We start from the raw sequence: 72,089 nt of genomic DNA on the forward strand, positions 1-72,089 counted from the left end.
CAAAAAAAAAAAAAAAAAAAGAGAGAAGTAGTAATATTCCCATTTAACAGATGGAAACAGCAAGGCTTAAGAGGCTGTATTCTTGCTTAAGCATGCACAACTTGAATCTTAAGCTCTTGCTCTTATAAAATACTGCAAAAGTTGGAGATAAATAAAGAGAGTAAGAGTCCAAAGGTCTTAAGATCCTCTAGAGGAATAATTTATTGTTTGCACAAACGTTTGTTGAATACCTAATTTAAGCTGGGTACCAGGATAGATGCCAGGAATAAAATAGGGACCACAGGAGATATGGGGCCTTCTTTAGTGGGAGGACAGATGTGACCAAAGAAAACGACATCCTTGAGGCCTGAGAAACAGTCATCATCATGATTGGGGGAGAGTAGACAGGGACAGGAGATCAGAGAAGAAATGCATAGTCGCTCATCTCCATGCATGATATGGTTTGGCTGTGTCCCCACGCAAATCTCATCTTGAATTGTAGTTTTCCTAATACCCACATGTTATGGGAGGGGCCCAGTAGGAGGTAATTGAATCATGGGGGCAGTTACCTCCATGCTATTCTTGTGATGGTGAGTGACTTCTCACAAGAGCTGATGGTTTTATAAAGGGCTTTCCTCAACTTTGTTCATTCTTCTCCGTGTTGCCACCCTGTGAAGAAGTACGTATTTGCTTCCCCTTCTGTCAGGACTGCAAGTTTCCTGAGGCCTCCCCAGCCTTGCAGAATCAATTAAACCTCTTTCTTTATAAATTACCCAGTCTCAGGTATGTCTTTATTAGCAGTGTGATAACGGACTAATGCAATGCACAATCAAAATGAGAAGTATTTCCTTTTTCATATTGAAACCATTTCTGCAATTTGGCCCATATTAAGATGTTTTCTTTTCTTCTTAGTGCAGTTCCCTAGGATAATTCTGCACATGCTCTTCTGTAAGCCAGGATGCTCTACCTGTCTCAGTTCAGTACTTATGGAATAACTACTATAGGCCAAGCATTGTTCTGGATCAATATAGCTTGAACCATAAATGTAATTTAAAATTTCCTAATAGCCACATAAGACATACTAAAAAGAAACAGCTGAAATTAAAGTGAATACTATATTTTACTTACCCCAGTATATCCAAATTGTTATTACTATGACAATATTATCATTATAATATGAATACAACAATTATTAATGAAATATTTTATATTCTTTTCTCGTATGGAGTTTTTGAAATCCTCTGTGTATCGTTCACTTACAGAACTCCTCAGTTTAGACTGGATACGTTTTGAGTGCTTAATGGCTACATGTGGCCAGTGGCTACCATATTGGACAGTTAGCTGTGCATTTTATAGCATTGTTTTGGTCAATGACAAATGTTGTTTTGGTTATATGACAGTGGTCCCATAAGATTATACTACCATTTTTTTTCACTACAGCTTTTCTGTTCGAATATATTTAGATATACAAATACTTACCACTGGGTTACAATTGCCTACAGTATTCAGTACAGTCACAAGCTGTACAGGTTTGTAGCCTAGGAATAATGGACTATACCACACAGCCTAGATGTGTAGTGGGCTGTTACATCTAGGTTTACATAAGTGTACCCTTTGGTATTTCAACAACAGCAAAATCACCTAATGACACATTTTTTAGAATGTATCCACATTATTAAGCAATGCAGGTCTGCATGTCACTTTCACTAGCAACTCATTGGCTAGCACTGGTCCCACTCACTCACACAAGGGCCAAGAAGTGTTAAGGATCTTACACGGAGCCCAGGAAGAGAGAAAACCAGAAATATTTGGTGAGTGGCCCAAATCGACTAACTATACAAAGCTCCCAAAAGACCCTCTCAGGGAGGCTGTGCACAGTGGTTCACGCTTGCAATTCTGACACTTTGGGAGGCCAAGGTGAGAAGACTGCTTGAGGTCAGGAGCTCAGGACCACCCTGAGCAACAGAGTGAAACTCCATCTCTACAAAAAATAAAATAGCCAGGTGTGGTGGTGTGTGCCCATAGTCTCAGCTCCTTGGGAGGTTGGATCTCTTGGGCCCAGGAGTTAGAGTCCACAGTGAGCTATGATCATGCCACTGCACTCCAGCCTGGGTGACAGTGAGACCTGTCTTCAGAAAAAAAAAAAAAAAAAGACCTTCTCAAGGAGTCCCTTCTCCCTCCCCCATTTCAGAGGCCTGACCCAGGCTTCTCAGGCTATCTGAGGCCTTCTATCACAGAGAACTTCCTGTTCAGCCTGGCTTCCTCCTTATTCCAGTGTCCACACGTGCAGCAAAAGAGGAGATGTGACCAACCTTGATGGTGTTGTGTTTCCAGGAAGTTCTATGTGGGTTTCCGTGTGTGTGGTGAGGGGACCTGCTGGGCTTTATTTTTCCCAGGGTTTCCTCTCCCTTGAATGCTGGATTAGTCTTTGCCTATCAGAAACTGATAAGGCCATGGAAAATGTGAGGCTATGGCTGGAGACCGGAAGAGAGGCCTGGAGGGAGCTGGGAATTTTCCCATCGTCCCAGGAAAAACCTGTCTTGTATCTCCGAGCCCCACCTTTACCCCCAGATTTCAGGGACTCATGCAAGTTTTCCACAAACTGATTTTGTTGCAAAGAAATTGACGAATGAGCTCAGACAGAAAAAGTTGTCATGGAAAACAGCCACTGAGATACTGGTCACTAACCAATCCCTGGCCCTGGGTCAGAGCAGACAGTGGGGGCCCTGAATGGTGGAGAGAGAGGCTTTCCTTTTTCTCTGTATAAACTTCATCAGTGTTCACTTCCTGTCCAGGCTATGGCTCAGCCCTAGGAGGACCTATCTTTGGCCTGGACCCCTCAGGGGCAGGACCTGGATCTCAACAATAGAAACCCATTAGTGAATAGTTATCATTAATTTTTGGAGGAATCCTAAGAAATGGAAAAAGCAAGAACAATTTAAAAATAGAGTTTGTGGTGAATTTGAAACACATCTGAAGATGACTTTATGAAAAGGACCTTAAAGATGGGATAAAGAAGTGGCCCCGGGCCAACTCTTCCAATAGAAGAGTTAGGAGGCTGTCCCCATCCTGCTCTGGTTTGAGGATGGAAGGCTGCCATGTGTCCCTAAGTCAGTCACCTGACCATAAATTGTCCCTACCTTGGAGCCACACCACCCAGGCTCAGAAAATATTTGCTTTGGCCCCCTGCAGAGCCCAGCTACTTCTGGAGAGTAGAAACACGCCAGGGGCATGTTTATAAAGCTATCTGATGCGAGCCACTGCTGGCTCACAGGAGATAGGGTATGAGCTCAAAAAAGGCATCTGCTCTGGGTGGACTTAGAGCCTCAATATCAGCTTGGAGCAGGTTCCTTTTCTGTTGTTTATTTGAGACAGAGACACCCAGGCTGGAGTACAATGGTGCAATCATTACTCACTGCAGCCTTGAACTTCTGGGCTTAAGCAATCCTCCAACCTCAGCCTCCCGAGTAGCTGGCATGTGCAGCATGCCCAGTTAATTTTTAAAATTTTTATTATGAAGAGTGGGTCTTGCTATGTTGCCCAAGTTAGTCTTGAATTTCTGGCCTCAAGCGATCTTCCCACCTTGGCCTCCCAAAGCTGTGGGATAACAGGTGTGAGCCACTGTCCAGCCTGAAGCAGCTTCTTCGGCAGGGTTTCAGCCACCCTCCCTGTCTTGACTGGGCATATTTAGGCAAGTGATCTCCTTCTTAAGTCTGAGCTTAAGCTTTATGCCTGTCTTCAAAATACAGACCTCGCTCCTCCCACCTGCACTGCCATTGTGAGGCTGCTGCTCTTTGTGCCCCTCCCCCAGGCCCCTTTGCCTGGCCCACTCCTGCTCTCCCTTCACTTCCAGAGGGTGCCTCTCAAGGAGCCTCAGCCCAGGTGCTCTTTGCTCTGCCTGCTCCTGGACTGTCTCCAACTCCATGCTTGCCCTTTTGTATTGTTATTATCTTTCCCATGAGACAGTAAGTTCTAGGCGGGTGGGAATCCTATCTGCTTAATAGGATCCCTGCTAAAACCCTGGCCCCTAAAACAGTGCCTGGCACATAGTAGGAACTCAATCAAATGCTGAATTAATGAATGATCAAACTAAGGAATGAAGTCTAAACCCATTTGTATTTTTTTCTTAAGGAGCTTGCTGTTCCATAGTTATTAATACAAATGTAAGGATGGCTGGATGAGGAGGCTCACTCCTGCAAACCCCACAGTTTGGGAGGCTGAGGCAGGAGGATTGTTTGAGTCCAGGAGTTGGAGACCAGCCTGAGCAACATAGTGAGTTTTATGGTCTCTACAAAAATTTAAAAATACAAAAATTAACTGGGCATGGTGGTGCACACCTGTTGTCCCAGCTACTTGGGAGGCTGATGCTGGAAGATCACTTGAGCCCAGGAGTTTGAGGCTGCAGTGAGCTATGGTTGCACCCATGTACTCCAGCCTAGAAGACAGAGCAAGATCTCATCTCTAAAAAAACAAAAACCAAAAGCAAATCAAATGGAGGAATGGCTTCTCTTCCCCAGCTGAAATCTCCCAAAGGGCTGGAGGACACAGGGCAGGCCTCCCCTGTCAGACACCCCAAGGTGAGCATTTCTTCTTCTCCCTCTTCTGTGCAGATAGCTATGTATGGAGGCCTTCCCACTGTGCACACTGACTAAATATGACCTGCCATTAGCCAGGATTTGAGCACTTGCCCCTGCACTCCCTGCCCACAGGACAGCCCAGAGTTGGCTCTGAAAGTGAGTGTCCCGGCTTCCAATCTTGACTGTGCTATGCCCTTGCTGTATCCTCTTCGGCTGGCTATTTAATGTCACTGGGTCTTGCTTTGCTCATATGTAAAATGGGGATAATAATAGTAGCAATTAATGAGGGTTTCTGAGGATTAAATGAGATCATGAATGTGAAATGATTAGACTGTGTCTGGCACATAATAAGCAATCAATAAATGGCAGCTCTGGTCATGATAATGCTATTATTCCTCATGGTTCCACAATTCCCTCCGGCTGGGGTCTGCTTCTGGTCCTGACCTCAGAGGAGATTTAATGTGGTCATTCATTCAAGTCGTTCAGTCATCATCATTCAAACAAACCTCTATTGGACTCGTGCCCTATGCCTGACTCTTTCTTGGTCTTAACGATGCAGAGGGACCAGGAAGAGAGGAAGCCTCTGGTCTGAGGTTGGTGTGCTGAGTTCACCACCAGGGCAGCTGAGGGCCTTTGTCTGTCCTCATGTGACTGATCCTTCTCAGCATCTTGGAGACGCCCCTCTAAGAATCCTTCATGGAAGCAATGACTTCAATATTGATCTATACAATTCATATATTTATTAAATACCAACTGTATACAAGCACTGGAGATGCAGAGTGAGTGAGACAGAGATCCTGTCCTTGGGATGTTCATATCAATCTGTTGGGAAACAGATTACAAAATTGGAATACCTAGTGTTAGGTAGGAAAAATAATCATAGGTAAAGAGAGTAAAGCAACTTTGGACAGGATGGGCAGGAAAGATCTCCTGGAGAAGGTCGCATCTGAGCAGAGACCTGAATGAACCATGTGATGCTTTAGGGAAAGGCTGTTCCTGGCAGAGGAAAGGCACACACAAAGCCCTGAGGGAGAGGATGCTTGACACATGCTTCAGAGGTCTCTGACCAGGCCTGTGGTTCGTAACAACTTGAGGAACCCTGGCTCAGTCATCCACATTCCAGGGGAAAGAGGATATTTTTGTTCTTGTTCATCTAAAATGTCACATTACTGTGTTGCAGAATACAGATTTCTTAGTTCCTTTGAGATTCACAGGTTTTGGTCCCCAGGGGACCATTCTGTTTTAAAGGTGACAAATTCCTCACCCGCCCCCCCAGCCCACCATCCTTGGGCTTCATATACTGAACATTAAGTTTGGGGCTGCTCTCATGACCCAAACAGAAAATAGGTTTTCCACTGTGTAAAACAGCAAAGCTGGGTCCACACTGGAACTTTCATTTCTACTGACTGGGTGAAACTGATCACTCAATGATTGCTATTGATTGGAAAACCCCTTTGTCTCCTTGGATCTCAGTCTTTGCATCTGCAAAATGGAGCAAATTCTATCTACTGTATGCCCCAGCCTACCTCATGGAAGACACAGGGTCCTCCTATCCCTCTCCATCATTTTTGCCCCCGTCCAAACCACCAACCACAGGAGACTGAGATCTTCCTAAGGTGTAAAGCTGATCTCATCTGCTTTCAAGAGACCTTGGGATAAAATCCTAGAAATCAAAGCTCCTGGACATGATTTTTGAATATAGTGACCCTATACACTGGTTTGTCTGAGACAGTCCTGTTTGGAGTCTATTATCCTAGATTCTGAGACCTAGAATCATTATTCATGGAGGGCACAACTGCTGTCAGCATTGGAACATTACATCAGGAAGTGATGAAACACTTCATGACTTGGTCCTGCTCACCTCTTTGACCTTTTCTTTACCTCTTTGCAGTCAAACTGTTCTTCCAGCCTACTGTTTTCCCTCTTCCCTCCGAGACATCTCATGTGCTGCTGCTTCTAGTAGACTTTCCTCTTCCCCACCATCCCACCCACTTTCTACCTCTTCTCATGGAGCACAGCTTTTTATCCTTCAGAGCAACCACACAAACAAGTATGCATAATAATCAGCTAACAGCACAATGACAAGATCGTATCCACAGATATCAACACTAACCTTTAATGTAAATGGGCTAAATGCCCCAATTAAAAGGCACAGAGTGGCAAGTTGGATTAAGAAGCAAGATCCAACAGTATGCTGTCTTCAAGAGACCCATCCCACATGCAATGGCACAGCCTTCAGAGTTACAACCCAACCCCCATCTTTTTCTTCACCTAAATCACAGCTTTTCATCCTTTAGAATGACCATCAGGTCAGCCCCTCTGATCCCCAAATCCACCACCTCCTCTGTGCCCTACACCTCCATGGATGTCCCCTAACTCACTGCTCATCCCAATGCTATCTTAAATATTATGTCTCCCCACTATACTGAAAGTTCCACCGGGACAAAACTACCTGATAATGCTATTCCTCCATACTCTACCCTCAAAGTCAAACCCAGTGCCTGACATGTGTTAGAATGTATATGTTGAATAAAATAAATGGACCTGCTTGTTGAATAAGTCTCATGAGGTGAGAGTGCTTGGGGGAAATTCTCAGGAACTCTGAAAATGGAAAAGGACTAAAGCATTACAAAGGTGATACAGCAGCCACCATGTTACAGAGGCTTTTATTCTCTTAAGGAAACACAAACGCTCCTAAGAATAGCATGTGTTCTGCTAGTCTTGGGAAATTTCAGGGGAGTTACCAAGCTGATTTCAGATAGAGCTCTGGCAAGGGCAAACAGTCGTAACCTTCTATCCATGCTGCCTCTGGGGCAGGTCCAGGGTCCCACCACCAGTGTCCTGTTCCAGGGAAGGAAGCCACCATTGTCCCCCGGACCAGGTCAACAGAGTCTGGCACTTCTGCAGGCAGCACCTGCCAAAGCCACTGAATGGGCTTCACCCCTCCCAGTAAGCACAAACATAATTCTGCACATCGCCAGAAATCTCTCTAGAGGCAACCAGCCAATTAAATGAACATTGTTAATGTTTCCCAAAGCTCTAGTCTCTCAGTGTCCACACCAGGGGGACATTGCATGGGGCAGGGGGAGGGGAAAGACTATTGCATCATTTATTCCCAATGAAGGAATTGATCTGTGAGGGTGATCTGCACTAATTACAATAAAAAGGTGTAAGATAACAATAGTCAATGCTGTCATAAATTCCCAGGGCATCACAGTTGGAAGCAAATAAATGTGCACAAACATGTGAACACACCAACACTAAGCTTATGGCTGGGGAAAGAAAAGGAAGCTGCTTCCCAGCCTTCCTCTTTCTAGACAAAGGCTTTCTCAGTCTGATTTTCTCTGCCTGGAGGTCCCTGGATACTTGCACCCTCAGTAACACTTCACAGAGGCTTCATTCCTAACAAATAATTAGCTAAAATTGAACCAGGGATTTCTTACATGTATGTCATAGGTCTGATATGAATAATGAGGCAGAAGGTTAACAGTGGGTCAGAGACAGTTCCCCATCTTCCAGCTTATTTATTCAGCGAAATGAGAAATTGATCACATTATTGCGTATAGGGGGAGCCTGATTCATTGCAATCAGCTTGGAATTGGCAGTTTTGACTGTAGGCAATTTGGGGACATTACTTATGCCTGAATAGGCCAGGGAAGGTCATTTATAGCTTGTTAACACCTTTCCAACCTCCAGCATGGCCAGATCCTACTCCCCTACCCTATTTGCCCTGGACCCAGACCAAATAAAAAAAATAGAGAAAAAAATCATAGAGAGATGAGAATGACACTATAAAATTAAAGGCACTATGAGAGATACTCCAGAGGAGGCTTAAAATGTATGTGCACCATAATATACTTTATTTTTACATCCATCCATCTGTCCATCTATCCAGCCACCCACCCATCACTTGTTTATTCATATGTAATTTACTCATAAACCCACTTCCTAAACACTGTTCACTAATGCAGGATCAACCATTGCAACAGGCACTGTGGTTGCAGAGATTAAAGGATGCCCAGACAAGGCCTGTGACAGCCTCTTCAGAAGGAGGCTAGTGGGTTTCATGCCAGACTTTGGAGACACCCCTAGAATCCAGCACAGTTCCTGGATACCAGGCAATACTTAGTAAAGGTGGGATGAAAGGAGAGTCCAGAGGACTTGCTGGTGTAATTCGTGCCAGCCAACATTGCTGAGCACTTCCCATGTGCAGGATCTTGTACTGACAGCAGTGTCACAGGGTTTTAGGCCTGGCTGCAACAGTTGGACTGTAGAGTTAGCCAGGACTGTGGACTCAGACTCTGAGCTTCAGTTTTCTTAACTGTAAAGTGGAGACAATAGTAGAATGTGACTCAGGTGACATATAAAATCAAACACTTGGAAATAGTGTCTGGTGCATTCTAGGTGCTAAATAAATGACAGCTATCATTATTATTATTATCATCACTATAATCAGAATGACTGGAAGACACCTTTGTCTACCCTCTGAGAACTGCTTTTTTTTCCAAATCCTCCAAGTAAAAGAAGGGAGTGAACTGTGGTGTTTTGACTACTTATTGTTACATAATCAATCAACCCAGCCCTTAGTGACTTAAAACAACATCAACTATTTATTATCTCTCCTATTTCTATGGGTTGACTGTGCTCAGCTGGGTGGCTCTTCTGCTGGTCTCATTTGGGGTCTCTCATGCAATTGCTGCCAGACAGACACTAGTCTGGGGCTAGAATCTAACTGCAGGCTTAACTTGGATATGGGGACAGGAGGATACCTCTTCACTATCCCACATAGTCTCAAGACCTTACCTCTGTAATCAGGAGAACATGGGGACTAGCATGCCAATGAGATAAAGTAGGCTAGGAGCAACATGCTACAAGAAGTTCCATATCTCTGCTCCAGCAAGTAATGAAGGTTGCCTGAATACATAGGAATGCCTTTATTACATGGTCTTATCCTTAAAATCATTAAACACTGCCCTCATTCCAGGAATATACTGAATGGAAAGATGTAGCCTGGCCTGTTTGCACCATCAATATCCTTTTTAAAAGTTTTGTGCCTGTTTCATGTTTGTCCAATAGATTCCATGTTTTAAATCCTTGGTGTGCTCACTCTCAGGGGATCCCTTGAGCTTCTTTTTTTCCCTCTAGAGGATCACCCTTATTTGCTAAATTCCAGTTGTCTTGAAGCCAGACCCAGCTCTACCATAAGTAACAGACTCACAAACAAATGTTCGGCCTCAGTCAGGCAGCTGGTACAAGAAGTGGGGTGGAAGGGGCAGTGAGGGCCAGGGCTGAGACTGTTGGTGGTCTCTACCTTTTTGCCACCTCTTCTCCTGCCATACACACTCACGTGCACACACACACAGACACACACACACACAGAGTCATCCTTACTCTCTTCCTCACCCTTTTTTTCTGCCCTTAGAATAAACAAAACTCTTTCATTCTGGGGCTTGAAAGATTCCATAATGAATTGAGCCTCTTAACAGTCTATTTTAATAAAACTCAGCTCCCTGGTTGTATGGAGACCATAAAACATGCAGGTTCCAGCAATAATATGTTTAGTAGCCCTGCTTGATAAAGTGGAAATGTTTGCATGTTTCAAATTATGAGCAATTTAAAGTAGGAAGCTAGCAAGCCAGTTCTTGGGTTATGAAGCTTGACATTGTTAAGCCTTAAGAGAACACATACTTCAAAGTCTCCTGGTCTGAAATATGTCCTGTGCACTGCTCAGCGAGAACCAGCTGGATAAGCCTACAGCTGGCTGGGAGGGGGAAGCCACAGCTTGATGTTATTTGGCCGACGGAGTGTCAACCCTTCAGCAAATATGCAGAAATTTTGTTTGGGAAGATGTTACTTCAAGAAAAGCCCTGCCTGCCATAAGCCCTGCTCCCTTGAGACTTATGCACTCCTGAGCTGCCCATAAACTTTGATTTTGGAGGTAATGGTTTGGCATCACCAAAGAGTTCAAACAAATGCTGAATATTATAGGGGAGATCTTAGTTTCTGGCAGAGGTGAATCTTATCAGTGGTTTTAACCAGACTTTATCTGAATCCCTCTGCTCTGATTTATTTTATATTAGATTTTGTGTTATTTTCATTTGAACAAAAGATTCTTGCAAAGTTCCCCCTGCTCCAGCCATGCTGGGCTTCTTTCTGCCCCTCAAACCTGCTAAGCTTGTGACCACTTGAGAGAATTCTCTTAACTAACACTTGCTGTTCTCTCTGCCTGGAATGCTCTTCTCTCATTTTTTGTTCATTTGTTTGTTTTGTTTTGTTTTCATTTTTATTGTGTATGGTTGGCTTATTCTTGTCCTTTAGCTTTCAGCTTAAATGTTGCCTCTCTAGAGAGGCCTTTCCTCATCACACTAGGCCTCTCCACTAATTTTCTCATGTCTCATTGGTTTTCTCTCTTTGGGTATCTACCATGATCTGATAATTGTTTTGCTTATTTGTTTGGTTACTTATTTACTGTCCATTTCCCCCAGTAGCATGTCAGCTCTATGACAGCAGCATCATTGTTTCTCTTGTTCACCACTGGGTGGCACATAGTATGTTCTCAATAAATGGTTGTTGGATGAATGGATGGGTGGATGGATGGATGGATGGATGGATGGATGGATGGATGGTTAGATGGATGAATGGGTGGGTGGATGGATTGATGGGTAGATAGGTGGTTGTATGGATGAGTGGATGTATAGATAGGTGGACAGATGGATGGGTAGATGGGTGGGTAAAAGGGATGGTGGATGGATGGGTGAATGAGTGGGTGGGTAGATGCATGGATGGATGGATGGATGGATGAATACATGGATGGATTGATGGCTGGATGTATGGACGGATGAACGGATGACCTATAAGAATTCTTTAAACTTCAAGACTTTGGGATTATGAGTCCTTAGGGGATATGACTTCAGGAGAAGGTGAACCAGATTTGAAAGTTAAGTGCACTGTTTTGACCCCAGTGGTGGCTCTTGCAACAATAGGAAGGCAGGTGAACTCATGGTTCACTTTTGGGAAGAGGAATTTCCAGCAATGAAAATGACCCCACTTTCTCCTCTTTCAACATCATACTCCTTCAGTTTATTTTCCCATGGTCCAAGATGGGAGATACAATTTCTATACCTTAGAAAAAATCTCATAATTGCACCCACCCTAGATTCTCCATCCCTGAGTAGCACCCCCAGTCACACAGGAACAAAGACCAGCCTGTTCTTGGCTAGACAGCCGAGCCAAGCCCAGTCACTCTGTGGTATGCGACCCTGACCGGCTGGCTGAATTCTTCAGCTGATAAGAAGGCTGCATCTCATTGCTGGAAGGGAGCATGCAGATTAGGTGAGGAGACCTCCCTGTGGCTCACTCTGTCACTGCCCTCACAGGAAACGGACCCCCAAGTTCCACAGGGTTTCCCCTTACTCTCCCCAAACCCCAGTTGTATTCTAATCATCCCTTAGTATCCAGGCTGCCTCTCTTTCTCTGGGTATCATTTGACAGCTGGACTTGACCAGTAAAACTAATGATACCTCCATCAAAGGGAAGGAGGCAGGCAGTTCAGAATTTAAAAAGCACAACGTAGAACAGCTTTCTGAATATGGGTCCTCTCTCCCTGGGCCCTGCTCCAATTGCCTTTAGTAAACAACTTCACTAGTTTCCCTGCATTTTGCCCAGCCACATCCCCAGATTCAGAATGGAGTTTTCCAGGGCCACTGTGTAGCATGCACAAGTTGTACCCCACTCACTTCCAGGGACGTTGGGCACAGGAGCACAGTGTGAATGGCATCTTCCTGAAGTTATGCATTATGGCAGCCCCAGGAAGCCCTGCACAGACATCAGTTTCAGAGACTGGAGGCTTGGAGGCCTAAACAATGACACTTGTACCTGAATGTACCCCCATCATGAAAGATCAGGGTCCTCGTGTATTGGGCTACATTTGGGTTGTTGGCTGTGGAATATTTCTACTGTCAGTTCAACAAAAAGTGTGATGATCACAGTGAAGCTTAACAAAGAAAATGCTATCTGGCAATTAGTAAACCCAAGTCAGCAGGACTGATGTGAAATTTATCATGTTGGGAACAGCACGTTCATTTGCGTGTGACAAATGTTGGCATGTGAATGCCGTGCCCGGGGAAGCTAAGGATGATAGCTGATTTTGTTTTTTCTGCCCCTACAGTTTTAGTTCAGATCCTCTTCTCTGCTCTGGGATACCAGAAGCAAAGGGTGCAGGAAATATACAATTGCATTTTGTGCAGAATAAGTAAGGAAGAGGTCGATGCTGTGAGCTGGGATGTGGGACATGGCTCTTAGGCAGGAAAAAGTCAGGGTGAACAGAGGAGCAGTTTTGTTTAGTATCTAGGGGAGGGCCATTGTGGAGCTGCTTTGAAACCTGTCCCCAGAAGACCACAGCCTGGGCTCTGCCTGTATGACCTGGAATGTTGGGGGTGGGAGAGGCCCCTGCTCAGCCAGGTGCTACTTATTATGAATAAAAACTCACCTCCACAGCCCCAGAGTTATAGGCCAGCCGAGGCAACATTAAAGCAGAGGGATCACTGAAGCCTCCCCAGGCCCCTCAGCTTAGAGGCCAGCTATCATCTGGGTGGGTGGCTCAATCTGACTGGGGGGTCAGGCCCCAGATGCCTGTGGGAAAGTATAAGGGATTGGGGCATTATTAGATCCACAACTTCCCCTCTGATTTCTCTTTTATGAACCTGCCTTTATAAACTCACATGTGTTTGCTTTGGAAGAACATTTTCAGGGGGAGCCCAAAGACGTGACCTTCTCAGCGTGCCCCCTTCTCCACTGTAGGCAGGGTCTTTGAGCCACACCAAGGTGTAATGTGTTCTTGGATGTGAATAAAGCATTTATTGGGCTTTAAGTCTTTACCATAGCTCAGGAAACCATTGGGACACAAGTGCCTGACTTTGAGTGAATGATACCAGAATTCTTGGCCCAGCAAAATGGTCCCCTACCTGCACCGTGTTCTTAGCGGCTCTCAGTTCCCTTCCCCCGGGCTCTCAGGCCTTCCCTACTAACTTCTCCTTGGCTTCCCCTGTTCCAATTGTCAATCTTTAGCCTGCGATTCTGGGAGTAGGAGAGGAGGAAATAGTGGGGAGATTTCATTTATTAAGCACCAACTGGATCCCAGGCACCACGTGAGGCTCTGAGAACACAATGGAGAATTAAGCATGATCCCACCCTTTGTGAAACCTTTTGTCTAATGGAGATGAGCAAGAAGTGAGCAGCCTGTGACAACTTGAAGGAGAAATAAAATGACTGGATGGGCAGAGCCAGGTAAGGGAGGGTTAAATCATGATACATTGAGAACACTGAGATAGGGGAGTGCTTCCTGGAGGAAGTGGGTCCTAAATGGAGATAGGAAGGGCAAGTGAGAGTTGTTTAGGTGTAGAGGATGAAGATCTGAGGAGGCAGAGGTGGGGGCAGGGTTGAAACTGCTTTAGGAAGCTCAATGAAAGGGCAACAAGGGAGCGTGATAATACCTTCCTTCAGGCCTTATGAACAGACTACAGTGGTCACACACTGAGATGCCCACTGGAAGTTAAGACCTGGGTAACCTCACAAACAGAATAAGTGACTTGTCTGTGAGGAAGATACTGGCTGCAGCTGACCAGCTCCAGGGCAAGGTCAGACACGAGTCTAGGAGTTTGATTATGGTGGCTTAAAGATGACCACTAATTCTTTGTCATCCAAAGGCAGTCCATTTCCTCTCTCCTTGAATTTGGGCACAAAAATTGTCTTGGGACTTCCAAGTGCAGACTTTAAGAAAGACAGTTAAACTTTCTTCCCTTGCAACCCAGTGGTTACACTGTGAGATGTCCACGTCAAAGGAGAGGCCACATGGGGGTAAATCAAGGTGCTCTGCTCAATAGCCCTGAATGGACTCCAAGCCCACAGCCAGTATCAACTGCAACCATGTCAAACAGCCCTCTTGATTTCTCCAGCAGAACTGAGTCCCCAGATGATTCCAGCTCTAATCAGCAACACCTGGATCAGAAGACCCCTCCCCCCCACAGTGTTCAATCAACTCACAGAAACTTGGAGAGATGATAAATGATTGTTGTTTTAAGACACTAAGTTTGGGATGGTGGATCACTGAAATATTAGACAAAGGCACAGTCCTCTGAAGCTGAAGCAAAAATCAGTCACTAGTGCTAACCAAGCTCCCCACATTAGCTCATTCTGCCAACAGTTTTAGGAGCTCAAGATTCCACTTTCCTATGTGACATATATATAATATAAGATATATGTGTAGGATATATATATAGGATATATATATATATATATATATATATATATATAGGAATACTATTCAGTATTCCTGAATTGTGTGTGTGTGTGTGTGTGTATGTATATAGGAATACTATTCAGCCATAAAAAGGAATGGAATCATGTCTTTTGCAACAGCATAGATGGAACTGGAGACCATTAGCTGAAGTGCAATAACTCAGAAACAGAAAGTCAAATGCCACATGTTCTCACTTTTAAGTGGGAGCTAAGCAATGGGTACACACAGACACACAGAGTGGAATAACAGACGCTGGAGACTCCAAAAGGTGGGACACTGTGTGAAGGGGGTGAAAGTTGAAAAATTACCCATTGGGTACAACATTCACTATTCAGGTGATGGGCACACTGAAAGTCCGGACTTCACCACTATGCAATATATGCGTGTAAGAAAACTGCACTTTTACCCCCTAAATTTATAAAAATTAAAAATTAAAAGAAAATTTAACTTTCCTGATAGTCCCCTTTCCCCAATTCCACCTTCAACTAACTAGTAAGCATCAGTGGAATATGTTGTCCAAGGCACTTGAGGGGACAGGGGGTGTACAGAAGACACAAGAAAATACTCCCTGCTCTCAAGAGGTTCACTTAAATATTTGATAAGGTGAATATACCATCCCAACTCAGAATTTGTTCAAGCCAGAAGTTTAGATGTCATCCTCCATCCTTTGATGGCTCTCCCCATTTAACATTAACAACGAATACGTGCTCAGTGTTAATATACCAGCTATCACGAGTTAACTCATGTAGTTCTCAAAACCCTAGTAAAATAGTATTTCTCCTTCCCATTTCACAGGTGAGGAAATTGAGGCACACAGTTATGTCACTTGCACAAGTCACAAAGCTGGTTCGTGACAAAGCTAGAATTGGAATCTTGGACAGGTAATTCCAGATCTTTCACTCTTAACCATTCTATAGAATCAGCACCCATCTTTGAGTCAGAGTTTGAGATGCAAATTCTTTACTGTATAGCCTTGATCAAATGACTTCATCTCATTGAATTAATATTCTTCTGCATAAAATGAGGTCACCATCTGCTTATCTAAATTGATACAAATGGGACAGTATATGCACCATTCCAGATACCTAATCACAGCTCAATCGATGCTGGAGTCTCTCCCCTTTTTCTTTCTGCAGAAAACATGCTTTACATAGGATCTCTGAACTTAAAGAATGGGTAAACCATGGCAATAGCTTGCCTCAAATTGAATTTCTGGTGTATTAGGCAGTGGCTTCTACTGAAGAAGTTTTGCTTTGTAGCCAGGCTCTATAATCATTATAAATACGTTGCTCTAAGGCAAGAATTGACAAACTTTTTCTGAAAAAGGCCACATAGTAAGTATTCTAGGCTCTGTGGTCTGTACAGTCTCCGTTACAGTACTCAACTCTGCCCTTATAGTGGGAAAGCAGCTTAGACGGTATGTAAAGGAATGTGTATGGATGTTTTCCAATAAAACTTTATTTACAAAGCAGGCAGCAGGCCAGATTTAGTCTACGGACTGTTTAGCCCCTGCTCTCAGGTAAGTTGTAGAGGTTCTGCTGAAAGAATCTCTTCCAGTCCTGGCAAAAATCTTGTAAGTTAGGAAATCGCCTAGAGGGTAAAATGAAGGAGCTTGGTGAGAGTTTTTATAAGCAGTGAAAATTCTGCCAAAGTATTCCCATGACTTTTGATATCCAGCATGGTATAACCCTTGCTCTATATCAAGTTTTCAATTCTGATATTGCAATTTTGAAAGTAGTTTGTAGAAACATAAGAATTCATTAAAAAACTCATTCAATGATCCACTTTGCAGCCTTGTGACTAATCCAGAAAGTAGAGTCTGTCTCTCTTTAGGAACATAACCCTCCCTAGCAAGGTTCCTGCAGAAAACTCACCCTTGGAAATAACACTAGGGGAAAAAAGTGTTCCATGGTAAAGTTTGTTTGGAAAAGTTTACATATTTTATTCTCCCTCTTGGAGATTTCTAATGGATATAAACATATTAAAAAGCTGAGAATTCCTATAGTAACAAAATCCATTAATCTTGGTTAACTCTGACTTTTACAAACTCACTTGACCACAAAAACTTAGGTTAAAATATGGGATCTGGATTCAATAAAATGAGCATAAAAATACTTATCTCCTGGGGCTGGTGTGAAGAGTGCGTCTGATGAAGCGTGTGCTTAGCACAGGGCCTGTGAGAGGACACACAGGAACTAGGTGTTGGCTGTTACTTTAGCAGCACACTTAGGAAATGCTGGCCAAGACGATAATATACAAAGATATTCGTAAACTCAATTCTCATCATAAATTTCAAAAGAGTTAGTTAATGGTATTCCATATCATATGATATAATAAGTGCCATAGTCAAATTCTTTTAGAAATATTTTGTTCTTGAGAGTGGAACCCCCTGAGAATGGCCTGTGTTAAAACAAGAAGTGCATGGTGATCACCTCTTTATGAGACACCAGGATCCTCGGGGAGTTCTCACTGCAGCGTGGGCAGGTGGTGGTCTGGAGGCTGAAGGCTGGCCGCATGGAAACAGTCAGCCTGGAAAGGGGGATGTGGATGCTGGTGGTCTCACTCTCCTCCACAGCAGGACCCTTTCAAACCCCCTCCTACAAAGGCCAGAGGCCCCAGATATTGACACATGCCTTTAAGCCCTTGGATACTTCAAAGAAAGAAGATTAAGAGCCAGTCTCAGAACCTGTTCCCCAGCGAGATGCGTTTGTCCAAAAGTTGATATTATCGATGTGAGTGGAAGCCGAGAGGAGCGTATAATTTCTTTAATAAAAGCTGGACTGTGTTTGCTGGGGCTCCTGAGTTTTTCTGCTTCCTCCAGAGCATTCTCAGGGGCTGGGACGGCCTCCTATGATCGGCACGAATGTTTGATCAGCTATGCGTCTTCTCCAGGGCAGCTCAGATGATCCGAAAGGCTTTGGATCTCTGGTCGTCTCCAGAGTTTTCCTTCTTAAATTCTTTGTTTCCTTCAGAATTCATTATAAATGACATAATTACATCTCTTTTTCTTCTCTGATTGAGAATATTTCTCACACATGGTGATTTGCCACTTGGATGCAGGAGGAGACTGAGCGATGTCACATGCACCCAAAACACTGCATCTCCCTTCCAGAGCTGCACTGCCTCTCACCCAAGCACTCCTCTCCCTTCCAGAGCTGCACTGCCTCTCACCCAAGCACAGTGTCTCCCTTCCAGAGCTGCACTGCCTCTCACCCAAGCACTCCTCTCCCTTCCAGAGCTGCACTGCCTCTCACCTGAGCACTGCATCTCCCTTCCAGAACTGCACTGCCTCTCACCTGAGCACTGCATCTCCCTTCCAGAACTGCACTGACTCTCATCCAAGCACTGTGTCTCCCTTCCAGAGCTGCACTGCCTCTCATCCAAGCACTCCTCTCCCTTCCAGAACTGCACTGCGTCTCACCCAAGCACTGTGTCTCCCTTCCAGAACTGCACTGCCTCTCACCCGAGCACTCCTCTCCCTTCCAGAGCTGCACTGCCTCTCACCCAAGGACTCCACTTGCAACTGTCCCTCACCAACTTTCCCCTAGTTTGGGATATTGACAGATTCCCCACAAACCCATGAGAAAAAGAAGACTGTCTGGCTCAGCATGAAATTGAATTTCAGAAAATAATGAAGTCCTTTGCAGAGAATGATATTTCCTAAGAGAAAACATACCACCAATTGGGATGTTACCAAGAAAAAAATGGGGTAAATATTGTTCCCTATATATTTTATTTATATATGATTGCTATAATTACTTGCTTAGAAACAAACATTCCATTAGACCATGGCATTCCAGTTCCAGTGAAAATAGAAAAGGGGATTTGATAGCAAATTATCATCTGTGACAAAAGAAATTTAAAATTAGAGGCTGGGCATGGTGGCTCACACCTGTAATCCTAGAAATTTAGGAGGCTGAGGCAGGTGGATCACCCGAGTTCAGGAGTTTGAGACCAGCCTGGCCAACATGATGAAACCCTGTCTCTACTAACAATACACACACACACAAAAAAGCCAGGCATGGTGGCGGGTGCCTGTAATCCCAGCTACTGGGGAGGCTGGGGCAGGAGAATCGCTTGAACCTGGGAGGCAGGGGTTGTGGTGAGCCAAGATCCGGCCACTGCACTCCAGTCTGGGTGACAAGAGCGAGACTCTGTCTTTAAAAAATAAAATAAAACTAGAGACAGACACAAGAGAATTTGTTCATTCATTCATTCATTTACTTCACTAACATTGACTGTGTTTCTTTCCATGCCAGGCACCACTGTGTTAGGTATAATCATGGTGGCTGAGCAGTAAGAGCTTATACTTGTGGAGCGCGTATTACGTGTTAAGTATGATCTCATTTAATTCCATCACATAGGAGCCAATCTTGTTATTAATATTATTATTTTACAGAGAAGGAAAATATAGCTTAGTGAAGCTAAATGGCTGCCCAAAACCAGGGTAACTAATAAGCAGCAGATGTTGGGTCTGATACCAAAGCCTCCAAGTTTGGATAAAGGGCTACATTGCCACTTGAAGCAAGCAAAGTCCTTATTCTCATGTAGTTTGCATTCTAGTAGGGGAGACAGTCAATGAAAATAGAGGCAAATGTATACACATAAATAAGCAAGGTCATTTCAAATAGCAGTAAGAGCTCCGGGAAATATAAAATGGAGTGATGTGCAAGGCAGAGACAAGGTGGAGGTGCTGGAAAGATCCCCCACCCCAGTTGGACACTTGTGATGGCTGAACCCACTCTCTTTGAGCCTAGTTGTTTCATTTGAAGGCAGGAACCTGGGCAAGAGGATCCTTCTGTAGCTCATTTCATTCCATAGTTGCATGGGCAGCACAGGCCGCCATTTACAGCCTGTGTTCTTCCTCTGTGTTCTAACATATGGAGTTTTTCCAACCCAGACACAGCTAGACCACTAGATACGAGCAGACTTAGATGTTACCTAAATAAAAAGTCATGCTTGTCCTTAAGCAAATAGTTCTACAGAGGACACCCAGATGTGGCAGTAAACAAATGTCCAAGTATTTCATGAAAAATACTAAAACACTCAACTGGTGGGCAGTGTTACCCTCCAGGTGACATTTGGCAATAACTGGAGACTTTTGGGGTTGTCACAAACTGGGGGAAGGATGCTACTGGCATCTAGTGGGTAGAGGCCAGGGAAACTGCTGAACATCATACCATTCACAGGGCAGCCCCCTACAGCAAAGAATTATCCAGCCAAAATGTCACTACTGGGAAATCTCATGCTACAGTGAGATAGAGAGATAATAGATAGATAGATAGATAGATAGATAGATAGATAGATAGATAGATAGATAGATAGACAGACAGATAGATAATAGACAGATAGATAGACCGCCATCCTTGTTTTCTGGTAACTTTCTCTACCTCCGACATCTGCCCCAAATTGATGGAGACAAGAGGTTTCAACAATTTTTTACTAAAACTTTCCATCAAAAGTCCAACCCAAAAAGTAGGGTCAGGAAAGCTCCCACATTTAAAATGATCTCACACAGCCATCAGAGAAAGAGAGGGACTCCCTTAAAGATGTGGAGAGAGAATGTCTAAATGTCTACTTGCATAAAATCGATAATACAAAACATATCTCCATTAGGTTCTTTCTTAATTGAAACGATGCTTTCTTTCATCCCTGCCAGGAAGAAGAAAAATCATGTTTCCAGCTTGGGCTGCTGTTTCATCTGCTGGACTTGCTTGTGAGCTAAGCCAAGTTTCATTAAAAATTATTGGTCTCATAACTTTTTTTGTTTTTTGCTTTAAAGAGTCCCATATGGAACCAATATCATGATAGGATTGTAGCTGCACAAAGCCATTGGGCATTTTGACCCACTCCCTGCTTCTTGGTAGATTCTAAGTACAGATCTAATTGTTTTTTCCTTCAAGTATTAAGTGAATATCTCTGCAAACAAATCCAAATTTAGAAGGTTAGATTGAAGAAATAGAGAAGCAAATCTAGTCAGCTCACAGAAATCTTTCTTCTCCTCTCTTGCTCTGTCTCCAAGGGAACCTCTACACCTTCTTTTAAGGTGCCAGCCCTCTTGAGCTCTTGTCTGATTAAGAAATTCTCTGGTAGAACCAGAGCATCTGCAAAAGCGTAAAATATGATCACAGCCTTTGCACAAGTATTTTAACAACCAAACCTTATGATAGGTTATATTTCATTGACTCGGAAGAAACATTGCATTATCTGGGAAAACAGCACAGATGTTGCCTAATAAACGTTTTGGTTTATGCATTGTATTAACTTCATGAAACATTTATGCAGATCTCACATTAACAAAAGGTAAAAGAACCATTCTGTGTTATGAAGCATACAACAGGATGATCTTTGTCATGTTTTTGTTGTTGTTGTTGCTGTTGTTTTTACCTTGGTATTTTATGGGTGTGTTTGTAACTCTTGGGGTTTCTATTTAGGAGGACAGAAGGGCATTGCAGATTTTCATCTCTTCTGTTTTCAGTTCTGTTATCATCCCTTCCAGCTGACTTCACATTTTATGATGCTAATGGGGGGTGTGTGGTTTTGAGTTTCTCTCCTGTCAGCTGGTCAGTGGGTCTGAGGGATATATTTAATAGAATCTGACAGCTGATGGAGCTGGCCTCATTGAAAGAGGATTTGATATGTGGAGTGAATGTGGCGACCCTGAATTCCCCATAATAACGGCCATTATTATTCTGCCTCTCGCAGCCAATATAACTCTCCCTGTTGTACACACCAGTACATGTGTATAAAAGACATGACTTATGGATGGCTTCTTCCGTATACTGATCTGAGGGCCATTTAGATAGCATGTCAAAACAGATTAACTGTCTTATCCTGCCACAAAATTAAGGGGGGGGAAAAAACTTTCTACATCTCTGCCCAACAAATGCACTCTGTGCCCCTAAACAAAGCCAGCACAGAAGGGGCACAGATCGTCTCTGGGTGGGGGTTAAGAGAATCAGGCACCCAGAAAAGCTGCAGGCTCACCCAGTTAAGGTGCCCCCTCCAGTGAGGACCTGAGGGCACTGCCTGAGATATTGTGAGGGCAGCTGGAGCCACAGGTAGGAACCTACCTCCTGAAAGGCTGGTGCCATGCTTTAGCTGTGTGCATGTGCCTGGGATGTTGGGGTGGGTGTTGGCCCACCTCGGCCCCTGCTGAACTGGACTCACTGTTGAAATCAACATCTCAACCTGCATCCTGGCAACCTGAAACAGCCCACATTCTCTGCCAAACCTGCCTGCCTACTGGTTAGCAAAGTTCGCTAACATTTATCATGTGCTTGTTCTGTGCTGAACTTTACCTGTAGTGACCCTTTTAATCTTCCCAAGAACTCTAATCTGTAGATATTATTATGATTAATATGATTATCACTCCCATCTTACATATGAAGAAACTGAGAGAAAGGCAAGCTAAGTAACTGGTCTCAGGTCACAGCTGATGATCGATGGAGCCAGGATGGAATTTCAGGCCATCAGAGCCCATTGCCACAACAGTGACAGTTCTCTTCTGCTTCTGTTTGTCCTCCAGCCAACAAGAAGTATGTGTGACTGTGTGTCTGCATACACATGCATATGCACGTATAAAAATTCTTAGACCCAATTGTCCCCCTAGAAATCATCTGCGCCCCCCGACCCCGTTAACTGCAGCCAAATCCCCACTCAATCAAGAAAGTTACTGTGCTTTTTTCCTCTGTAAACTGGGCACCTCCCATCCTGTGGGCTGTTACAAAGACAAGGGGAGAACCTGTGCGCACCTAGCACAGCACCAGGCCTGGGAGGTTGGCCAGGAAGCACTCATCTCACCTGTCCTTCATTTCCAACCTCAGAAACCCACCCCTGTTCCCTGCCTCCTGTCTACAAGCTGACCTCCCCGTCTTCAGCCATGCAACACTGCTGTCTGAGGTTACCATTTCAGGCAATGATACCATAAGCAGTTGATTCCACATTTCTGAAAAGAATCCTTTTATTTATCTACTGTCATCTTCCAGTAAAAAAAAAAGAAAAGAAAAGTAAAATGGCTGCAGAGAAGCCAGCAGATGTGTCCAGGGTACCTGAGGAAAGCAGGCCAGATGCTAGGAGATATCCTCATGGCTGTCAGTGTTTAAATTACATAGAGCTGGTACTTTTTAGGTCAGAAGCATAAAACCTACTATTGATCTTGAGCAATGCGTCCAATTTTGAATGTCTGCTAAAGCCCCAGGCACTTCAATGCCACATAATCAATATTTCTTTTCGTTCGTTCTTTCTTTTTTTGTTGTAGAAAATGTATGGGTTTGTTTACCCTTCCTGCAGGCATCCAACCTGGCCTTTTATTCCTGCTCAAGTAGGACATGCAGCCTGCTGGGGACCTGCGGCTCAAATCCTCAGTCAGCAGGACTGCCATCCCTGGGACTCATGAATAATGGAAGTGCAGTACCCACTCCTTACAGCCCAGACGACTTTCCAGGAGCAGGCTGTACCCCCAAAGTAACCAAGGAACAAGGGGCAAGGAGACAGAGAGAGACGGGGAAATGTGAGACCATGTTTAGCTGAGTGTAGACCCTGAGATAAGATAGTACTTGCAATCTTGAAATTTAGAGTAGAAAAGGGCCTTGGAGATTATCTGGGGGAAACATTCCCTTTCAATTTGCAGATGGAAAAACTGGCCAAGGCTCCTTATGCCTGAGTTGTTGAAATGGTCGAGGGAACATGAGCTGGGCCATATGGAATATGGATTAAGCTTTGAACTCTGTTAAGAAAAGGATTTCAGGTCGACCAGATGACCACAGCAGTCTTCCTATTCTGACACTGAGGACAACCTAGTAAGCAGGCCAACCAGGTAGGCTGGTGTGATTTGAAGCTACGAGGCCTTTGCGTCCCTGCCTAAAGGCCTGGTGGCTATGTCTGTGGTGGTGGTCTTGAAGAAGTGTCTTCTTCTACGGGCTGCTGCATAGATTTGGCCTTGAAGGATGAAGAGCACAGAGAAGAGAAACTGGTGAGGGGTAAGGGGTGGGGACAGAGGTAAGAAGACAAAATGACAAGTGTTGCAAAGACAGAAGTGAGAAGCAGCATGGTGCGTTGATGGACTTGCAAATGGTTCACATGAGCAGCAGAGCACAGGGGGTGGAGGCAGCAAGAGAGATGGTATCACAGGAGCCTGGCCATGCCCTGCACTGAGGAGTTTCCAACTCTTGGCTTTGAAGCCTTTTGAATCAGGCAGTGATACAATCAGTGCTGCACTGGAGAAAGTTCATGTTGGCTGGAGGGCAAAGAATGGATCGGAGGAAGCAAGACTGGGGTCAGGCAGCCAGAGAGCAGATTATTCCAGAGGCCAGGCAGACCCTGATGATGGCCAAACCAGGAGTGGAGGATGGGTTTCTCATATTCACAAGGAGGCTCTGCAGGATCGGAGGAGGGTCTGGATAGATAAACTGATGGGAAGATAACAGTTGTAGGCAGGGTCACTTAAAAATTCTAGCACTACATGTGAATTGTCAGGGTTTACTGTGTGACTTTTGACAAGTCACTTAACCTCTCTGAGCTTCAGTTTCCTTACCTATAATGTGAGAATAACATGGGGATTTCATGATTAAATGAGGTAATACATGAAAGTGTTTTCCGCAGTGCCCACCATGTAGTAAACCTTCATAGGTGACAGCTGACTTCTATTATATTATTGACCTTGTGGAGAGTGTCCAATGAGACATGATGTGTTTTGAAGTAGCATCATCTTTTTTTTTTTTTTTTTTTTTTGACAGAGAGTCCCTCTGTCACCCAGGTGATTTTTCTGCCTCAGCCTCCCGAGTAGCTGGGACTACAAGAGCACACCACCATGCCTGGCTAATTTTTGTGTTTTTAGTGGAAGTAGGATCATTTTTAACCCAGTCTTGAAATAGATAGCTTGAGTCATAAGCTGTTTCCAGGAAGCACGCTGGAGTTACTTCTCTAGTGCAGGAAGACAACAACATAAACACATACCTATTTATCTCCCAGATTCCCCAGAAAATGACCAACTGTATATAAAACTAAAAATAAAAATAAGAAAAAACTTATTCATACTGGGTATTAGCAAAGGGTGGTATTTATAGGCCGGGAGGTCTGAGGAACATCTGTTAGATACACGGCAGATGGGCCAGATTGAAGAATTCATGATTTCTAGAATGGGAAGGAGCGGTCTGTTTGATAGAAATTTCAAAACTGTCTTTGCAGATCCTCACCACCAGCCCTGCTGCAGTGAGAACTGGAGGTGAGAGTAGGCTAAAGCCTCTAGAACTGGTCAGTGCCACAGATAACTGGCCATGGTGTCAGGGGCACAGTGAAGGGGAAACCCAGACCAGCAATTCCTTGAAACTAAATCCTGAAGCCAACTTACAGCCAGGCCTGGGTCAGGGTACAGCCCTAGCAGACTACTGGCAGCCGAGCTTTAGTAGACACGAATTCTCATCTTACCAGCATTCCAGCTCCTCTTACTCTAGTAATGATTCTGATTTTGAACTTGGAGTCAACTCTTCTCTTCATTCTGAGTCCACATGGTCTGGAAGGATCTCCAGGATGAGGTTCCTGACCCAGGTCTGGTCAATCCAGCACAAAATGGACCTTGACACAGTGATTGATTCAGGAATGGTCTCAGCACTCAGGGTGGTCCAATCTCAAAAGTTTAGTGGGAGTCCACAATAAGATATGACTTCACAACATAAGCACATGGCTGTCACCAGATAGAGAGATCTGAACAAGACTGGCAAGGAAGTGGAGAAATTGAACGCTTAGACACTGCTGGTGTGAGTGTAAAATAGTGTAGCTGCTTTGGAAAACAGCCAGTTCCTCAAAAGGTGAACTATATCACCCAGCAATTCCACTCCTCAGTACATATCCTAGAGAAATGAAACCAATTGTTCACATAATTCACACAAATGTTTCCAGCAGCACTGTAATAGACAAAAGGTGGAAACAAACCAAGTATCTTTCAACCAATGAATGCATAAACAAAATGTGATGCATCCATACAATGGAGTATTATTCAGCCATGAAAAGAAATAAGATTCAGGCACATGCTGCAACACAGGTGAACCTCTCAAACATCACACAAAGTAAAAGAAGCCCAATGCAAAAGACCACCGATTGTATGAAATGTCTGGAACAGGCATATCCATAGAGACAGAGAGTGGATTCGTGGTTACCTAGGGCTGGGGGAAAGAGGGATGGGGAGTGACTACTAATGGGAATGGGGTTTCTTTTTGAGGTGATGAAAATTTTTTAAAAGTGATTGTGTTGATGGTTGTATAATTCTGTGAATATACTAAAACCACTGAATTTTACTTTAAATGGGTGAATTGTATGGTATGTAAATTACATCTCGATAAAGCTGTTATTAATTTAAAAAAAAGTTTAGTGGAAACCAAGGGAAAGATCCAAGCTCTATGCTGTTGGAATTGAGCTGGTGGGAAGGAGGAGGGGTAAGGCTGGGGCTGTTGTAGCCGCTTTATCACCCAGAAGTTTTAGGGGCCACTACAGCGAACCCCAGAATCAATCTAACATAGCAGGAAGCACAAGGAGGTGACAGAAACTGGATTCTCAAGGATGTTGTTTTTACTTTAAATTAAGCTCTACTTGAAACCAGAACTACGCCTCGGTTTCTCTTCCTCAATTAACTCCCTCTAAGTTGGACTTTGCGCTCACGATAGAAAAACTCCCAATGCAAATACCAAACACAGAAAAGGAACCTTGAGCAGGGAGTCCAAACTTCCTGCCACCACTCCCTTCCAGGCTGATCTTACCCTGGCCTCTTCTAGCTCCCTCTTCTTCCTTCAGCTTCTAGATCTTCAAATCAGCCAAACTCAACTCCATCCAGTTTAATCCATTCCATTCTCCCATCATCCTGGCCTGAATTGTTCACACAGGGACCCACACAATCTCTGACAGAACTCCTAGCAATGGGTTAACGGATAGAAGCAAACAAAGAAAAATCACAGGCATATGAGAAGACAGAACTGTTCCAAACAAGGAGGACCACAAGTGCCTCCTGACTGAAATGAGTTACTGCTAGACGCAAGAGAAAAGTTTCCAAGTCTGTTAATTCAAGTTGTCAGAAGGAATCAAGAAGAAACTGTGGCTTCCATTTTCAGAGAGCGATTCAAGTTTATCTGTTTACTTCCCTTGCCTCTCCAAACCTTATTATGGCCAAACTAAAAAACAAAAAAATGAAAAGAAAGAAAGAAAATCTCTATCAGCACGGGAAACTAAGCCATGAATAACCTAGAAACTTGAGTACTTTTCTTTAAAGGATGTGATGGAGAAGGAAAGTGATTGAAGGAAGGCTGCTGTCTAATGCAGGCACGGGAAGGGCCCCTGCAGAAGTGGAGGGGATTCCCTAGGAGTTGCAAAAGCCCTTCAATCTTCGGTTCATGTTATTTACTATGGTGGACCACAGGGTCATTGGTATGGAGCAGATTAAAGGACTTGAGGAATTGTTCCACTATCCCTTATAGGAAACAGCCAAGAGCACCACTCACACCAGGCTTTACGTGATGTAAATTGTGTGGGAAGGAAAAAACAGGTATTGCTAAGGAGACTTAATGAAAGCAAGGATTTGCTGCCCCAATTTAGGGCTGGTAGTACAGTCACGGCAAAGAAGTACATGCCCGGGACAATAATAAACCTTTCTGCCATATTGATGCAGGACAGGCAAGCCCCTGGTGTGAGGCTTAGCCCAGGAGGTTCTTGGCCTCCCCCAGGAAAGAATTCAAGGGCAAGACAGTGGTGTTAAACAGCCACTTCTATTGAAGCAGCAATGTACAGCAGAAGACAGACCAGGCCTGCCCTATAAGCTGTGTGCCCGGAGTAGCAGCCTAGAAGTGCCGCTGTACTCGTAGTTATACCCAATTTTAATTACATGCAAAATAAGGGGTGGTCCATGCAGAAATGTCTAGAATGAGGGAGGTAACTTCTGGGTTGTTGAATGTTGCCATGGAAAGGGCGGGGGGTAACTTCTGGGCGTTGCCATGGCACTGGTAAACTGACATGGCACACTGATGGGTGCGTCTTATGGGGAAGGGCTTCTGCCCCTCACCTGTTTTAGCTGGTCCTCAATTAGGTCTGGTGTCCAAGCCCCACCTCCAGAGTCGAGTTCTGCCTCCTGCCTCAGTAGGAGAGTAAATGGAGCCCTCACTGGGAAGGCTAGGTGAGGACGAGCAGGAGAGGGTCCCTAGCAGTGGAGTGAGCAAATCTCAGCCCTGCAGATGACTGCGGATGCTGCTGCCCCAGTGCCTGCACAGGATGAAAAGAAACCGCCAGGAAATGGTGCATCTTCCTGCTGCCCCTTCCCGCTCACCCACTTTCTGTTCATCACAGTCAACTGAACCTCCAAACCAGAAAAATACCTGCAGTATAGACCAGCAAATCCTTTCCCTTCTGTGAGTAACATATTTAAATAAGTTTCCAACAGAATCATTCTCAAGTTGTAACAGTGGATCAACGGTTTTCTCTCTGCAAATATGTACAATAAAAGAAAATGTAACAGAGGTAGGAAAAGTTTCTGTGATTTAAAAAACAGAGCTTATTTTGAGAAATCAAAACAAATACTCTCTCTTGATGTAAAACTATACCAATAAACAAGGGTGACAGTGATCTCTAATTTTGGTATTTCCCATAAGATTAGAGATATTGTTTCTTTTAATGGAAATCCCTGAAATCCAGAAAGACAGTTTCCCAGTGAAAAGCATAATCATGGAAATTTTCTAGTGTCGTTAGGGCAATACAGAGCAGATTGAATAGAACAGAAAACAGACTCTGTGAATTTAGAAGTGAGCTCAAAGAATCCTCCCAGAATCAGTGAAAAGAAGACAAGAAATGGAGAAAATAAGAAAAGAGAGAAAGAAAAAGGAGAGAGGAAGCTACAAAGGAAGCTACAGATCAACTCTCTATGTAAGGTTTTTAAATGGTGGCAACGGAGCAAATGAAAGAGAAAAAATAACTCAAGATGTGACAGAAAATTCCCCTGAGTTGAAGCAAGACTTGTGTCTGTAGAATCTAGAGGCAAACTGCCCCGGCAGGCTGTTCACCTGCTTTTGCAAATAAAGTTTTATTGGAACATAGCCATGCCTGCTCATTTATACATTGTTTCTGGCAGCTTTCCTGCTACAATAGCAGAATTGCATGCTGGCCACTACGACCCTATGACTTACTTAGAAAGCTGTATGGCCTTCTAAGAAAAGATCTGCTATCCCCTCTAAGAGTTCTTTGATGCATACATGGCTAAAATGTTTGCATTTCAAGGATAACAAAATTTAAAATCCTATAATCATTTAGTCCTCTGGGGTGGGGGGGTAGAAGTACCCAAATTGCCTCCAAAAGAAGAAAGAAAGAAATTGCACTAGGCCATACTTCTTAGCAAATTCTAAGATAAAATGTTATCAAAATCCACAAACTTTCAGAGGATTGAGATTGAGAACTAAGACTATATGCAGCCAAGGTGCCGTTCTTACATATCTGTAATCTTTTTTGTGCTTCCACTCCTGGCGTGGTGTCTGCAATCCCAGGCACAGCCCTCTGAAAGTGTGCAGATAATCTTATGCGGACAGATTCATAAACAACATAAGTGGTGACTGTTACTTCTTGAAAACAAAAATCATCAAAGAAACGCTCCAGGTGGCTGAAAAATGAAGCAAAATAAATAATTCAGATATGAGGAAAAGCAACATAAAAGAAACATTGCTTAACAGAGAACCAAAAATTTCAAGTTAATTTCTTAATAATTGCAGTTAACGTGATTATAAAACAATGTAAGTGTCAAAAAATAATTCTGGAAAGAGATGAAACCCAATGTAAAAATGTATTAATTATAATATTCTTATTCTAAAAGCCAGATGGGGCTGGAAAAGGAAGTGGTGATGCTAGTACTGGTAATTATAGCTTCCATTTTTAGAAGTTACTATGTATTAAGCACAAAAATAATGCTGATATAAATATTGTTTTTCATAAATCTTTGTACACATCTATAACATTAATTCCTTAACATAAATTCTTAGAAGGTGAATGCTGGGTCTGAGCATTTAAAAATCTTTCAACACAGTGAAATTTGAACTCTTGGTAGAAATGTATAAGTGTTCACTTCTCTGTACTCTTGCCAATGACAATTATTACCATTTGGCTAGTTATAATAGTGAAAATAATGTATGAAAAAATATGGAAGTTTAAAAATTTTTGTACAAACTAGAGCAAATTAATGTTATTTGATATAGTACTATAACTTTCACTCACTTGTGTTCTGATATACTTCTCAAATAGAAGAGACCACCACTCTATTTTCATTTTTCATGAAGGTACTAGGTGGCATATTTTTGTGGCATATAAATGTCAATTTTTTTTTTTTTTTTTTAAGATAGAGTCTTACTCTGTTGTCCAGGCTGGAGTGCAGTGGTATGATCTCGGCTCACTGTAACCTCCACCTCCTGGGGTTCAGGCTATTCTCCTGCCTCAGCCTCCTGAGTAGATGGGATTACAGGCATGTGCCACCACGCCTGGCTTTTGTATTTTTAGTAGAGACGATTTTGCCATGTTGGCCAGGCTGGTCTCAAACTCCTGACCTCAGGTGATCTGCCCACTTCAGTCTCCCAAAGTGCTAGGATCATGGTGGCATGAACCACCATGGCCGGCCATAAATGACAATTTTAGGGGAAATATAATATTTTTTATTTGGAGGCAACATTGATGAGAATTGAGGGCCATTATATAATTTATAGCAAGTCCCCAAAATGAGATTCTCTGCAGCCACTGAAAGTCATATTCACAAAAACTAATAGAGGTGTAAGAAGCTTCTGGAAATATAATACTGAGTGAAAAATAGTTTATATGATACAATCCCAATTCTGAGGTTCAAAAGCACATACCACGTACAAATAAGGAGATGAGCCAGACCTTAACAAAGACGGTCTTCAAGAGATGACAATCCAGAAGATGGGGTTTCTTCTTTATTCTTTTCTGTATTTTCTAAGTTTTCTACTTGAACATTTTAATACATAGAGAAAAACAGATATTTTGTAAGTAAGCTAGAAGTTTTTATCTGTTTCCTTGGCAACCAGGGCAGTATCTGGCTCCCAGTAGACACTTTCGTCAATATCCAGTGAATGAGTAAGTGAATGAGTAAAAGGCCTGGGATCCTGCCCTTATCTGCTTGCTTCCCACTGTCAGCTACTCAGCTGCTTTGACCCTCACCCATCTCCCTGTCTGGATCTCTGCAGCATGTCCACAGTGGGGGCCTCCCCAGGTTACCTGCTTCATTTGCTAGGCCTGGGCCCCAGATCTCCATCACTGAGGCCCACCAAGCTGGTCTTGACTTTGCCAGTTCTTCTACCTTCCGAGCTAGAAAACTGCATTGGAAAAACTTCTTGGCCAAGGACATGACACCTTGGGAAACTGATCCAGGCAGTTAGCAAGGCTGATGTCATCTGGGTAACACCAACATCACACTGAGCTCCCCTTCCCAGTTGATTGGTTTCCTTGCAGGGAATGTTAATTTGTAAAAATCATGAATAGATTTGTAGTCTGAATTGGCCCTTAAAAACAGAGCTATAAACACCAATGTGATGTAATGGCTGGTTCTATTCTGACTTGTCAGTGACAATGTTTTATCAGTACTCAAAATGTCTCAAATATCACCCCTGCTTACATGGGAGTTTGAGTGAGAAAGAGACTGTTGGACTGTTTGCTCTGGTTGAATGAGACTTAGCAGGTTGGTATAACACATTTTGTCCTATCAAAAATAGCTGAGATTACATAAGCACAACCTCTCCCCAGAGCAAATATGCATTTGAGAGGCAGTGAAACATACATAATTATAGATGTAAAACACTAAAAATAGGCTCTGTGCCACACACAGGCAGCTGAGAGCGTGGGACTCGAGTGCAATGCTGCCACGTATGGCAATATTAATAGGAGTTGTGGCACCATCCCAGGTGGCCCAGTGAGGCGATGCAGAGCTATTACAGACAGGAAAAGACAGAGAGGTTTAAAATGTTTGTGTGCAAAGAAGTTTGCTGCTTATTTGAGCCTGTCAAAACCTGTTCCAACTGACTGTGGTCTTCTCCCAGGGGACAGGAAATAAGAAGTCATCAGACAACCATGATTGTTACATTGTTATCTCTTATTGTATTCTTATTATAACTAGTCGGTATGAATAATAATAGCAGCTTGTGCTTGAAAGCATGTGCTGTTTTTTTCGAGGGATTTTCACCTCTACGGTTATCAATTCAACCAGTCTATACTGAGGGCTGTTTCAAGTAGCCTTTGCTATATAACACAACCTCCCCACAAAACTGGACGACTTCAATCAACCAGAATTGCTTTACAATTTTGTAAGCTGGCAGTGTGATTTTCTGCTTGTCTCAGCCAGAAAGGTCCCAAGATGACCTCAGGCACATGTCTAGCAGCTGTGCTGGGACACTTGACTGGATACCCTGATGCTCCTCCCTGGGGCCTCTTGTCTTCCAGAAGGCTAGACCAGTTTCCTGATCTGAGGTCTCTGGGCAGTGCTTCAGGACGGCCCCGGTGAAAGCTGTATTATCCCTTAAGGTCACCTCCACTGCATTCTTCTGATCAATGCCACTCACAAGGTCAACCCATATTCAGCGACGGGAAAATAAACTCCACCTCTTGATAGGAAGAGCTGCAAAATTTTGTAGGCGTGTTTAAGACAGCAGGGCTGAGCTAGATATTGACTTAGTCATCTCTTTTAATTCTCACAGGAACCCTGAATGGAAAGGATTACTGTGCACACTTTTTAGATACAGAAACTGAGATTCAGAGAGGGTAAACAACTTTCCTAAAGCCACACAGCGAGAGTCTATCTGAACTGAAGATTGTTTGACATCAAAGCTCATTTCTTTCCCTAAATGTCAGCATTCTCTCCTGACTTATTAATTTGATTTCTGTCTTCCCCTCATGGAAGTTAATTAAAGGAATGCAAGAACCTTTTAGAAAATCTCCAGGGCATTTTCTGTGTTGATCATTGTTTCACAATCTCTTTTCCACCCAATCCTCACCAGCCCTTTAGATCTGTTTCTATTAGGCCACACCCCAGAGCCACACAGATCAGGGGAGAGAGAGCTCGCTACTAAGCAAGTCCTCTGTCAAATGCAACAGGGACAAGGAAACCAGGCACTTGCCTGTAGTCTACTATGTGCCAGGAACTGTGCTGATTGCTTAACAATAATCAGTTTAGCTAATCCTCATGGTAATGACACAAGGTAGGCATGGTAGTTTTTTGTTTTGTTTTGTTTTGTTTTTTAATCTCTTTTGCAGATGGGGAAACTGAAACAGGTCAGTAAGTTGTGGAACTGCGATCTGAAACCTGGGCCATCGGACTCCAGAGCTGATGGTCTTGCCTCCCTCACTTGCCAGCCTCTCCAATCATAAAGGAGCTTCAAGCAGAGAATGGGAGAAGTTGTAGCCAGTGTGACCCTGACTCTCATTCCAAGGCCCTCTTCATCACCAGCGCCTTCTCCTTTCCTCAACCCACCTCGCATCTGAACAATGAGTCCCAGTTTTCCAGTACCAGAGATTGAGGTGCAGGGAAGTTAGATGTGTCTCTGCAAGTTTCCTGGGATGCTGATGGCAGGTAGCAGGGCAAGACCCATGTCTCCTGCCTCCTGGACCTGGGCTGTGCCTAAGAGGAAAAGAAGGAAGTTATTAAACCCCAGGGACACTCCCTAAGCCTGAGTGGCCCTGTGCCAGTGTGGATGTGGCAGCATTCTTTTGAGGCAAGTAGGGGTAGAAGCTTCTAAATATAAGAGAACTTCTGATCTCCCTTAAGTTGGCCAGAGAGCCCAGACCACTTTCCCTCCTGAGTGGACACGGGACTTGAAATGCAAACCTGCCTTCAGCACTGGGATCAGCAGTAACACTGGCGAGTCTTCCGAGGACTGGGTGGTGGGCTGCATTCCCTACGTTCTCCACACTCAGACAAGCCCTCTCTCCCACACTACCAAAACCACACACTGCTGAGCTTTGCGTTGAAACACAACATCCAACAAGTCATGAATCATGAAGATCTGGACTCATCGGCCAACAAATTAGAGGGTGATTTACTTCTGGTTTCCCGTCAACAGTGAGATACCCAAACACCTGCCTGCATCGGTTTCTAGGGGCATCCACTGCCCATCAGCAGAGAGGCCAAGAAGCTGATGTGCAGGAAGTGGTGGGAAAGGAGGCCTTTCCGGAAGCGACTGACTGTCGCATTGGGCGCAGTGCACTGCCACTAGAATTCACCTTGCAGGTAAAGCATGCTGGGAACATGACGTATTTTGATGGCACATTACAGGTTATAAAACTCTTTGACATCGCTCATTCTTGCAAAAGGTATCTTATTTCATTTATTTAGTTTTAAACCTAGCATTTATTATGCCAGGCACCACAGTAAGTGAGTATGTTATATAGGTTTTATATTTTATTTGTATGGTTTTATGTGCATATATATACACATAGCATAAATAGCATAAAAGTTACCATTTTAACTCTTTTTTTTTTTTTTTTTTTTTTTGAGACGGAGTCTCACTCTGTCCACCAGGCTGCAGTGCAGTGGCGCGATCTCGGCTCACTGCAAGCTCCGCCTCCTGGGTTCACGCCATTCTCCTGCCTCAGCCTCCCTAGTAGCTGGGACTACAGGCGCCCGCCACCGCGCCTGGCTAATTTTTTTTGTATTTTTAGTAGAGACGGGGTTTCACCGTGGTCTCGATCTCCTGACCTTGTGATCCGCCCGCCTCGGCCTCCCAAAGTGCTGGGATTACAGACGTGAGCCACCGCGCCCGGCCCCATTTTAACTCTTTTAAGTGTACACTTAGGTGGCATTAAGTGCATTAGTACTGTTGTGCAACCATCACCATCATCCATCCAAAGAACTTTTTTCACCTTGAAAACTGAAACTCCTTACCTTTTAAACAACAGTTTCCCATTCCTCTTCCTCCTAGCCCCTGGCAACTCCCATCCTCCTTTCTGTCTCTATGAATTTGACTTCTCTAGAGACCTCATACAAGTGGAATACTGCAATACCTGTCCTTTCATGACTGGTGTATTTAATTTAGTGTAATGTCTTCAAAATTTATCCATGTTATAATACGCGTCAGAATTTCCTTCTTTCTGAATACTGAAGAATATTCTGTTGTGCGTATATTCCACATTTTGTTCACTCATGGACATTAGGGCTGTTTCCACCTTTTGGCTGTTACAAATAATGCTGATATGAAGCCCAATTCACAACTTCATGTGGTTTTTGTCAGTTACTCTTCAAAACAAATCTACAAGGTAGGTCCTCATACCTTCTCGTTTTCAGATGATGAAACCTGATGTAGACAGAAGGTAACACAACTGTCAAAGGTCACCTCTAGAAAACAGTAGAGCCACTTCATTCATTCATTTTCATTCATTCGTTCATTTATTCATTCACATTCAGCAATAGTTTGGGGTCCTTTGGGGCAACTATCATGTTCTGGCACTGTTGTTGATGCCAGAAGTCTAGAAGTGATCTGAGCTTACACCTTCTAATTCCATAGTCTCCTCTCTTCACCCTCACACCCTGCTGCCCCTCTATATGTAAATATCTGACATTCCAGAAGTAGATATAATGATTTATAAAATATGTATAGACATATGCATGAAATATTTACAAAAAGTGAATTTATATTTTGTGGAAATAAATACAAAATTAAGATCCAGTGAAAGAAGCAGAATTTTAAGTATAAAGGGCTAACATGCAATTCAATGTGGTGTGTGTAGGGGGATGGTGCACCATTGTTCATCTCAGTGCAATGAGGAAGGCAAGACTTGGAGAGGCAAAGTGATGGGTCCAGGGCCACGCAGCAGAGTTGAGTCCCTCCCCAGGTGTTCTGTGGCAGGACTTGTGCTTTCCCCCTGAAACAAACAAACTCTTGTAAAATATGAAAGGGAAGAAAAACATATTCTGATGAGCAAATGCCATCCCCTCAGGTAGAGATGAGACTTTGAGTTTCAGATCCTGCTTCCCAGAGGACCAAGGCAGTGACTATGAGCCTGGCCTCTGTGACAGTCACATCCACCGAGTCTAAGAGTTTGACATGCACCTGCTGTTTGATCCTCACAAAAACTGCCTTGTGTTCCACACCATCTTACAGAAGGAGAAACTGAGACTGGGAGTAGTTAATTCATTGTCTCACTGCTGCAAAGCTAGCAAGTTGCAGAACTGGGATGTGACTCCCAATTCCTTACTTAACTCCTACGAGTGTTCCACGGCCAAGGAATGACTCCGGCATCAGAAATAGATGAGGTCTCCGGTGGTCTTCCAGCTCTGTGGGGGTCCTCAGGCAGGGCTGTTGAGCCGCCCCTACCACCAATTCCTTACCTGCTCCTGCCCCTGCCACTGTGTGACTTCCTGGAGAGCCCTCTCCTCCCATTGACGGCGGTGGTCCTTGACTCCTTTATGCAGCCCCGGTCAGTTTCTAGAGGGAGATTTTCATTCTTTTATTCACTTATATATTCAGCAGTATTTGGGGGGATCCTACCATGTTCTGGCAGTGTTGTTGATGCTGCACATACAGAAGTGAACAAAATACACACTATCCCTGCCCCGAGAGTTCCAGTCGGAGGAGAAAGACATAAACACAATAAAAATACACTTTTAGATGGGAATAAAATTAAGAGCCATGAAGGAAAGTAAAGCAAGGTAAAGAGATTGAAGCAGCTGGCATAAGGGTGGCTACTGTAGGCAGGGTGATCAGGGAGGGCTGCGTGGAGGAGGTGATATAAAAGCAGAGAGAGCCACGTGAAGGATGGCTGGGGGGCGTGAGGTGGAGCAGAAAGAAGTTTAAGTATAAAATCCCTGAGAGGAGAAGAACTTGAAACGTTCGAAGATTGGCAAAGAGGAAGGTCAGTGTGTCAGGAGTAGGCCAAGCGGTGAAGAAGAGGGGAGCCAGGTTAGAAGGACTGGCAGAGGACACTGACCTGGGAGCTGACCAAGGCGAGGACTTTGGGGGGTCAGGGGCTTGGCAAATGTGATTGTCTCAGTATGGCCATTCATACTGTTGCCCTTTCCAGGCCATTTCTCCCGCTGGGGGCAGTGAGGAGCCTGCCAGCCCTGCTGCTTTGGAAAGCCCAGAGGACCAAGGAACTGCGGCTACAGGGGAAAGGTAGGGAGGGGAGAGGCAAGCAGCAGGAACACCGGGAAATGGGCTGCTCTGAAGGCGCTGGGGCCTTGGTTCTGCTCTGCACAGAGCTGGGCTGTCCTGGCTGACATTTGTTGTGACCTCTTCTGGTGTGACTTCCCTCCATCTCTCTCGGAACGAGCCTGGACAGTGGGTGTGAATAAGCCCAGTAGTCCTCAATGAGGAAGCTCCGTGTCCACTTGGGTAGGTCGGTGGGGAGGGGGAAGAACGCAGCTCAAACTTCAGGTAAGATGGGCCTGGCTCTGCCCCTTAGCTGTGTTACCTGAGATAAGTGTTTCAGCCTCTCTGAGCCTCTGTTTCTTATTCTACAAAAAGGGTACCATGATATCCACCTGCTGGGTTGTCATAAGGTTTAAGCAGCAAAATACGCATGAAGAGCTTTCACTGGGACTCGGGCCTGACAAATACTCAGTATTAGAGTTACTCTTGTCCTGAAGGCACAGAGTTAGGATGGGAAGAGCTGGGATTCACACCCAGGTTGCCAGACTCTACATATTTTGCCATTTCTGGCCCCTACGCTCATGACAACAATCGCATCAGGAAGGCAAGGCCTGTGCTCTTCCTCTTCCTCTGATTTGACAGCTGAGGAGACAAGGTCTCCATGTTTCCTGCCTTGAGAGCTGACCTGGCAGCCACATGGACCTGGCAGCTATCTCAAGAAACTGGGTGAACGAGAGCCCTTCTCCACCCAGCCTGGCCTTAGCATGGGCAGGGATAGGCGGTGAGGAGGGAGGCAGGAAGGAGAGAAGGAAGGAAGGAAGGAGGGAGAAAGGGAAGGAAAAAAAGAAGAAAGAAGGGTAGGACGGAGAGGAGGGAAACAGAGAAGTAAGGAGGGAGGGAAGACGGGGAGGAGGGAGGGAGGAACGAGGGAAGGAAGGGAGAGAGGAGGGAAGAAGCAAAGGAAGGAGAGAAGAAATGAAGATAAGAAGGAAGGAAGGAAAGGAAGGAAGAAAGAAACAAACAAACGAAATAAAGGAACAAAGTTTCCTCCTCCACCCCAGGGTCTCTGGGACTGGCAAATTGGATTGGCCTAAATGGCCGCACACTTTGTTCCATCCTGCAGATTCTTCTTACAGTGAGGCCTTGCCACTCCTCCATCAAACGAAATCTCTGTGCCTCCCCTTTGTGCCTGAGTGGGTCTTTGTGATTGCCTCAACCAATAGAGCAGGGCAGTGGTGACTTTAAGTGACTTCCTAGGTCTCACGAGGTGATACAGCTCCCACCTGGCTCTCTTGAAATAATTATTCTTGAAACCCACTGACCGTGCTGTGAGGAGGCGCAGGACACGTGGAGAGCCTCATGGGTTCTAGCCAACAGCCAACTTAAACCACCAGATGTGAGAGTTAAGAGGCCTTCAAGGTGACTCCAGCCACTGCCTGTCTATAATTAAATGAGGGTCCCAGACAAGAACCACCTAATTGCACCAGTTAACCTCAGAGCCATGAAAGATAATAATAATAAATGGTCATTTTTGTTTTACTCCAATAAACTGAAGGTACAGTGTTATGCAACACAGACAACTGGAGCTCTGGGGAAAGGGACTAGGCTGGCAGTGGTCATGGCTGTCTCCCTCTGTGCCCTCAGAGCTCCTGCACAAGGGGGCCTGGCACACGGGGCCCAGCCTGTCCCCGGCAGCTCCTGCAGAGCCTAGTGCAGGGCCTGCCACAGAGGTACTGCTCCAATAATGTTTGCAGAATAATTGCATTGACTGATTTGATTCCAAAAAATAGACAAACCAATATTGTGCTGATTTTTGGTAAGTGTTGAAGAATAGAATATCTGGGAAGTACGAGATGGGATGGGGCCGCAGCAGAGGGTTCCCCTTCTAGGACAGGCTATGCTGACAGGTGCCGACTCTGCTCTCTAAGCAGGGATCCTTGGTCCCTGTGCATAGAACCTCTCAGACAGAAAAGAGCTAGAAGGGTCTTGAGGATCCAGAGAAGGACCATTAGATGGTTTCTGGATGTGGGGGAGCTTCAGTCCTGAGATAGGTTGCTTCATTCATTTGTTCGTCCACTAATTCATTTATCAAATATTTATTGAGCACATACTATATGTTCCAGGCACTCTTTGAGGCACTAGGGAAACACAGTAAACAAAACAGACCAATGTCCCTTCTCCCACTCACCTTCTCACTTTCTAGTGGTAGAGACAGGCAAGAAGCCAAATGAGCCATACCCACTTCTTGCAAACCATCAGGACCAGGACTTTCTCTGTTGCACAAGCCCATTGTAAAGAGAGACAGGCCCATTTTCCTTTCCCCAGGGACTGAGGCTGGAGTCCCTGGATGGGCCCAGCCTGGTGCACTGTGGGCTGGGAAGGTGCACCAGACCGCAAGTGAAGATACCTGGCTTGGAGTCCTCAATCTGGTGAGGGCTGAGTCACTTTGCTACCCTGTTCCTCGATTTACTCACCTCTCAAAGGAGCCGAGAAACCAGTCCTACTTACCTCCCAAGAATGCTGTGAGGTTACCTGGGACACAGCTGTAAAAATATTTCACAGATTCTAAAGAGCTCTTCAGATGTAAGAAACTAGAATTCCCAGCCAGGTGCAGTGGCTCATGCCTGTAATTCCAGCACTTTGGGTGGCTGAAGCAGGCGGATTATCTGAGGTCAGAAATTTGAGACCAGCCTGGCCAACATGGCAACACCTCGTCTCTACTAAAAAAACAAAAATTAGCTGGGTGTGGTGGTGGGCGCCTGTAATCCCAGCTACTCAGGAGGCTGAAGTAGTAGAATCACTTGAACCGGGGAGGCGGAGGTTGCTATGAGCCGAAATTGCCCCACTGCACTCCAGCCTGGGAGACAGAGCGAGACTCCATCTCAAAAAAAGAAAAAAAAAAGAAAAGAAAAGAAACTATAATTCTCTTGATGACCTCTGTCCGGGAAGACTGAACCCTTTTCAGCCCAGCTTTCTAGTTCTGACAGCAAACCACGGCAGTAAATGGGGCAAGGCCCACCTTCCAAGGAAGCCACTGCTAACATGGATGCGGAGACACCAGAGGTCTCATCTGGAGCCATAAGGCCTGGTCCACGCCTGTGCATGGGTCAAAGATGACACTTCACCCCTGAGCTCCACCCACCTTCCCCTGTCTCCACAGCCTCAGCTCCTCCAAACCTTCTCTGGGGAGAAAGTTCAAGAATCTGCCGGTTGGCATCCACTGGGGAGAACAATGGGGCCAGACTGACATTTCATTTCATCAAGGTCTCATTTTCTATTTCAGTTATTAAGTGGAATTTTGCTTTAAAACGATTAGTAAGTTTGAATCCATATAGCAAGTTATAGATTAACAATTGTGGACCCCATAGGCAAGAACAAAAGAAACTCGATTATTGCATTTCATTCATCAAACCTCTAATAAGGATGTCATTACTTATATGCCTTTGCCTCCCAACCCTGAACAATAGGCCACTTCCTAGGACTCTGTGTGACCTAACAACAACCCAAAAAATGAATATGTTCACCTGCAAGGAAAAATATTACCCAGGATTTACAATGGCCCTGTAAGCCATGAAGAGGAAATCTCAAAAAGGTACTTCTGGGCTTAACAGCGACCTGGCTGGCCAATCCTTTTTTCACCAGGCCTCAAGAAAAATATCCAAATGATGTTCCTGTGAGTTCTATGCCCGAAATTATTCCAAAAACAACACCCCTGAAATAGATGAACCAGTGGGTCAGGAAGGGATTTTCCTTGGAGGCTAATGTCTTCTGCGACATGCCATGCACGTGAGTGATTTACATGCCGGCCTTGCAGGTATTATGGGCGACCCTCACAGAGGCATTGGCCCCGGTCGTCCGGGCCCTGCACATTTGCCACCCATCTGAGGCCAGGGCTGCCTTTGGTGGCATTTTCCCGCAGACTGTGGGCTCTTTCACATGGCTGTTGTGTTTTCTTTCCCTCTCCTCCCATAAGTGCACCTTATACGTCTCCAAGGCTCACTCAGCTCCTTCCTCTCTGCTTGAGACATTTTTCCATCTCACTCAGCATTTTCACCCGCTGGGGTTCAGGCAGCCAGCAGCCGCCTGACCTCTGGTGAACTCTTCCCATTGCCCATTCCTTGGACAGCCCCTTGGTTCTCCCACTCACTACTCTTTCCTCCTGGGGTGAGCTCATCGGAGCTGGGAACAAATGTGGGCAGAGGGGAGTCTGGCCTCTGCCAGAAAGGGCTCCGAAGGGTGAGCAGGGCATTTTCCTTCCTCTGGTGAATTGACTTAGATGCCAGGATGGCACTAAGAGGAGGATGTGACACTGAATAGGGCCAGGTTCTTTCTAGAGGTTGAGATGGTCAAATACAGAGTAGAACCCCCAACCACCAGGACGAGCTATTGGCATGCATCACAGAAAACATACAGGGTGATGGGGGAGAGTTGAAAGGGCACAGGTGGCAGGATGGGGAGAAGGGAAATCTGTGTTTTCAAGTGCTCATGGGGGTCCTGTACTAGAGTTAGAGATGGGGTTCTCCCAGGGTAGACAGAACCCATGCATGGCTTCATGAGCAGACGACGCCTTTGGCAAAGAAAAAGGCTCTCCTTTCCCTGGATGGGTGGAGTTCCACGCAGTGCGAGGGTCTTGGCCAGCAGAAGAGGGCTCAGCCATGCAGCACCCTCAGCGAGCTGCCCAGGCAGCCCTATGCAGAGGCTTCTGGTAACACTTCTGGAAAAATGCCACTGGAGGAGAGACTTGAAGGGTGGTGGCACAGGCTGAGTTCTGTCCCTCCCTCACCCCATATTCATATGTTGAAGCCCTAATCCCAGAACCTCAGAATGTCACTGTGTTTGGAGATAGGGTCTTTAAAGAGGTGATGAAGTTGAAATGATGCTGTTAGGGTAAGCCCTAATCTCATGTGTCTGGTGTTTTTATATAAGAAGAGAACATTTGGACACACAGGGAGATACTGGGGGCCACGCACGCACAGAAGGAAGACCACGTGAGGACATAGCAAGAAGGTGTCCGTCCACAAGCCAAGGGCAGAGACCTCATCAGAAACCAAGCCTGCTGACACTCTGCTCCTGCACTTCCAGCCTCCAGCACTGGGAGAAGATACGTTTCTATCAATCAAGCCACCCGGTCTGTGGTATTTTGGAAGGGGACATCTAAGTTCCAGGCAAAAAGAACTAGGTAGGAAGGCCCTGAAGAAAGGGAGTACCTTGTATGTTGAAAGACCAGAAATATGGCTGAGGCTGGATACTAGTCAGCCAGGCAGAGGTGGGGCCTGAGGTAGGAGAAGGCAGCAGCCTCATGAAAGGCGTGGCAGGCCCAGCACCAGGTGCAACTCAGGAGGCAGAAGCTCACAGCCTGAAGAATCTGAGGCTGTCTTCCTGCGTGGGTCTGGGGCAGGAGGTCTGGGGACCTGGGTGGGGAGGCTGGTGTGGGGCCCAGCAATGCTGCTTCCCCAGGGAGTGATGTGATGTGCGCCCTTACCTCACAGACCTCATTTTATAGACCCAAAAGCAGGGCCCTGATTGAAAACAGCACACACCCTGGACATCTTTCTGCATGCAGAATTTTTTATTCTTTCTCTGGATTTATTCCTTAAAATAAGTCCCAAGAGGAAGATTCCAAGGGTTGGAGCCTTTCGTTTCTGTGCGTCTTTCAGAATCAGTGTGACCGCATTGCACTCTCTTACTTAAACGTCACTCTTTCTCAATAGCCCCCCAGCAGATGTGAGGGCCCACATCTTTTGCTTTTTGCTCCCGTCTGTTGAAAGTGAGGGGCAGCATCCTGGAGCTAGAACCAGAGGTTCTTCACGTCAGTTCAGAATTGTCACCTTGTTCCAGAGCCTCCGGCAGGGCTCACACATGTGGCTGCTGAATGTGAACTTCCCCCACCACACCCCAGAAGCAGGAGGGTGTGCCAGCTTCCTGCATCTTCCACGAGCCCTCGGGCCTCTGCTCTCTTCCACCCTCTTCAGCCCTAAGAGGGAAGGCACGAACACTGCCTGCCCAGCATCTTTCAACTGATTAGACCCTAGAGGGCGAGATAATGAAGAAGAACAGCAAAGACTGTTGCCTGGAGGCCTGGGTCTGAGTCCTGGCTCCCCCTACGCCGTGTCTGACCTTGGCCCTAGTACCCGGGTTTTCCAGAGAAGGATCCCGATGACCTCTTTCTCCTAGGTTCGTTGCAAGGATGGGGTGAGGTAGAAGTGTAACCTTGATCCATCAAGGAGCTCTTGCTGCAGTAACAGAAATTCTCCTCATGGAGCTAAAGAAAAGGGAATGAGCTGGGTGGGAATTATTATAAGGCTACAGGGGCTCTGGAGGCATCTATAAATAAGAACTAGTTTATAGGGGCTAGGAAAGCCCTGAGGGCCGGGGACAGTTGCTCACGCCTGTAATCCCAGGACTTTGGAAGGCCAAGGCTGGAGGATCCCTTGAGCCCGGGAGTTTGAGACCAGCCTGGGCAACATAATGAGACCCCATCTCTAAAAATAAAATACAAAAAAATCAGCCAGGTATAGTGGTGCATACTTGTAGTTTCAGCTACTCAGGAGGCTGAGGTGTGATGATCACTTGAGCCTAGGAGTCAGAGGCTGCAGCGAGCTATGATCGTGCCACTGCACTCCAGCCTGGGCAACTGAGTGACACTGTCTCAAAAAAAAAAAAAAAAAAAAAAAAAGAGGCCAGGTGCTATGACTTACACCTGTAATCCCAGCACTTTGGGAGGCCGAGGTGGGCAGCTCACCTGAGGTCAAGTGTTCAAGACCAGCCTTGCCAACATGGTGAAAACCCTGTCTCTACTAAAATTACAAAAACAATTAGCCAGGTGTAGTGGCAGGAGCCTGTAATCCTAGCTACTCGGGAGGCTGAGGCAGGAGAATCGCTTGAACCTGGGAGGTGGAGGTGGCCATGAGCCCAGATCATGCCACTGCACTCCAGCCTGGGTGACAAGAGCGAGACTCCGTGTCAAGAAGAAGAAGAAGAAGAAGCACAAGAAGAAGAAGGAGAAGGAGAAGGAGAAGGAGCCGGGCACAGTGGCTCACGCCTATAATCCCAGCATTTTGGGAGGCTGAGGTGGGTACATCACAAGGTCAGAAGTTTGAGACCAGCCTGGCCAATCTGGTGAAACCCGGTCTCTACTAAAAATAAAAAAATTAGCCAGATATGGTGGCACATGCCTGTAGTCCCAGCTATTTGGGAGGCTGAGGCAGGGGAATCGCTTGAACCTGGGAGGTGGAGGTTGCGGTAAGCCGAGATCGCGCCACTGCACTCCAGCCTGGGTGACAGAGTGAGACTCCATCTCAAAGACAAAAAGAAAAAGAAAAGAAAGGAAAAGAAAAGAAAAGAAAAAGAAAAAATAGGAAAGTCCCAAAATGGGTATATCTTTCGGGGTGCAGAGGCTTGGGGAGAGAGCCTCCTTTTAGGCAATCACTGCCCCGCTCGCCTCCCTCTGGCTCTCTTTTGAGTGGCTTCTCCCATCACACCCCAGGCTAGGCAGGGCCCAAGATGGCCACGTTCTCTAACAACTAGCTGGCCCTTCCTTTTTGCCAGCCTTTCTGCTTCAAGCCCCATGGTCCTCTGCTTAATTCCCTCCTGATTCTCAGTGTCTCCTAATTCAAGTTCCTAGGAGAGAGGCGACTCTGCCCAGCTCAGCACATCAGTGATAGCCACCCTCCAGCCAGGTGCCCAACCTGAGGCTGTCACTGGTCACTGAGGGGGCTGAGGGAGGCTGGAGACTGGGTGAGGTGGCCTATGTTGGCTTCTGAGAAGGAGGGGATTACTATAAAATGCTATATGCAGGCTATTTTGTTTTGTTTATTGTATTTTTCTAACCCTGTGATCCTTTTCTCTGAAATAGGCTATCGTCTACTGACCATGAGTTGGTCTTTCTCTCTCATGCCACAAAATTCTTGAGGTGGTGACCAAGCTTTAGACATCATCACCACTCGCCCCAAGGACCCTCCTGTTCACTCTCTGAAGAGCTCTACCTCCCTGACATCCCCCTTTTTGTTGCTTAAAAATGGTGAATTGCTTTGCGTTTCCACCTCTGGCCTCTGAGGAGTAAGACACCCCAGTTCCCACCATTGTCCCACTCAACAAGGCTCTTCTTCCTGTGTGGCCCTGCCTGGAGCTAGAACCAGGATTACTAGAGAAGCCTTCGGCCCACCTCCCCTCTGCTCTGATCCTCACCTCTCTCTGTCTGGAGACCTGTTGTATGTGATCAGTTGGCCCAAACCCAACCTGCTGGACATAAGAACAACCAGACATCCAGTGTCCAGCTGCCGACTTTCCAGCCTCATCACTGGGAGAAAACATGTTCTTGTTTGACATCATTGAATTCCAATTTATCTGCTGCGATGGCTTTGTAAGGGGTCAGTTTCTCCAGGCTGAACTAGATTTCCCAGAATACCCTTCCCTATAGATTTCAGGTGAGGGTAGGCCAGAAAGGAGCATCTCGTGGGAGACATGGAGGTCAGAGGGGAGGTAGCAGCCCCTTTTGTGGCTCCCACATGCCTTCATGGATCTGCTGACTCACCTCGTATCTGCTGACTCACCTCATTGGTGTGAGGCTACAGCTGAGCCTGCAAGGCCCCACCTCCCCCTGGTTCCTCTTCCAGCCTCTGGGACTTTGATGAAGGGTCCTCTCTCCCGTAGGACACCCACAACACCGAGATCAGAGACAACAGGAGTTGACAGGGGTTTCAGTCTGTCCTTCTGGGCTCCAGCTCACACCGTGCATCTGACTTCCTCCTGCTCTTCCCACTTTACTTCCATCTTCCCTTCCCAACTACTGCCTTGTGGACTTCAAGTCTCAGCATCAGGCATGAGGAGCAGGGCCTGACAGAGCCCACCTAACCAGCTCTCTTTTGTGTAAGGTCACACTGATGTAGCAGACACAAATGTCCTGGTGGGTTCTGCTTCCCTGATTAAACTTGACTAATATATCTGCCAGCGTCACTATTCACAATAGCAAGGACTTGGAACCAACCCAAATGTCCATCAATGATAGACTGGATTAAGAAAATGTGGCACATATACACCATGGAATACTATGCATCCATAAAAAAGGATGAGTTCATGTCGTTTGTAGGGACATGGATGAAGCTGGAAACCATCATTCTCAGCAAACTATCACAAGCGCAAAAAACCAAACACCACATGTTCTCACTCATAGGTGGGGATTGAACAATGAGAACACTTGGACACAGGAAGGGGAACATCACACACTGGGGCCTGTTGTGGGGTGGGGGGAGGGTGAAAGGGATAGCATTAGGAGATATACCTAACGTAAATGATGAGTTAATGGGTGAAGCAAACCAACATGGCACATGTATACATATGTAACACACCTACATGTTGTGCACATGTACCCTAGAACTTAAAGTATAATAAAACAATTAAAAATACATATATATATATATGTATATATATATATTTATATCTGCCAGCATCTATCTCCTCCTGCACCTGACCCAGGGGCTGGACTCTACTGAAATTATCTGGTTTCCCTTCATTCCATCAACTGAGTGGGTTTGCTTTAAATTTAGAGGAATTTTAACTTCAGCAAAATGACTCCTTTCAAAGCCATTGACAAATTTACTACCTAAAATTATCAGCTCAACATGTCTGTGGAAAGGCAGAGAAGGAGCAAAAAAAAAAAGACAGTGTGGGAGAAGCATTACAAATTAGCAGTGTATTTAGAAAATGTGCATGCACCAATAAGTGTATCCCTTCTGAGAGAATGCTACAAGTAAGTGGCTACCCCAGGTGGCAATGAGTGATAATATCTTATGTGTGCTTTCATGCAAAGGCCTCGCTGCCCGGCAGAGAGAAAAGCAGGGCAAGGAATCGTCTCCTCATTTTACAGCCAAGGAAACTGAGGCTTGGAGAGACTTGGTGATGTGCCCAAGCTTCCCTAGCTTGTAAGTCAGAGGTTGCAAGCTCAGGGGCTTGAGAAGTCAACAGAGGCCTCAGTTCTGTCTGATTTGGCACACACTATTTTTTACTTGTTTTTGCTTTTTATTTGCTTCCAACATTTAAAAATCAGCAAAACTGACCCCCATTCCCCCACAAAAAAAAAGTCACATTTGTTATTTGGCAGCAAATATTGGAAGTGAGTAGAGGCTGCCCCCTTTAGATAGAATAAGGGATCCCCAGTCTCTATGGTCTAATCCCCCTTTCGTGGATTCTAAAAATATTCCTACTGGTTCCTGTTTCCATCTGTGTCTGAGCTCCTTTAAAATCCGTAGACTTGAGACTCAACACCAGATTCCTCTGCTCCCATTCTGTGGCTCTTCCAGTGGGTCATGACATAGTCTTGCAGACATCAAACATAAATGTTTTCAGTCATTTGACAAATATTTACTGAGTACCCTTTGTGTATAGCTTGAAGGGAGAAGTGAAGAATAAGCCAGATGTGTGTATAGATGAACAAAATAGGTATTTGAGTGCGTGTGCATGCCTGTGTACATGTGTGCATGAACACATAGGAACAGTCTCATCGGGTGGAGCGAGCAGCCACTGAGATACATTCACGAGCTAGCGATAAGCTGCAGAATGCCATGTGGGACAGGCACATGTCCATCTACATATTTCTGAAAGTTTATTGCATTTTCTGTTCACTCCTCTTTGAAAGGGTAGCTCATGTCCTTTATTGGGAAAATAACTGCTTTGATTCCAGACTTGGCTGCCTGGTTTCTTGCTCTCCAGCAGCAACGAGGCATGGAAGCAAACCACTCAGGCTCCAGGAATGATTAACTCTGAGGACAACAGCCAGGCAGCAGGCTGGCTAGGAGGTGGGACCAACTCTCCCGGTTTTCCCAGGACTGAAGTGGGACTTTCAATATTAAAACTTAGAATGTCCAAGGGAAACTAGAACGAGTTGCTCACCCTACCTGGAAAGCGTCTCTTGACAAAGGAGAAACCGAGATCAGAGGCTGCAGGGTGAAATGGGAGCTGAAAAGTTCTGCTGTTGGTTTCGAAGTTTTTTAATGGGGCAAAAGGAACAAATCTGATGACCTCCCTCATCCACAGCACCACCGTCACGAAAGAGCCCTGTCAGCCATCCGAGTCCCCATCCTAGCATTAACTGGTTGGGTGGCCTGGAGTAAGACTTCTTCCCTTGCCTCCCTTTGCCTCAGCTTTCCCCTCTGTAAAGGGGGGACTTTGGATTTGGAGATCACAGAGCTCCCCTCCAACTGTAACGATCTGTGCAAACCACACAATGTTAAACCTACTTTTAGGGCAATTTTGCTTTGTTCATAACCGCATGTTACTTACCTCACAGTGTCCTAACAGCTAATATTTACTATGGATTTCACCCATGCTGAGCATGCTATTTTAGGTATTTTAAATGCATCGACTCATTTAATCCTCACAACAATCCCGATTTACAGATGAGGAAACTGAGGCACGGGAAGGTAAAATAGCTTGTCCAGAGTCACAGAGCTGGTAAGTGTTGAAGCTGGGATTTAGACCCAAGCAGTCCAGCTGTCTGTCTGTGCTCTTAGCCACCTCTCTTAAAGTCAGTCTCCTTTGTCTGTTCGGGACTTTGTACGCTCATAGTTGAGGTACTGGCACACAGCATGTTGTAGCACAATGTCGTGATGAAAGGTTCAGGCTCTGGAGTCAAAGACCTGGAATTATATGGGGTCTGCTACTTTCTATCTGGGAATATCACTAAACTTAACCCTCTCATCTGTAAAATTAGGCTAATAATTGTCCCAGCTCATGGAGTCAGTGAGAGATTACTTGCAAGACTCTTAGCACATCCCTCCTCATTGTACACCCAACAAGAATGTATCCATGTGCCTAACTGAAGAACATGTGCTGGAATGTTCGTGCTCATAGGGGCACCGTTTGTAACAGCACAAAACTGGAATTTGCCTACATGCCCATCAACAGCGAACAGATAAATAGCCTGTGGTCCATTCACACAATGGGATCCTATCCAGTCATGAGGGTGAAAGAAATGCAACCATACACAGCCACCCGGATGAAGCTCGCCAGCTTTATGCTGAGTGAAAGAAGCCAAGTGTGGAGGAGAACAGCCTGTGTGATTCCACTGACACCAAGCTCAAAACTAATCTGAGCTGTTAGAAGTCAGGAGAGCGGTTCCTCTGAAGGGTTGAAGTAGTAACTGCAAAGAGGCAAGTGTGGCTTGGTGGGTGCTTTGAAGATCTGTTTCTGTTTCATTACAAGAAACAGTTACAAAGGTTGCATAGATGTGCTCATTTTGTGAAAATTCATTGAGCTGCACCCTAATGATGTGTGTTTTTTGGTTTTATTTTGTTTTCTCGAGATAGTCTGACCCTGTCACCCAGGCTGGAGTGCAGTAGCATGATCACAGCTCACTGCAGCCTCAAACTCCTGGGCTTAAATGATTCCCCACATCATCCTCACGAGTAGTTGAGACTACAGGCATGCTCCACTATTCCCTAATTTTTGTATTTTTTGTAGAGGCAGGGTTTTGCCACGTTGCCCAGGCTGGTCTTGAACCCTTGACTTCAAGCAGTCCACCCATCTTGGCCTCCCACAGTGCTGGGATTACAGGCATGAGCCACTGCTCCTGGCTTGGTACGTGATGCTGATATGCTATGTGGAGTATGTTACACTCCAATAAAAACTGTTTAAGCAGATGCCCAATAATTATTGTTGCTATTAACAAATGACCAAGAATTCTGAAGGAGTAGGAACTTGCTGTGAAAAGAGGATGGTCTTTGGGACCAGCTAGTCCAGGACCCTGCCCCATTCTATTTCTTCCTGGCTGTGTGTCCTTGAACATATTGCTTAACCTCTCTGAGCTTCCACCTTATCATCTGTAAGAATACTATGCACTTCCTGAGGGTGCTCTGAGGACAAAATAATAAAATACATACAAATGCAGCATAATATCTGGAACCTGATGTACCTCCAATAAGAGCCCATTCCCTTCTCCTTTCCTTGCCTTTCAGAGTACCTGACACAGTGCAGGGTATACAGTTGGTACATAATATTTGCTTGATGAATGACTGAGTAAATCTTAAAAGTCACTTGGCTGCTCTCTGAGTGGCTGAGCCTCGTAAATCAATACATAAACAAATGAGTAAATAAGTAAAATTCCCCTTTTCACTCAGATGTGGATGATGCTGACTACTCAGAGGTCAGGATGTGTCTCTCATGGGTCCTGGGGCTCACTCTCATTGAAAGCCCGGCGTTCTCTCTAAGAATGTATTTCCTGATGGACACAGTGGCTCACGCCTATAACCCCAGCACTTTGGGAAGCCAAGGTAGGCAGATCATTTGAGGTCAGAAGTTTGAGACCAGCCTGGCCAACATGGCAAAACCCTATCTCTGCTAAAAATACAAAAATTAGCTGGGTGTGGTGGCTCATTCCTGTAATTCCAGCTACTCAGGAGGCTGAGGCAGGAGAATCGCTTTAACCCAGGAGGTGGAGGTTGCAGTGAGCCGAGATCATGTTACTGTACTCCAGCCTGGGTGACAGAGCGAGACTCCATCTCCCCCTACCCCTGCCAAAAATGTATTATATGTATTTCCTCTATCAGTTTACAGGCTTGATTGTTTCTGGCAATCAGACCTGGACAGATTGTCTGTGGCTGTACAAAAGTGAATGCATTCCACCCAATCCCCTTCCTCTCCTGGTCAGATAAGCCTGGCTTTTCCCCTGCAGTCTGGACAACCATCCACCATTACTCTGTGGGTAAAGGCCCAGCCTGTGGGATGGGCGGCAGCTGGAAGGAAGCTCCCTCCAGAAAGTAATCTGGTGACATGCAGAGCTCTGGTGGAAGAGGGTGAAGTGTCTGAGTCCTGGTCAAACAGTGACAGCCCTTCCCCCACAGGGGCATTGGTCCTTCCCAAGTAACCCCACCTGTTAGCATCTTTGCCTCTTCCTGATGGAATTAAGTAGCTACCATACTTCCATTTCACAGCGGGAGAAACTGAGACTAAGTGTCTATGACACCCGGTCACTGGTCTGAGTGCTGATGATACAGACCCTGCCCCTGTCCTCTTGGAGCTGGTAGTTCATGGGTGTATTTTAGTTCCTACATTAGCTCAGGTGCATTCACAGAAAATAAGTAATGGTGCTTTAGCAAGACAGGTTTATTTCTTTCTCACTGACAGCCTACATTGGTTGGCTATCTGAGGGGCAGATGACTTTGTTCCACAAGTCATCCAGGGGCTCAGGTTTCTTACACCCTGCTCTGCCAGGTTCCAGCATCCTGTCAACCACATGACCAAAGCTGAAAATACGACAGTGTAAGGCAGGCAGTATCCTTCAAGAGCTTGACCTGAGGGCTGCACACAAGTCAATTCTGCTCACATCCCATTGGTCTGATCTTAGTCACATGGTCACATTTAGTTGCAAGGGAACCTGGGAAATGTAGGCTTTAGCTGGGTGGCTGTTTGCGCAGATAAAACTTGGGGGTTTTATTACTAACAGGGAGAAGGGAAGGATGGATCTAGAGGGGCACTTTTTCCCACATGGGGAGAGACAACAATAAATATATATATATATATATTTTTGAGACAGAGTTTCATTCTTGTTGCCCAGGCTGGAGTGCAATGGCACCATCTCATCTCATTGCAACCTCCGCCCCCTGGGTTCAAGTGATTCTCCTGCCTCAGCCTTCCAAGTAGCTGGGATTACAGGCATGCACCGCCACGCCCTGCTAATTTTGTATTTTTAGTAGAGGCGAGGTTTCTCCATATTGGTCAGGTTGGTCTTGAACTTCCAACTTCAGGTGATCTGCCCGCCTTGGCCTTCCAAAGTGCTGGGATTACAGACGTGAACCACTGTACCTTGCCCATACTTTTACACCGTAAGTCAGGTGGGCAGGGAGGCCTCTTGAGATGACATTTGAGCAGAGAGCAAATGCATTAAGGTAGATCTTCCCATGCTGCCTAAGGAAAGAGGGTTCTGGGCAGAGGGAGCAGCAAATGAGAGGCCCTGGATGGGTGGGAGGAATGAGCTTGGTGCGTTTGAGCAAAGCAACTTAGAGAACAATTACGAAGAGCCTGGCAAATCACAGGAAGGAGGTTGTATTAGACCATTTTCATGCTGCTGATAGACATACTTAAGACTGGGTAATTTATAAGGAAAAAGTGGTTTAATAGACTCACAGTTCCACGTGACTGGAGAGACCTCACAATCATGGCAGAAGGCAAAAGGTGTGTTTTACATGGCAGCAGACAAGAGAGAACTGGTGTAGGGAAACTCCCCCTTATAAAACCAGCAGATCTCATGAGACTTATTTACTACCATGAGAACAGCACAGGAAAGACCCACCCCCATGATTCAATTACCTCTCTCCTGGTCCCTCCCATGACATGTGGGAATTATGGGAACTGCAATTCAAGATGAGATTTGGGCAGGGACAGAGCCAAACCATATCGGGGGTTCTACAAGGCTATTCATGCTTTCCTGTTGGGCATTCCAGGGTCCTTACCATGGACTCTCCTTTGCAAGGTGAATTGTGTGTGGGTTGGGGGTGGGGCAGATATTAGGTGCAGAAGCCAGGTAGGAGGCTGCACACTTGTCCAGGTGAGAGATGAGGCCTTTGTCTAGGATGAAAACAGAGAGGGGTGCAAGCAATGAGATGTATCTTATCCATGAAGAGAAGGAATGGTATACATCGTTAGGAAAATAGATTGGGGTCGAAATTTGGGGTAACCTTACGTGGCTTGCTAAAAACCAAACCAACCCTCCAGGATTTTACTATGTAGGCAGCAGGGCACCTTGGAAGGGTTTGGTGCAGAGGCATGGGCTACCCTTTAGAAGAGCTCATAAACTCATGTGGGGGAGTGATTTTATTAAAGACGAACAAGAAAAGGTTGAGGGGGTATCCTGTCAAGTTGGAAAAGAGGAAGTGCCAAGATCCTGCTTTTAGGGCTGATGGAAAGTCTAGATCTGCTCACAGTCAGGCACCGAGAGTGCAGAGCCTCTGGCCAAGAGGGATAAAGTGGAAAGAGTTCTTAAAGACGTGAGTTCACACACACATTGCTCCCAAAGAGCCCCATATTGCCAGATGCAGCAGCAGGAAGCCATTATGAGAGCTTGCACAATCTACTCTAGCTGAGAATGTTTCCCAATATAATTTACAAAATTTCAGTTGGAAATGCATTAGCAGTTGAGCAGTGAGGAACTTCAACGGGGTAAATAGGAAAACTAAATTAAAACCCCAGCTTCGAACACGATCGAACGGTGTGTGCAGCTCCTGCAGTCTTCTCTAACCTTTTCAAGTCCAAAGAGCCCTTTTGTTTTCCCCAGTTTATGGGTTGGCTTTCATCTGATTTAGTTTCAGAAAGTTTTTATGGAATCCACTCAAGTGACTGCTGATGAGCTTGCATGCAAAACCATCCATTCACACATTCATCAGAAAAGGATCTCAGAAGGGAAGAGAGGCAGACATCAGAAAACACACAGAGAACGTAAAGTAGAGAGCTCCAGGACAAGAGTAAGATAGACAAGGATGGAGACAGAAAGACATACAGAGAGAGAGAGCGAGAAAGAGAAATTCAGAGGGAAAGACATTGAGGGAGAGAATAAGAATAACACCATGCAATTTCTTTCTCTAGGCTGCTTTGAAAAGTAGTAGCTTATACCCAAGAGACTGTTCCCTTTAAGTTGCACATGTTCTTTCCTGGTCATGTGTCAACTGGCCCATGCATTGGAAAGTTTTACAGGTGTTTGAAAGGCTGATCACCCCTTCTTCTTGGGCATTTGGGGGGCCCTTACCATGGAATCTCCTCTTTCAAAGAGTGCCTTCTTAGGCTCCTGTCCCTTCTCCAAAAGACTTTCCTCCTTCCTTTCTAGCAATTCCATGTTTTTCTTTTAGCTCCACCTCCTAGAGCAGCCTTCAAGTTTTGTTTGACATCATAGGGTTAATCATTTCCCTTTAGGAATTGTAAACATAAGTGACACTCTGGATGAAGTCTAGACTGGGTCCTCAGTCCTCTTGGGAGAATGAGATGTGTCTGTTCCATGGGCACCATGACCATGAAGCCTGTGAGAGGGTGCCAGGCCATCCCCAGCTGAAGAGTCTGCACTGATTTCCCCTATCCATCCTAGGGCCCTCCATTTCAGAGGAAGAATCTTGTTGAGAATCATTCGGAGCACCTGTTGTGTATCTGTCAGGTGCTAGCATCTGGGACAAAGTCTGTACCTTCACCGAGAGGACATTCTAGGAGGCAGGTTACAATAAACAAGCATAGTTCCCAGTAGAGATCAATGCTTTGCAAAAAGTAATAATAATAAAGTAGTAAAATGACAATGCATGGTTGGCGGGAGAGGTGGTTTCTCTAGATGGGGTGGGCAGGGATTGTCACTCCGAGAAGGAACATTTGAATAAAGACTAAAATAATGTGAGTGGGGGAGGGCAAGTAGATATGCCAAGATGAGAATAAGCTAGACATTGTCAAGGAAGAGAAAGAAATGCCTTTCTATTCCTTAGTTGATTTGGAGACCTAAAAAATTTGCGGGAAATAGCTAGTTTGGTGTCCTCACTTGCAGCATATGCTGCTACAGAGGACATGAAATGGTTAAAGAGCAACCTCCCTCTACCCCACACCCATGCAAATGTCAGCAGCCAAGGGGGACACTTGATAATGGAGCACAGAGTCCAAGAATCCATGCCCTGAACCACCATCGAGCTTTCCAGCCTAAGCTGCTAGTTCCATCCACAGCCTAAGTGCAGTGAAGCCCTCTTGCCGCCCACCCTTGTAGCTTAGACTAACTCCCAGACACAGCTGAGCCAGGAAAAGGCAGGTCTAGATGTACAGCACCAACCAAACAGCCCAAACTAGGGCTGTAGGCATTCTGTAGGATGCAACGAAGGGAGAGAGAAAACAAACCCTAACTCTTAAGATCTAAAGAAGAGAGATGGATAGAACTTCAAATATGCAGTTGATTATTCTCAATACTTAACTCTGAGCAGTTGCACACAGGAGAATTGAGAATTCTGTGCAACCGGTGTTACATGCAGGTGGACTTCCACCCAGACCGGGCTGTAACACAAAAGCATATTGATGCTGCAGACCTCGGTTTATGAAACAAGAAAGAAATGCACACAGAACAGAGAATTTCTGCAGTCACACATGGATAATTTCCAGGAAAGAGAGATTAACAGTGAACTTCACTGTGTGTGTTTGTGTGTGATTTTATGTATAATTTATAGCTATACATATAAAGTTGTCTGGATACAGAAGAGCGCTCTGACAGGGCTCCTTCTCATCTTAGAGTTCCATCCATCATTTATGGGAAGAGGTAAAGCCAAGCAGAAAATAAATGGAAAGAAACAGTGATTTAAAACCTGATCTTCTCTTTGATTACATTAAAATTTTAAACTTCTGTATGGCCAAAAATAAAGACAGAGAGAGAGAGAGAAAGTCCTAAACAAAGTCAGAAGCCAAGCAGCAATGTGGGAAACAGCATCACATAATAGACAAAGGGCTAATTTTTATTATTTACAAAGAGCCCTTACAAATCAATAAGGAAAAGACAAACAGCCCAATAGATAAATGAGCAAAGTACAGGAACAGGCAGATAGCAGAGAAAAGCAACACATTTGGCCAGTGACACAGGAAAAGAAGTCCAATCTTATCCACAATGAAAATAATGAAAATTAAAACATTATCTTTTTAAAGCAGATGGGCAAAGTTTTAAAATTTGGTCTAATTTGGAACCCCCAGAAGCAGACCCTGAGATGTTTTAGTAGAAGTGGTTGGTTTAGGAGGAATCCCAGGAAATCCAGGAGCAGGTGGGAAGGGGAGAGGGAAGAAGAAGAAATGAATCAAGTTACTTTTGTCACTAGAGCTTAATTCCACAGAGGAACTGGGGAGGGGAGGGGAACTCTCAGAGTTATGGGATCTGAGGGAGAGACAGCTGAGGTACTTATACACCAGCTCCCATCACACACTCGTCAAAGGCTGCTGGGGGAGGGCTGCTCATTAACTCCCCAGCCCTTTTGGCCTGCAATGAGCCCTGGGCAGCCAGCAAAACTCAAGACAAAGACCTGCAGGTGCTTAAAAGGAAAGTGAGCATTTATTACATGTGCTTGTGTAAGGCTCAAAGAGAACACTGGTCAGGACTGGGAGTCTGAGAGGCAAGAGGGGGAACTTTTGTTTCTCACTCTATACTCTTCTGAATTATTTGAATTTTCTCCCATGTGTTACTTTTATAGTGTAAAGATTCTAGCAAAAATAATAAACCAACCAACAAACAAACCAATTCATTACTATCCTTGGGATATTATTAATAACATCTGGTTTCTTTGGTCCACCCTGACCTGACTCTCTTCTCCCCACAAGTATGCCCTTCTCTTAAACGCAGTCAGTCTTCTCCTCCCCTTTTTGCCAGGCTTCTCCTTTACCTGGGATGCCTCTTCTTTGCTCTGTTACCTTTTCAAACTCTACATATCCTGCAAGCCCTACCTCAACTACCACCTCCTCCTAGAAGCCTTCCTGGGCTACTCTGGCTCCCAAGCAGCTCCTTCCTCTCCAAACACTTATATTAACTGTGGTTTTACCAAACACAGTGGTCTAGATTCTCAGTTTTCTTTATTTTCCTTCCCGTCTTCCAGGTTTGTGACTTGTTTTTCCAAGTAGGCAGAAAATACCTTCAGACAGGGGTTGTGACTTACAGGAGAGGTCATGAAACAGACACACAAGTCACAGGGAGGAAGCAACCTTAATTCCTGTTGAAGACCTAGCCATGAGCTTTTGGATACTGTGCCCTGGGAGAGTGAGTAAAAAGCGGGAAGGAAGGGAGAGAGGGAGGGAAAAGGAGGGAGGGAAGGAGGAAGAAAGGCACACACACACACACACACATATATGTTGGAAATATTTACCTATATCATTAAAGAAATGATTCTACCCTTTGCAGATATCAAACTGAAGTGAACTAACACCTTATGACAAGGACTTGGAAGTACATGTATGTAGCAGATGGCATCCAGGGGCTGAGGGCAGATATCTTAGAACACTGTCTATTTGGGTGAGGGGCAAAGAGCTCATAATTGCACTTGCCATTTGCCATCCTGAGATCAGCTGGAGTAGGTACCATTTGGAATGCTTTCCCAACCTTGAAACAATTGTACACCTCCTCTGTGTGTACACCCTTCCCTGGTTTTACAACTGGTTCCACAAGCCACAGGTGAGTTCATGGCAGACTCGGCACTAGAACCAGGTCCCCTGGCCTGGCGTACACGCCTTCATTCATCCTTCACCTGAAACCCTCAGTAATGCATGACACAGCAACGAAAAAGGAATTTTCCCAGCTCTGCCTAGTGGGGTTGAGGCGGTGGTACCAAGCCGTGCTTCCATGTGGGAATTTCTTTCCAACATTTCTCGGGAAATTTATGTTTTTCCAACTCCTGAGGATAATTAGTCAAGGAAGTGAGAAAATGAGAAAAAGTATTCTAATTTTCCCGCGAGCATGACAGCTTAGCAATCAATATGCAGGCATTACTTGTTGGAAGCAATCTCGTGATGTCAAGCAGAAAGCCAGAACCAGAGACTGGCACATGAAGCCTAAGCTGAAGACATTTCCAGGAACCAGGACCAGAGTACACAGGAGCGAATCAGTCATCGCCTACTCAGGCTTGTTTGCAGTTGTGTGTTTGTGGTCCTGTAGGCTGCTAATGTGAGCCATTCTTGCAAAGAAAATAAAATATTAATGTATTAATATGTATAGTATACTTTATTCAAGTCCTGTGGGTGGAGTTCCAAGAAATTACAAGGTTGGAAGCAAAGTAAGTTCTGTGGCAACTTCTTGAATCTGTGTAGTGTTTTCAACCTTGCTAGGAGAACTGAATGTCACATTATTCAAATATTACCCAGTAATGTTCACTGGCACTTTCCAGGATTTAAATATTTGCTAGAGGCAAATATTTTTTAATAAATTCTTTGTAAAGCTCTCAGTAGATTCTGTTCAACTTACTATTTCTTCTATATCCACCAATGTTTTTAGGTATTCGTGATAATTACTAAAGAAAAGAGTATGAAGAATGTTCAAAGTATTTTAAGCATAACTTATGATTTGAGGAATTCCAAGTTCTTGTCCCCAGATCTCAAAGGTTAATATCTGTTGGGCATTTGGAAACATGAGTGCTGTCAGAGAGGATATTGGTTTCTCAATTACAAGAGCTTTGCTGTTCAATACGTAGATGGTGAGGTCTTCTGAGGCCGCTCATAAGCCCCAGAATTAGCACGTAAACCAGTCATCACACATGTCCTGTTATTTACCAGCAGGTGAGTGAGTAGCCACCAGGGGCTGGTGACGGGTGCTGCAGCTTATAGAGGATTGCAATGATGACGATGCCAAGGAGTAGGAGGACGACGTCTGCGTGCATGCGTGCATGCGTGTGTATGCTTTTGCTAGATCCTCAGTGTGCATTTGAACACTGGCTTCTCTGGGCTGTAAATTTTCCATCTGTAAAATTAAGAAGTTAGAGAAGCCAATGATTTTTTTTTTCAAACATTACTTTCAGTGAAACCTGACCCTAGGAAAAAAACCCCAAAGTGGGCCATAAAATAACAACAATATTAGCCATGTGCCTACACGGTCCCAACCACTGTATGCTTATTAACTTCACTAAGCTTCACAACAGCCCCATGTCCATGTTACAGATGGGAAAGCTGATGAGACTGCAGAGGGGTTTAAGGAACTTGCCCAGCGCTACACATGAACAGCCTGGTTCTGGAGCCAGGTTCGGGTGGGCAGCAGAGAGTCCCGCTCTGCCTGTTCCACCTCCATCCCCTGGGTCCCCACAGCACCCATGTGCTCTCCAGAACACGGCTAGAAAAGTCACTGCCCTAAACGATCTCCGAGGTCTTTTTCAGGTTAGGTCTAACTGAAAAACATTTTAAATACCACTGTCCATTTTGAAGTTTCTGGAAATCTGTAAATTTGTGCATTTATAGCACCTCACATCAGCGTCACTTAACCCCTGTACGACAGAAAAGGCATGGATTCTCTTAGCCTGGTATTTACAACAAGAAGCAGAGAGATCAGCCTGTGGTCATACGTTGGTTAAATGGTAGGGACAGTTCTAGAAATCAGGTCTCCTGAGTCCTGGCTCCGGGGTTGTTTTTTTTTTCCCCCCCAAGGCGTATGAAAGCACTTTGTCAAGTGTTAACCCTGTACAAATATTCAGTATTACTTTTTCGCACCTCTCTCCCCAGACTTACACAAAGTAGGTGTTCAAGAAGAATCTGTTGAATTGAATAGCCGATTATGCCTGCTTTATGATTATAGAATGCAAGTCAGAAAAGAACAATGGGGAATCTCATGAAATATGATTCTGTTTACCTTTCCATTGTCGATCCTAATCATTTATTTCTTTCAAGTATGCCCTCTGCTATCCTTAGACTAACACACACACAAAAGGGAGCAGGCATTTTCTAATTACCCTTCAGCTGACCATGAGGGTTAGTGGCCCAGAAGCACAATGCATAATACAGTAACCAGGCTGGGATTCCAAATATGCCACAGAGCAGCAGAGGAAGCCCTGCACTCACGCACCAATATCATCACCTTACGGTGCCATGCCGTGTCTCCCGAGAGCACCTGGTGCTTCTTCGTTGAGAGCCTTAAAGATCTGCAAATGCTTTGATGCAGAAAGTCCAATTCAAGGAATTTATTCTAACAAGATTTGCAACCCAAAGATTTGGTTACAGAGCTGTTCACTGCAACGTTGTTTACAAAAGCAAAAGATTGGGACCAGCCTAAACATTTGCAACAGGGAGCTGTTTCAGTGTTTTATGTTAATTCTAGTCCATGGACTACTATTTAGCCATTGGAATTTTTCATGTGTAGAAAATCCTAAAATTGCATGAGATAACATTCACAATATACTTTTAAGACAAAAAAAGCAGGTAATATAATAACAAGTGCTACATGGGCTCAGATGTATTATGTATACATTTGTATGTATTTTATGTATAAAACTTTATATATTGTGATACACAAACACACACACACTTATATATATTTCCAACCTCGTTATATGTCTGTTTTATATGTAAACATGCAATGAGGTTGGAAATACATATATTAAAATTTAATAGTCGTGGCAGGGCATGGTGGCTCATGCCTATAATTGCTGTACTTTGGAAGGCCAAGGTGGGACGATCGCTTGAGCCCAGGAGTTCGAGACCAACCTGGGCAACACAGTGAGACCCCGTCTCTATATAAAAATTTGAAAATTAGCCTGGACTAGTGACATGCACCTGTAGTCTCAGCTACTCAGCGAACTGAGGTGGGAGGATGGCTTGAGCCCAGGAAGTCAAGACTGCAGTGAGCCATGATGGTATCACCGTTCCTCTAGCCTGGTTGACAGAGTGAGACTCTCTCAAAGAAAAAATAATTAACAGTAGTTATTTCTCCATCAGTGAGATTATGGATGGTTTATTGTTTATCATTTTGTTTATCCCTAGTTTTATAAGTAAGTATATTTGCTTGCATAATGAAAAACAATAAAATTGTGCTAAAGTGATGCTATGCAAGGATATTTAATAGCACTAAGGAATGTTTATGTTGTGGTGTTAATAATAATACTAAAAAGTATAAATAATATTTATTGAGTGCTATTACATGCAGCCACTCTGCTAAGTCCTTTACCAACTTGTTTCATTCAGCAATCACAAAAATCATGTAAGAAAGGCATTATTACTTGCCCTATTTTATAGGTAGGAAATCTGAGGTTAAGAAGGGGTGAAATTGAAATCACTGCATGTCATATTTTCTCTTGTTAAATGCAGTAGCAGGTAACACACACACACACACACACACACACACACATCTGTGCTCGTGCGCACATAGCCAGTTGTTTTCTTCCGTTGTGTGGTGAGATAATGAATTGTTTTTATTTCTTCATTTTAACTATCTTTATTTCTTTTTTTATTTTGCTTCAAGTTCTGGGATACATGTGCAGAGCGTGCAGGTTTGTTACATAGGTATACATGTGCCATGGTGGTTTGCTGCACCTGTCAACCCGTCATCTAGTTTTTAAGCCCCACATGCATTAGGTATTTGTCCTAATGCTCTCCCTCCCCTCATGCCACTCACCGATAGGCCCCAGTGTGTGATGTTCCCCTCCCTGTGTCCATGTGTTCTCATTATTCAACTCCCACTTATGAGTGAGAATATTCAGTGTTTAGTTTTCTGTTCCTGTGTTTGCTGAGAATGATGGCTTCCAGCTTCATCCATGTACCTGCAAAGGACATGAACTCATTCTTTTTTATGACTGTCTTCTTTTCTCTTCTTTTTTGAGGCAGGCTCTCACTCTGTCACCAAGGCTGGAGTGCAGTAGTACAATCTTGGGTCACTGCTGCCTTAACCTCCCAGGCTCAAATGACCCTCCCACCTCAACCCACCGAGGAGACTATAGGTGTGTGCCTCCATGCTTGGCCTACTTATCTGTATTTCTTATTTTATTTTTTTTCCTTCAGAGACAGGGTTTCATTCTGTCACCCAGGCTGAACTGCAGTGGTGCAATAATAGTTCACTGCAGTCTCAAACTCCCAAGCTCAAGCAATCCTCCCACCTCAGCCTCCTGAGTAGCTGGGACTACAGGTGAGCCACAGCATGTCCAGCTAATTAAACAAAAAAATTTTTTTAGAAATGGGGTCTCACTATGTTGCCCAGGCTAATCACAAACTCCTGGCCACAAGCGATCTTCCCCTCCTAAAGCATTGGTATTACAGGAGTGAGCTACTGCAACCAGCCTATATTTCTTATTTTTCTAAAATTAGGTGATACATTTACTTTTTATGAGAAAAAGGCAAAGATATTTTTTCAGCCTGGAAAAGAAAGCTTACCACAGGGAATCTATACCCTATGTATACCTACTGAAAAAAAAGGGTGAGTGTATTCCAGACAGAGAAACTCAAAAGGAGCTAGAATGCTGTGTCCTAAAACAGATTCTTTCTCATTCCCCTCGGACTCCCTCTCCCAGAGCAGTGCTCTGCTTCCAGAAGGACGCGTTTCATCAAGGTGGAATTAAGCTGGGGGAGCCCTGGCTGCCCTCTGGAAGTGACTGGCCTGAGCGAGAAACCTCACCCAGGGTACCTCTTATTATTTCTTATCAGTGCTTGAAGATTCTCTTTAGCCCAGTGGGCCTTCAAAGCCTTCAAAGTAGACAGACTTGTGTGCAGATCCCAATTCTGCCAATGGTGAGATCATGTGACAGAAAGACAAAGGTAAAGACTTTGGTATTGGGAAAAAGACCAGGGCTTGGGAAGGTCCTGCTGGAGGCTGAACAAGAAGAGGTGCGAAAAATAATAATAATAGCAACAACAATAATAATATCATCTAAGACTCTTTTTGAACCTTAGATTATGGAAGTGCCAAATGTGGTGAGGTTATGGGTATCATCAGAGGCTAGATTATGGGGGCAACTTCAAGGATTTTTATAATATTACTTGTGAGACCACAGCCAAGTCACTTCACATCTCCAAGTCCCCTTTTGCCTATCTGTAAAATGTACCCTATATTCTTACCCTATGTCATAGGATCTGGGGCTAGTATAACTAAGTAATGCATGTAAGGAGCTCAGCATGGTGCCCTGCACATAGTAGGTGCTCAATAAAACATAGGCATTTATACTATTATGACTGTGATTCATTATCACTATCATTATGACATTATGATATATTCATGATAATATTATTATTGTTATTATTTTCTGCACCTCCCCTCTTCCAGTCCCGACTCTAGCTTGACCTTCCCAAGCCCTGGTCTTTTTCCTATCCTAATACCAAAGTCTTCTCTTTTTCCTTTTTCCCCCAGGAAAATCTTCCAGACAATAATCAGATTCTCATAGCCAAATTCAACCAATGACATTAACTACTATGAATATATTGACTCAATAGTGGTTCCACACTCACTTTGAACAGAAATCTTCAACACCTTAACCTAAAAGCACAAGTTTAGGCTTCATAATTTGCTGATTTTACAGACTGATGGGAACCCAGTTTCTGAGAGAGGGAGGGTCCCAGAAGGGATTGGAAACCGCCAGTCTCACTCACATTTCCTGGACTTTAGCCCCTCCCAACCCTTCCCTTTAAGGCTCTAGATTTGTAAAGCTCATTATCATGTTTTATGAACTTTTACTGGCAGTGCGTTATGACAGATGCATGTGGAAATCCTTGAAGTTGCCCCAATAACCCAGCCTCTGATGATGCCTCTAACCCCACCATGGATGGCATTTCCATAGTCTAAGGATCAAAAAGAGCTGTTTGTTTTTGCTGAACAAACACCCGCCCAGCTGTACAACTGAGCCAAGGCATCAACAAGGCCAAGAATGTATTTAAGGAAGGTGTGGTAATACCATATACATAGAAGATTATGGATTAAATGGTTGAAAAAGCAGAACAGAAAATAGGCTATTCGTAGTTATGACTGCAAACGTGGAGCCATATGCCATAAATACATTGTTAGCCCATCAAAGTGACTAACTGGGATATGAAAACCAGGAGATATTCAGTTTTCAACTCACTGGTCTCACTGCTGGAACACAATCCTCTGATGGCTATATTTACAACTTCATCTCTCCAGATTTGCCTTTATTCCAAATAAATCATCACCAATCTCACTGACCCAGATCCCATTTCTTCCTAAATATCTTCATTCTCTCTCTCTTGAGCCTAAATGCAAGTGCAGTAAAAAATATTATGAATCCTTTAGGGTACTTTTCACCAATTAAAAGTGGCATATTAAATTTCTGAAAACCTTTGTAATCTGCAGTATAAAATCCCATTTTATGGTAGCAGATAATTTAGAACCCATAAGCTAATTAAATGAAGTGAATGACAACTGTATTCTCTAGATAAATGATATATCAGTCACAGATAATGTACAAATTTAAGAGACTGGAACCTTTGGAAAGAGAGGGGAAAAAAATGAAAAAATTTGAGTCACAAATGTTAGGTTTTATACATAAATCTGACTAATTGTATTAACTGCATAATGGAATTAATTGACAGAGTCTTTTTGCCTCCAAATCTCCATGGAGCTATGGAAATATCTTTCTGCTGTTAAGTGAGCCACCATCTCACAATACTGAGCTATGCTGTTGACATTCCTGAATCTGGAGATAGGATACAAGGCCCCTATCCCTGCCCCATGTCTCTGGATAAAGGGATCACAAATACTAATGAAAAGGGAGAACATTGCCAAATCAATATTCAAAATCTACATCTAATGAAAATGTCTATTTCTTGGCCCAGAAGTCTTAGCATCATGTAATGTTAAGGCTTAGGAGAAACTTCAAGATCATCTAGCTTGGTGTGGAGAAGGATTCTGAGGCTGTGTTTAGGCTCAGCAACAAAGAGCATAGAGATCAGCTAGAAATGTGTGGGATGAGTGAGACATAAATAATGTCAAACCTGATCAAGCTCAAATCACTCCTTTAAGAAATGAGGTGTCAAACCCAAAGAAGGCTATTGCCCAAAATCAGAAGGTGGCAAGTGGTCAGAACTGGGAATAGAATAGAAGAGCCTGAGATTTTCCCACCATACCATCCCTCAGAGTTCCAGCAGCTCCTAAGGCAATTCTGACCATCCTAAAAGAAAAGAGAGCAGCATAGTTTATATCTGTATGACACTAGCAGAGAAAGAGTGTATTCTCCCCATACTCAGACAGTTCCATAAAGAAACAGATCCCAAGCTCCTCCAGGCTGAAACCAGCCCTCTTGGGGTCATAACTGAAGATCCACTGACCTCAATTAATCAGAGTGATTTTTTAACAATATCGATTGAGCACCCAGACCTGCAGAAAAAAAATCCAACTGTATTAGGAGAGCTAAGGCAGAAATGGCTAACCCTTATACAGTAGAAAAAGACCTGAAGTTCAGAGTAAAGAAGCTGACAGAGCTCTAAAAATAAAAGAGAGAGAGAAAAAAAAGAAAAAACAAAAAACAAAACAAACCAAAAAACATCATAAATGAGATTCTCCAGAAGCATGGTTTCTCTTGTCTCCTGAGTCCTTGGCTCCATAGCTCAAAGGGAGAATTTTGAGGGGAGGGATGGAGGCTTACTCTCTGTGTGTCAGGTCCAAACATAGTGCTGAGCACAGAACAGGTGGGTTTTGGACACTGTATCGTGTCGTGTGGTCTCCTGCTTAGACTCAAGCCGTCAACTCCTGGCATGACAAACGTGACAGTAGAAAGAATTCTAATTGGACAGAAGTCCACTGCAGACTCACTTAAACAAAAAAGGTTGATGTATGGAACTAACATGCCAAAGTTAGATATAAACTCAGACATGATTAGCTCGGAAAGTTGGTTATTGGATCTTGGACTTCCCCTCTGTGTTTTGGTTCTTTGCTCCTCTTGTTGGCTCTATTTTCTGGCAGATCCCTCAAATGGTAGTGCCTGGCAGCTGTGGGCTTATATCCTCCCAACGGCAAGTCTATCAAAGAACAGGAGAGATCCCTTTTGCAGTAATTGTTGCAGATATCCAGGTCTGAGTGTTTGGTGTTTTTTTGTTGTTGTTTCTTTTGAGACAAGGTCTTACTCTGTTGCTCAGGCTGGAGTGCAGTGGCGTGATCATAGCTCACTGCAGCCTTAATCTCCTGGGCTGTTGATCTTCCTGCCTCCACCTCCTGAGTAGTACACCACAGGTGTGCACCACCATACCTGGCTAATTTTTTTTTATGTTTTTGTAAATATGAGATCTTACTATGTTGACCAAGCTAGATTCAAACTCCTGAGCTCAAGCAATCCTCCCACCTCAGCCTCCCAAAGTGCTGGGATTACAGGTATGAGCCACTGCTCCCCACCCAGGTCTGAGTCATATTGAGACTTGGGTGACACAAGCTCATCCCAGAAGCACTTACTCTGGCCCAGGGCAATGGAGTCCTCTGATTGGCCCAGCTGGGTTCCACACGAGGCACCATATACTCCTACTAAGATTTACTAAGCCACCAGTAAGTTTTAAGAAAGGTATATCATTCAAGGTATAGCTTTGGAAAGACAGGAGAGGTCAGTTCCTTCATACTACACAGTGGGAGGAGATGGTTCCCCAAAAGAAAACCACCACTCTGCTACCAACACCGCAGGATTACCAGCGGAAGTAAGAGAGAACTTGGGGCTTTTTCTGGATAGTACCTTAGAGGTGGTTAAAAGCTTGGCAACTGGACCTGGGAGGAAGGGGTGGATAGAACAGGCTCCGGCGAAGCTCATGCCAAGTCAGTGGTCAATGAATGTTTCCACATACAGCGAAGAAAAAGCTGGTGCTGATGAGGTTAAAGTTTCTTGATCCATGGAGGAGACAGAGGCACATGCAAAATCCTGAGCCCATGGAGGGGGCTGGATGGTGGCTCCTGGAGACATCCAGTCCTAATTCATGGTGCCTGTGCCTGTTCTTTTCTTTTGTTTCTTTGAGATAGCATTTTATTCTGTTGTCCAGGCTGGAGTGCAGTGGGGCAGTCTCAGCTCACTACAACCTCAAACTGCTGGGCTTAAGCAATCCTCTCACTTCAGCCTCCTGAGTAGCTGGGACTACAGGTGCACAGCACCATGCTTGGATAACTTATTATAGAGATGGGGTCTAGATATGTTGCCCAGGCTAATCTTAAACTCTTGGCCTCAAGCAATCCTCCCACTTTGGCCACCCAAAGTGCTGGGATTGCAGTTGTAAACCACCACACCTGTCCACATGTTATCTTCTATGGTAACCATGTTGCAAATGTGATTAAGTTAAAGATCTGGAGAGGGGGAGATAATTTTTGGTTATCCAGGTGTACCCTAAATGCCATCACAACGGTCTTTGTAAGAGAGAGGCAGAGAGAAATTGGACACAGAGAAAGAGGAGAAGGCAGTGTGACAGTGGAAGCAGAGATCGTAGTGATGCCGCTAAAAGCCAAGAAATTCCTGCAGCCACCAGTAACCAGAAGAGGCGAGGAGCAGATTCTCCCTTAGAGCCCCTGCAGGGACTGTGGCCCTGCTCATATCTTGACCTGGGCCAGTGGCACTGATTTCAGACTCCTGGCCCCCAAAACTGTGAAAGAACCAGCTTCGTTTGTTTTAAGCCACCACGTTTGTGGTGATTTGTTATACAGGCCACAAGAAACGAATGCAGACAGTATGAGGGAAGTGTGTACAACAGCAGAAAGGGTGAGGTCAGGACTGAAGAGAGAACAACAGTGCTGGGATGGAGGTAGTGTAGCCACGGCAAGGCTGATGAGTAGGACACGTGGTCACACCGTCAGCAAAAGTTTCACCAACACCCAAAGTTTCCCATGGAGGGATGAAGTCATCTCTCGACCCGCAGTGGTGGTCAGGACCCAGGACTTCCTTCAAGACGGATGCTGCATGTGTCATGTTGCCGGTTCACACACTTGGAATAATGGAGCCTGTTACTCACTGAGAAAAGGGGCTCGGGACAAGGAGACAAAACAATGTCCTCTGCTTTCCTGAGGGCCACTGGAGTGCGGAGTGTCCTATAGCGGGGAGCATGGCTTGCCCTCTGGCTAGCATGCCTGGCTGGCCCCGGGCTGGGCAGGAAACAAGGCTCGGTTATCTCACCCTGTCCTGTGGCTGCCCTCGAAGGATGTCTCATTGGCACGCAGTGTCCAGCAGGTCCCACTCTCTACAGTGTTCTCCTGGCCCCAAAGGGAGAAATATTTTGAGTCATCCTGATATGTTTAATCCTCTTAATGGGTTACCTTTCTTTCATCATCCTGCGGCGGGGAGAGATTCCACTACCAAGAATCACAGTATTAATAACGGCAGCTGGTGGTTACCGGGCGCACACCATGCAAGGTGCTTCACAGCAACCTTATGCGGTTTACACCATGGGCAGATGAGGAAACTGAGGCACAGAGCAGGTAAGCACCTGGCCTAACTCCACATGGCTGGTAAATGGTAGAGCCATGCTCCAAACCCAGGCTCTCTGGCCTCTAAGCCCACGCTCTCAGCACCACGCCACGGCTCAAGGTCAGATAGCCTGGCAGTCAGGACCCTGCTGGCCTCTCTGTGCCTGTCACTTCTGCTCCCTCCTAGGGGCCTCACACCCAGGGAGCCTCCAGAGACTGCTTTCTGTCCGCTTCTCATTCTTCAGGCTGCTACTTTTTAGCCGTGTTACTGATGAGAAAACAGCTTAGTAAAATCAATGGTTTTAAATTATACCTTTATGTACCAAGGATACAAAACAAGCTACAAAACAGAAATACTTTCCCGTGACAAAAAATCAATCTTGCTGATGCTACTGTTCCTGGAGCTTGCCTCCCCCCACCCCACCCCCACTTCCCCCTCTAACTTAAGACGCTCTCTGCTCTTGCATCTGCCGGCTTTGTGTAGACTTTCTTCAGGTTTCTTGCTTGGGAGACTCGTTTTATCTAAAAGGTCAATTCTTTCAGCGGGGCACCAAGCAGAATTGAATATAATTATCCCAATCTCTACCGTGTAGAATTCATGCTTGAATTCATTCAAAAAATAGCATGCAGTATAATTAACTCAGAGCCCAACCAAATCTATTGAGAAAGCCTCAGGTATCATACAGTTCCACTTACAATAGAACATTTTCATTTAAGGACATTGTACGTATTAACCCAAGTCAGCATCCAATTACTCTGAATAAGTGAATTCTCTGTTCCAGGAATGTAATTTGAAAATGTTGTCATGCAATCTGAGGCAAAAGGTCCTTTTTCATTAATCTAACTCTCATTAAAGTGGAAGCCTGCAGGTTATTTCAAATCCATTAGTTTTAAATACAGGTGATTACAATTCTATTGCACATAAGACAACAGAAGTGTCTATCAAGAAATATTGGGATGTTTCAAGGGATGGGACCAGTTGGTGGTTTTGCTGTCACAACGAGGATGAGATTTACCAGCTGATGGAGTGGGAGACTCTTTTCTGAATCCCCGAGGGCATACACAGTCAACTGGATAAACTCACAGGGGGATCTGCGTGCTGGAGGGAGCTCACACTTGCTCAGTTCTCCAGAATTATCTGTTGTGTGTATTTTCAACCCACTTAGCTTTGGAAGCTTGGTGAAATTAAGACTTATCAGTTTTAATTCTGTGAGAGGCTGACAGTCCTTGAACACATGGTTTCATCTGCCTAGGTTCCCCTCCCCTACCCCTGTCTCCATCCTCTCTTGCTTCTGGTCTCGGACGCAAGGCCCCCTCTCCCAGGTGGCCTCCCCTGACCATCCCAGAGGGAAGTGACAAGCTTCTGCTTCAAACAACTTCAGTCCTGAGCATCTGATCACTTTGGTATTGGCATCTGCTCCCTCAACATGTTTATTCGCCTTTCTTATTTGATTTAATTCAGTAAGTATTTCTTTTCTTTCCTTTTTCTTTTTCTTTTGTTTTGTTTTGTTTTTTGAGAAGGAGTCTCACTCTGCTGCCCTGGCTGGAGTGCAGTGGTATAATCTCAGCTCACTGCAGCAGCCTCTGCCTCCTGGGTTCAAGCAATTCTGCTGCCTCAGCCACCAGAGTAGCTGGGACTATAGGCATGCGCCACCACACCTGGCTAATTTTTGTATTTTTAGTAGATAACAGGGTTTCACCATGTTGGCTAGGCTGATCTTGAACTCCTAACCTCGAATGATCTGTCCACCTCGGCCTCCCAAAGTTCTGGGACTACAGGCGTGAGCCACCGCTCTTGGCCAACAGGATTTCTTGAGTGCTTAGCAAAGTCAGGCACTGGACTGGATGCCTACATGAGATTCTATGATGAAAGAGTCACAAACCCTGCCCTCAGGAAGCTCACATTCTAGTCCAGTGGGCATGAGACGGGCAGGCAAGTAACCAGATAGTGACACTAAGTGTCCCGTGAGTGCTATGACAGGGCATGGTAGATGTCCAAGGGAGAAATTTCCAACCGGACCTTCAAATCACTTCTTTACCTAAACCCTCTCATCAGATACAGACCAGAATCCAAACCCCTAACAAGGCCTCCAAGGTTGTGGATCTGGCCCTCCCTTCTCCCCTCTCACCTTCATAGCTTCACATTCATCTCTGCCTTTGGCCACAATGGCCTCTCTGAATTTCCTAAACATCCTAAACCCTGTTGCCTCTGTGCCTTTGCACTTGCTGTTCTCTATGCTTCTCTTTCCCAAGGTCTTCCACTAACATTTTCCTCCTTATCCTTTAGCTCTCAGCTCAAATGACGCCATCTCATGGAAGTCTCCTTAACTACCTTCTAAGGTAGCCTCCAATCTGAGTTACTCCCAGTGGATTTTTTCCAAGACCCTCAGCCATCTGAAACATAAAGTATTTGTTCAGTTTGGTTTTCGCTCTCTCTCTCTTTGGAGTATCAATTCTAGGAAGGCAAGAACTTGGTCGATTATACCTATCACAAAACCTATTGCACCTAGTCCAGAACCTGACATATAGGAGGCACTCAATAAATATTTGTTGAGTATAAGAAAAAAAGGTAAGAGTGAATGACTTGGGGGTTCTTGAAATTGAGACTTATTTAGCAATTACCAGGCAAAAAAATGTGGAAGAGAAAGAACGTTGTCTTATTTTCAAATTGGATCACAGTTTTGGATAAGTTTCTTCATTTTTGACTTCCCAGAATCACTCTTTCTGTATAAATGATAATTAATATATTCTGTTGTCATGATTTACCCCATTTGTCAGTCACCAGGTAAATCCAAGAGATGAGCAGAAATGTTGGTATTTGGTTTAGACTAAATTTAACAGAAGGAGCTCTAGGGTCTGGCCTCTCTGCTGGCTGAACACAACGTCACAACTGAACACAAGATGGAACACCCACTCCCAAACCCTCTTAGCTTCATTCACTATCTCAAGCATCCCCATCTGCAGGCCAATTGGTAAGACATTAAAAAAAAAAATATGACCAGGTGCCGTGGCACATGCCTGCAATCCCAGCTCTACGGGAGGCCAAGGCAGCAGATCACTTGATCCCAGGAATTCAAGATCAACCTGGGCAACACGGAGAAACCCAGTCTCTATAAAAAAGTACAAAAGAAAATTAGTCAAATTTTGTAGTGTATGCCTGCAGTCCCAGCTACTTGGGAGGCTGAGGTGGGAGGATCATTTGAGCTCAGGAAGTGGAGGCTGCAGTGAGCCAAGATCACACAACTGCCCTTCAGCCTGGGCAGCAGAGTGAGACCTTGGCTCAAATAAATAAATAAAATAAAAAATTAAAAAATTGAAAATAAGGTACATTCACTAAATATCCATCCATAAGATATTTGTGTGGCTGCTGGGTGCAAAGCCCAAAGCTGGGTGTCTGAGGAACAGTAAAACTTCAATCACTATCTCAACTCTGGAGAGAATTACATTCACTTTGAAGAAATAAATCTTTCACAGAGCAATGAATGCTTTTCGGATTTTAAAGTTCATTTTCACTCGTTAGCACTTTTCACACCTCAGAGAAACTTTCCAAAGTTGAAACACATTTATAGGGGAACTGAATGGACTTCAGACAATGGAGGGACTTGGTGAAAGTCCTGTGTCTTAGAAGAAACAAAACTCAAACCTGAATCCTCATCTTTGATGCCACAAGATAATGTCACCAGGCTTGACCACCCTTCATGAAACCACAGTATAGATCAGGGGAAATCAGTCCTCTTGGGAATTGTTCCAGAATCCCCTGGAACAAGCAAGGTCAGGTGGGCATGGCTATGCTTGTCCACAGACCATCATGGAAGTGGCCCAAGGCTCTCCTTGACCATTGCCCTTGGAGAAAGTCAATCAACAACAGTTTTCCGTTATTTCACACTTCCCATTCCAACCAGTTCCCACTTTTGAGAAACCTCAAGGACCACAGTTTCTTAAAGCTTTCTTTGAATATTCTAGTTCTTATTCCCTGTACAGTGGCACCAAACAATCCTGCAATTAATCAGATACCATCTTGTGTGTTCTCTAATTATTTCACAGGTTGTCTTATCATCCCGGCCACAATGAAAACAATGTGGGCAGGAACAATGCCTAATAATACTAACTGTATGACGATAATGCTTTTTATGTTTCTGTACTTTCAAGTTTACAAAGCACATTAAAATCCTCACCAAATCCTCACCATAGCCCAGCAAGGTTGGCAGGACCAGGACTATGATAATCCACTTGTGACAGATGAGGAAACTGAGGTAGGAGAATTTTAAATGATTTGAGTGGGATGCTATGAACCAAACTGTGACATAAAGCCTCTTCCTCTA

The 72,089-nt window shown here is 44.7% G+C and overlaps 1 long non-coding RNA gene across 1 annotated transcript; it reads left to right on the forward strand.

Moving 5' to 3' along the window:
* The first annotated feature begins 15,891 nt into the window (after positions 1-15,891).
* LOC111541233 lies at positions 15,892-32,810 on the forward strand. The gene is made up of 3 exons (XR_002731227.1): positions 15,892-16,029; positions 20,513-20,569; positions 32,571-32,810. It is a non-coding gene; the product is annotated as an uncharacterized LOC111541233 (long non-coding RNA).
* Positions 32,811-72,089: the final 39,279 nt, after the last annotated feature.

The sequence above is a fragment of the Piliocolobus tephrosceles genome, chromosome 17 (assembly GCF_002776525.5).
Source record: "Piliocolobus tephrosceles isolate RC106 chromosome 17, ASM277652v3, whole genome shotgun sequence".
In the NCBI taxonomy this organism is placed as follows: Eukaryota; Metazoa; Chordata; class Mammalia; order Primates; family Cercopithecidae; genus Piliocolobus; species Piliocolobus tephrosceles.